Source organism: Ovis aries, chromosome 21 (assembly GCF_016772045.2).
Source record: "Ovis aries strain OAR_USU_Benz2616 breed Rambouillet chromosome 21, ARS-UI_Ramb_v3.0, whole genome shotgun sequence".
Lineage (NCBI taxonomy): Eukaryota > Metazoa > Chordata > Mammalia > Artiodactyla > Bovidae > Ovis > Ovis aries.
In genome coordinates, this window is record NC_056074.1 from 24893894 (window position 1) to 24965982 (window position 72089).

Consider the following 72089-nt stretch of genomic DNA (forward strand, 5'->3'; position numbering starts at 1 on the left):
TGGGACCAAATAGCATGATCTTAGCTTTCTGTATGTTGAGGTGTTTTTTTGTTTTTAATTTATTTTCAATTGAAGGATAATTGCTTTATAGAATCTTGTTGTTTTCTGTCAAACCTCAACATGAATCAGCCATAGGTATACATATATCCCCTCCCTTCTGAAACTCCCTCTGATCTCCCTCCTCATCCCAACCCTCTAGGTTGATTCAGAGCCCCTGTTTTAGTTTCCTGAGCCAAATTACCATTGGCTATCTATTTTACATATGGTAATGTAAGATTCCGTGTTACTCTTTCCATACATCTCACCCTCTCCTCCCCTCTCCCCATGTTTATACGTCTATTCTTTATGTCTATTTTTCCATTGCTGCCCTGTGAATAAATTCTTCAGTACCATTTTTCTAGATTCTGTATATAGGTTAGAATACAATATTCATCTTTTCTCTTTCTGATTTACTTCACTCTGTATAATAGGCTCTAGGTTCATCCACCTCATTAGAACTGACTCAAATGTGTTCCTTTTTATGGCTGAGTAATATTCCGCTGTGCATATGTACCATGCTTCTTTACCCATTCATCTGTTGATGGACATCTAGGTTGTTTCCACGTTCTAGCTATTGTAAATAGTGCTGCAGTGAACAATGGGATACTTGTGTCTTTTTCAATTTTGGTTTCTTTAGGGTATATGCCTAGGAGCTGGGTCATAATGTGGTTTTATTCCTAGTTTTTAAAAGAATCTCCATACCGTCTTTCATAGTGGCTGTATCAATTTACATTCCCACCAACAGTGCAAGAGCATTCCCTTTTCTCCACACCCTCTCTAGCATTTATTGTTTGTAGACTTTTTGATAATGGCCATTCTGACTAGCATCAGGTGATATCTCATTGTAGTTTTGATTTGCATTTCTTTAATAATAAGGGATGTTGAGAATCTTTTCATGTGTTTATTAGTCATCTGTATGTCTTCTTTGGCGAAATGCCTGTTTAAGTTTTCCCTGTTTTTGATTGGGTTGTTTGTTTTTCTGGGATTGAGTTGTATGAGCTGCTTGTATATTTTGGAAGTTAATCCTTTGTCAGTTGTTTCATTTGCTATTATTTTCTCCCATTCTGAGGGTTGTCTTTTCACCTTGCATATAGTTTCCTTTGCTGTGCAAAAGCTTTTAAGTTTAATCAGGTCCCACTTGTTTACTTTTGTTTTTATTTCTGTTGCTCAAGGAGGTGGGTCATAGAGGATCTTCATTTGATTTATGTCATGAAGTGTTCTGTCTATGTTTTCCTCTAAGAGTTTTATAGCTTCTGGTCTTACATTTCTGCCTGTAATTCATTTCGAGTTTATCTTTGTATATGGTATTGGAAATTTTTCTAATTTCATTCTTTTACATGTAGCTGTCCAGTTTTTCCAGCACCATTTATTGAAGAGGCTGTCTTTGCTCCGTTTTGTATTCTTGCCTCCTTTGTCAAAAATAAGGTACACATAGGTGAATAGTTTATTTCTGGGCTTTCTATCTTGTTCCATTGATCTATATTTCTGTTTTTGTGCTGGTACTATCTGGCCTTGATGACTGCAGCTTTGTAGTATAGTATAATCTGAAGTCAGGAAGGTTGATCCATCCATTCTTCTTTCTCAAGATTGCTTTGGCTTTTGGGGGTTTTGTTCTTCCATATGAATTGTGAAAATTTTTGTTCTAGTTCCGTTAAAATGCCATTGGTAATTTTATAGTGATTGCATTGAATCTGTGGATTGCCTTTGGTAAAATAGTCATTTTCACAATATTGATTCTTCCTACCCAGGAATATGGAATATCTCTCCAACCGTTTATGTCGTCTTTGATTTCTTTCCTCAGTGCCATATAATTTTCTGTGTACCGTTCTGTTGTTCTCCTAGGTAAGTTTCTTCCAGGATATTTTGTTCTTTTTGTTGTGATGGTGAATGGGACTGATTTCTTAATTTTTCTTTCTGATTTTTCATTCATTGTTAATATATAGAAATGCAGGTGATTTCTGTGTATTGATTTTATACCCTGCAAGGTTGTTAAATTCACTGATTAGCTCTAGTAATTTTCTGATACTATCTTTAGGGATTTCTATGGACAGTATCATGTCATTTGCAAACACTGAGAGCTTTATGTCTTCTTTTCTGATCTGGATTCCTTTTATTTCTTTTTCTTCTCTGATTGCTGTAGCAAGGACTTCCAGAAATGTGTTGAATAATAGTGGTGAAAGTGGGCACCCTTGTCTTGTTTCTGATCTTAGGGGAATACTTTCAGTTTTTCACCACTAAAAATAAAGTTTGCTGTAGGCATATCATATATGCCCTTTACTATGTTGAGGTAGTTCCTTCTATGACCGTTTTTGACGTTTTAATCATAAATGGTGCTGAATATTATTAAAGGCTTTTTCTGCATCTGTTGAGATTATCATATGGTTTTTATCTTTCAGTTTGTTAATGTGGTGTATGACATTGTTTGATTTGTGTATATTGAAGAATGCTTGCTTTCCTGGAATAAACCCAACTTGATCATAGTGTATGAGCTTTTTGATGTGTTGCTGAATTCTGCTTGCTAAAATCTTGTTGAGGATTTTTGCATCTATGTTCATCAATGATATTGGCCTTTAGTTTTCTTTTTGGTGTTGTCTTTGTCTGGTTTTGGTATCAGGGTGATGGTGGCCTCGTAGAATGAGTTTGAAATTGTTGCTTCCTCTGTAATTTTTGAAAGAGTTTTAGAAGGATAGGCATTAGCTCTTCTCTAAATGTTTGATAGAATTCTCCTATGAAACCATCTGGTTCTGGGCTTGTTTTTGGGGAGATTTTTTAAATCATAGCTTCAATTCAGTGCTTGTAACTGGGTTGTTCATAATTTCTATTTCTTCCTGGGTCAGTCTTGGAAGATTGCACTTTTCTAAGAATCTGTCCATTTCTTCCAGGTTATCCATTTTATTGCCATATAATTGTTCATAATAGCCTCTGAATTGTTTGTATTTCTGCATTGTCTGTTGTAACCTCTCCTTTTTCTTTTCTAATTTTGTTGGTTTGATCCTCCTCTCTTACTTGATGAGTCTGACTAAATGTTTGCCATTTTTCTTAATCTTCTCAAAGAACCAGCTTTTAAATTAATTAATCTTTATTATTCTTTCTTTAATTTCTTTTTCAATTAAGTCTGCTCTGATCTTTATGATTTCTTTCATTCTGCTAATTTTGGGGTTCTTCTTTTTATAGTTGTTCTAGGTATAAAGTTAGGATGTCTATTTGATATTTTTCTTGTTTATTCAGGTGGGATTGCATTGCTATGAACTTTCCTCTTAGAACTGCTTTTGCTGCATTCCATAGGTTTTGAATTGTCTCATTTTGATTGCCATTTGTATCTAGAATTTTTATTTCCTCTTTGATTCCTTCAGTAACCTGTAAAAATATTGCTTAATCTCCATTTGTTTGTGCTTTTTGCAGTTTTTTTTTCTTGTAACATATCTAGTCTCATAGCATTGTGCTCAGAGAAGATGGTTGATATGATTTCAATTTTCTTAAATTTACTGAGGTTTGATTGGTGACCCATGATTTTGTCTATCCTGGAGAATGTTCCATGTGCATGTGAGAAGAAGGTGTAGTCTTCTGAATTTGGATGGAATGTCCTGAAGATATCAATGAGATCCATCTCATCTAATATGTCATTTAAGGCTTGTGTTTCCTTATTAATTTTCTGCATGATGATCTGTCTGTTGGTGTGAGTGGGATGTTAAAGCCTCCTACTATTATTGTGTTACTGTCAATTTCTCCTTTTATGTCTGCTAGTGTTGTGTCTTATGCCCCTATGTTGGGTACATAGATATTTACAATTGTTATGTCTTCCTCTTGGATTGATCCCTTGATCATTATGTAGTGTCCTTCCTTATCTCTTTCAATCTTCTTTATTTTAAGGTCTATTTTGTCTGATATGAAGTTTGCTACTCTAGCTTTCTTTTGCTTCCCATTTGCATGAGGTATATTTTTCCATACTCTCACTTTCAGTCTATATGTGTCTTTAGGTCTGAAGTGGGTTTCTTGCAGACATTGTATATATATGGGTCTTGGTTTGCATCCATCCATCAGCCAGTCTGTGTCTTTCAGTTGAAGCATTTATTCTGTTTATATGTAAAGTAATTATTGATATATATGTACCTACTGACATTCTCTTAGTTGTTTGGGGTTGATTTTGTAGATCTTTTTCTTCTCTTGCATTTCCTCATGATATAAGTCTCCTTAACATTTGTTGTAAAGCTGGTTTGGAGGTACTGAATTCTCTTAACCTTTGCTTGTCTGAAAAACGTTTGATTTCTCCATCAATTTGGAATGAGATCCTTGCTGGGTACAATAATCTTCATTGTAAATTTTTCCCTTTCAGTACTTTAAATATATCCTGTCATTCGCTTCTGACTTGCAAGGTTTCTGCTGAAAAATCAGCTGTTGTCATGTGGGCAATAAAGCAACAAAAACAAAACTAACAAATATGTTGAGAGGAAAGGAAAGAAAGGAATAAAGAATACATAGGCGAAGTTAAGTAGAGGTAGATAAAGAAAATTTATATGCATTAAAGATTAACTGCTAGGGGAAGAGAACTGTAGGAAAAGCAAACAAAGGAATAAATATAGAAAAAACATAATATGTTTAAAAAATTAAAACAAACAAAAAAAGAAAACATTGAAAAAAAAGAAAAAAAAGGAAGAAGACAGAAAAAAAAAAAATAAAAAAGGAAAACTCAACAGAACTGCAAAAGCCTGACATAGATGCAGAGGTTTTTACCAACAATTAAAAAAGAAAAAAAAAAAAGTGACCCCCTCCAAAAAAAAAAACCTCAAAAGCCTAATTAGATTTCATAGTGCCAATTAAATCTACAACTACAACTGGGGGCAGGGGGGCAGGGTGTGAAAAGGAAAAGAAAAAAATTTTTAAATCCAAAAGAATCTACAGAACGACTCAAAACATAAGAATAATAAATTATTTTCTTGAGTCACTGCTGTCTGAGTCCTTTCCCTCACTGGGAGTCATAGTCCACCTCACCTCCCTAGGATGCCCGCCAATGCTGTGCTGGTCTCTGGATGTGCTGTGGGGCAGCTCAGATTCTATTCTGGCCCTGCTCCTATGTGTTCTTGTCTCCAATGTCCTCAGCTATCAAAATTAGTGTGTTTTCTTCTGTGGGAGCTCTCAATGTCCTTTTTTATATTCCATAGACAAAGAGTCTGCTTAGTTGATCATGTGGATTTAATCTGCAGCTTGTACAGCTGGTCGGAATGTTTTGGGTCTTCTTCCTTAGCTCACCAGCTCTGGGTTTCAATTGTGGTTTTATTTCCACCTCTGCATGTGGGTTGTCCATTGGGGTTTGCTCCTGCGGTTTCCCTGGAGGAGTTGGGTCTGCCCCAGTGAGGGTCAGGTGTGGAGGTGGTGTAGCTGCTTGGGTTTCAGGAGTTCTCGCAGCACCAGGTACTCAGGGGAGTTGGCAGCTAGGGCAACAGGAAATATGGTGCTCCAGAAGAGCAGATGACACCACCCTTATGGCAGAAAGTGAAGAGGAGCTAAAAAGCCTCTTGATGAAAGTGAAAGAGGAGAGTGAAAAAGTTGGCTTAAAGCTCAACATTCAGAAAACGCAGATCATGGCATCCGGTCCCATCACTTCATGGGAACTAGATGGGGAAACAGTAGAAACAGTGTCAGACATTATTTTTTGAGCTCCAAAATCACCGCAGATGGTGACTGCAGCCATGAAATTAAAAGACGCTTACTCCTTGGAAGAAAAGTTATGACCAACCTAGATAGTATATTCAAAAGCAGAGACATTACTTTGCCGACTAAGGTCTGTCTACTCAAGGCTATGGTTTTTCCAGTGGTCATATATGGATGTGAGAGTTGCACTGTGAAGAAGGCTGAGCACCGAAGAATTGATGCTTTTGAAGTGTGGTGTTGGAGAAGACTCTTGAGAGTCCCTTAGACTCCAAGGAGATCCAACCAGTCCATTCTGAAGGAGATCAATCCTGGGATTTCTTTGGAAAGAATGATGCTAAAGCTGAAGCTCCAGTACTTTGGCCACCTCATGCGAAGAGTTGACTTATTGGAAAATACTCTGATGCTGGGAGGGATTGGAGGCAGGAGGAGAAGGGGACGGCAGAAGATGAGATGGCTGGATGGCATCACAGACTCGATGGACGTGAGTCTGAGTGAACTCCGGGAGATGGTGATGAACAAGGAGGCCTGGCATGCTGCGATTCATGGGATCGCAGAGAGTCGGACACGACTGAGCGACTGAACTGAACTGAACTGAACTGAAGAGTATGGCAACCAGTATTGGCCAATACACACCATTATTCTTGACTGGAGAGCCCCTGTGACAAAGCAGCCTGGCAGGCCACAGTCCACAGGGTCGCAAAGAGTTGGATATGACAGAAGTGACCCTGCATGCATAGACGCAAGAATATTTTTGCCTATCACAGCTCTGCCTCAGCGAAGTTTGAATGTGAAGGAGGCACAGCTGCTTGGCTTGTGGGGACCCTGGCGGCGCCAAGTGAGCAGGGACACAGACTGCCTCTGTTGCAGGAGTTATGGCCCTATCAGGGTCTTTTTCGAGCTTCTTGTAGATGGTGATCAGAAGGCCTCTTTATCTAGTCTTTCTCCATAGTGCCACCCATTCAGGCATTTAGAGGGCTTCCTTCCTTGGGTCCTTCTCTGTTGTTTGGCACATCAGGTACATAGAGGGACCAACCTGACTGGGGTCCTATTCAGTATATCACATATCAGGCACTTACAGGGGCATCCTGGTTGGGTTCCTACTCTTTAGTTCAGTGCATCAGATGTTTGATGAGTCAGTCTCTCTATTGTTCAGCTGCCATTTCTTGCATCTGTGTAGAGAGAGGTTATGGTGATGGCTCCACCCTCTAGGCATGACTCAGAAACATTGCCTTGGTTCCGTGGCTGCCTGGTCTTCCTCCACAGGCATTTCCCACCACAATCTCCTCCCTCACATCCCCTTGATCTGTCTCTCCACAGTCAACAGCAGCCTTAGCCAAAGGATTGCTCCATAATCCCTAAACCCCAGCTTTCAGCCACTGCACCTCCCAGAGGACTTGCATCCCTGTCCAGGGTATATATGGCTGTGGCAAGGACTGTCTGATTATCTTTCCATTTTCTCTGCCACAGATCAGTTGTTTCACTCTCAGCCTTAAAATGTTTCTCCTCTGACTCAGACAATTGTGCCAGTGTGGGTTCGGACCCTTGCTTCAGTTTCCCCGCCAGTGGAGGGTAGGCCCAGTCCTACTAACGCTCCTGTTTTTCCCTCTAGTTCCTTTGTCCTACCGAGTTTTGTGTGTTCTATATATTATGTTCTGCTGGTCAGATACTCCTGTCTGCTCTCAGCTGGTTTTCTGCATGTACTTCTGTGTCTGAAGGTGTATTCCAGATGTATCCATGGAGAGACATATTCTCCACATCCACGTACTCCTCTGCCATCTTGTTTGTCTATCCCATTGCTAATTAAATAGGCATTTAAGTGTCTTATATATTCTGTCCCCACCCTCACGACTGCTTCCAAAGATACCTGGTGTCAACAAATTCTGGACAGAAGAGAGGCAACATGGTGTAAATCAGTTGTTTTCTTGGTTCTTGCAGTTTGATCTTGATATCAGATATTATGAATATAACAAATCAAATACCAATCACAAATCTACTTTAAATTGCAAAATTTTGTAGCTTCAGTGACTCTGACGTGGTTTGTTTTTTGTTTTTTGTTTTTTGGAGTTAATGCCATTTTGAAACTCTTTTCTGGCATGTCAGTTACTTTCAGGAAGAAATAGAGCTATGTTTTCTACATTAAGTACTTGATCTCTCAGATTTAGTATTGTTTTGAAAATGGCTGATACTATGGTCAGTATAACATTCTTAATAAAATTTGTGTCACTGTTTTGATAATTCAGTGTTTTGAGAATGGTAATTGTATAAAATTGCTTTTGCCACTTTATTTTCAATATGATGTACCTATAAACCCTGAATTTCTCTCTCTTTACACTGTAGATAACTGAACGTTTGATTATAGAAAAGTATTAGTTTGTTGTTATACATTTTGATAGTGGTTTTTGTTACTTATCAGGTTTAATATTGCTCTTAAAATAGCTGATGTTATGTAATATACATTTTCAAACAAATCTATGTTACTGTTTTGATGATTCTGTTAGGGGAAGCACACTAATTGAAACTGCCCACCCTGATCAGGCACCATAGTAACCATTTGCATGAGTTGTTGTATTACAGCAGGTCTTGGTAAGGAACATGGAACTAATACGGCACCACCAACAGGAAGAGTTCGGGAAAGGTCAAAAGGAGACACCACATGTCCAACCACTTCCCAGAATCCTTCTCTCTGGCATCCATCTTGGCTAAACAAGGCATGCACCAGCAGAAAGGACTCTGAGTCAGAATGATTGGCTAAAGACAACCCAGAAACTAATCCCATCACCATAAAACCTGCAAGCCACATGGCAGAGCTGTTCTCCTGGGTTCCTTTACCCTACTGTTCTCCACCCAGGCACCCTTTCCCAATAAAATTTCTTGTTTTGTCAGCACATGTGTCTCCTCAGACAATTCATTTCTGAGTGTTAGACAAGAGCCCAGTTTTTGGCCCTGGAAGGGATCCCCTTTCTTGCAACAATACAGTTTCTTAAGAAGGGTAACTGTATAAAATTTCTATTGTCACTTTAAGTACATCATCTGGAGCCAGAGTCCTCTGCTGGATTTCTAGGATGACACTGAAAGATTGTTGCTGAACCACGAAAAACGCCAGGATTCTTGGCCTCCGGAGGAGAAGACTTCAGTCAGGGCCAGAGATGATCTCTCAGAGCTTTTGTGTAATAAAGTTTTATTAAAATAAAAAGAGATAGAGAAAGCTTTTGACATAGACATCAGAAGGGAGCAGAAAGAGTACCCGCCTGCTAGTCTTTAGCTGGATGTTATGTAGTTACTAGCAGTCTGTTACCGAAAGAAAAGAATGTCTTAAAACTTAGAGAATGGCACCAGGCCCCTCATCCACAAGATGTATTTTGAGATAATCTTGCCACCAGGTGAGTCATCCCAGGCCATCAAAGGATTGACTTGAATCTTGTAGAAAGGCAGATTACCATACAAGTAGATTCCTTTACATGGATTAGGAGAACAATGTATGAGGATAAAATGCTGGTTTGTCAAGTCAGTTCTGAGCCTTTAGGCAGAACAGACTGGAAGACTTAGTCTGGGGTAAATGCATAGTACATTAACATAGCTTAAGACAAATATTTCCATAAGAAAAATGCATTGGTTAACTCAAGATTTGAGAAAAGTTAAGTTCAAGTGGAACCAGGTGTCATTATGGCAACACAGTATTTTGAGAAAAACCTATTTTTAAATTTTTATAGAGAAGGGGGGAAATATAACACAAGTTTGTTTCCTCCTGCCCCTTAAGAAAGAGATCAAAAAATGTCTGACACTTGCAGGCTATTTTCTCCATTTGGGGAGCCTTAGCCTTCCTGCATGCTACCCTCTCAACACTATGGAGCGCAGTAAGTCTGAAGGAAACTGAAGCCTGACAGCAAAGCTTCAAGTCTTGCACAGTTCTCTTCCATTCAGAGTAGATAATGCACAAGGCCTAAATCTTTGTAAAGAGGCTCGTAGAGACTTCACTGATTCATTTAATCCTATGAACATTTAGATTACAAGAAAGAAATGAACATAAATGGAATGAGAGTTAGCCTTTGCCATTATGATACTCAGTATAATCAGTAAATTGAGATAAGCAGAAACTGAAATTTGTACCAATATTCATTATCATTAACCAAACACACTGCTAAATTCATTAAACAGTCTTCCCCTTGTTATTCTTATAAATATTTTCTTAATCAGCATCATTGTCTTATATATAAAAACTCTAGTTTGAAGGATTAATTGACTATTATAAGGTCAAAGTAGCCATACAGTACTAAGACTCAGACACAAGTATCTATCAGTTCAGTTCAGTTCAGTCACTCAGACGTGTCCGACTCTTTGCGACCCCATGAACTGCCGCACGCCAGGCCTCACCAACTCCCGGAATTCACTCAAACTCACATGCATTGAGTCGGTGATGCCATCCAGCCATCTCATCCTCCGTCGTCCCCTTCTTCTCCTGCCCCCAATCCCTCCCAGAATCAGAGTCTTTTCCAGTGAGTCAGCTCTTCACATGAGGTGGCCAAAGTATTGGAGCTTAAGGCCCAGCATCAGACCTTCCAATGAACACCCAGAACTGGTCTCCTTTAAGATGGACTGGTTGGATCTCCTTGAAGTCCAAAGAACTCTCAAGAGTCTTCTCCAACACCACAGTTCAAAAGCATCAGTTCTTAGGCACTCAGCCTTCTTCACAGTCCAACTCTCAAATCCATACATGACCACAGGAAAAACCATAGCCTTGACTAGATGGACCTTAGTCGGCAAAGTAATGTCTCTGCTTTTGAATATACTATCTAGGTTGGTCATAACTTTTCTCACAAGGAGTAAGCGTCTTTTAATTTCATGGCTGCAATCACCATCTGCAGTGATTTTGGAGCCCGCCAAAATAAAGTCTGACACTGTTTCCACTGTTTGCCCATCTATTTCTCATGAAGTGATGGGAACAGATGCCATGATCTCTGTTTTCCGAATGTTGAGCTTTAAGCCAACTTTTTCACTCTCCTCTTTCACTTTCATCAAGAGGCTTTTAGTTCCACTTCACTTTCTGCCATAACGGTGATGTCATTTCCATATCTGAGATTATTGATATTTCTCCCTACAATCTTGATTCCAGCTTGTGCTTCTTCCAGCTCAGTGTTTCTCATGATGTACTCTGCATATAAGTTAAATAAGCAGGGTGACAAAAAACAGCCTTGATGTTTTCCTTTTCCTATTTGGAACCAGTCTGTTGTTCCATGTCCAGTTCTAACTGTTGTTTCCTGACCTGCATATAGGTTTCTCAAATGGCAGGTCAGGTGGTATGCTATTCCCATCTCTTTTAGAATTTTCCACAGTTTATTGTGATCCACACAGTAAAAGGCTTTGGCATAGTCAATAAAGCAGAAATAGATGCTTTTCTGGGACTCTCTTGCTTTTCTGATGATCCAGCAGATGTTGACACTTTGGTCTCTGTTTCCTCTGCCTTTCCTAAAATCAGCCTGAACACCTGGAAGTTCATGGTTCATGTATGGCTTGGAGAATTTTGAGCATTACTTTACTAGCGTGTGAGATGAGTGCAGTTGTTCAGTAGTTTGATCATTCCTTGGCATCGCCTTTCTTTGGGACTGAAATGAAAACTGACCTTTTCAAGTCCTGTGGCCACTGCTGAGTTTTCCAAATTTGTTGGTATATGGAGTGCAGCACTTTCAAAGCATCATCTTTGAGAACTGAAATAGCTCAACTGGAATTCCATCACCTCCACTAGCTTTGTTTGTAGTGATGTCTTCTAAGGCCCACTTGACTTCACATTCCAGAATGTCTGGCTCTAGGTGAGTGATCACATCATCGTGATTATCTGGGTCATGAAGATCTTTTTGGTACAGTTCTTCTGTGTATTCTTGCCACCTCTTCTTAATATCTTCTGCTTCTGTTAGGTCCATACCATTTCTGTGCTTTATTATGCCCATCTTTGTATGAAACGTTCCCTTGGTATCTCTAATTTTTTTGAAGAGATCTCTAGTCTTTCCCATTCTGTTGTTTTCCTCTATTTCTTTGCGTTGATCACTGAGGAAGGCTTTCTTATCTCTCCTTGCTATTCTTTGGAACTCTGCATTCAGATGCTTATATCTTTCCTTTTCTCCTTTGCGTTTCACTTCTCTTCTTTTCACAGCTATTTGTAAGGCCTCCTCAGACAGCCATGTTGCTTTTTTGCATTTCTTTTCAATGGGGATGCTCTTGATCCCTATCTCCTGTACAATGTCACAAACCCCCACCCATAGTTCATCAGGCACTCTGTCTATCAGATCTAGTCCCTTAAATCTATTTATCACTTCCACTGTATAATCACAAGGTTTTTTATTTAGGTCATACCTTGATTGTCTAGTGGTTTTCCCTACTTTCTTCAATTTACATCTGAATTGGGCAATAAGGATTTCATGATCTGAGCCACAGTCAGCTTCTGGTCTTGTTTTTGCTGACAAGTATCTATAAACCCAAAACTAATTTCTATACTCAATAAACTATACAGATGTTTGCATATGTATTACAGGCACTCCTCAAGAAACAAAACAGATCTCGAATAACAATCCATGGCTAAAGATCAGAGAAGAAATAAATAAAATATTGATAGAAAAAAACAGAAATGTTAATGAACAAAAGAATTAGCTTTTTTAAATATAAAAAAGTGATAAATTGTTAGCCAAGCTTACCAAAAAAAAAAAAAAAAAAAAAAAAGGAAAGAGAACTCAAATAAACAAAGTAAAAAAAAGAAAAAAGAGAAATAACAACTGACTTCACAGAGATACAAAAAATTATCAGCAAATACCATGAACTGTTGAAGACCAACTCAATGGACAACCAATAAGAAATGGATCGATTTCTAGAAACACTCAACCAGGAAAGATAGATTCTAAAATAAGGAGACAATGTGAACCGACTGATCATTAGTAGCAAAATTAAAGTTGCAATAAACAATGTCTCCCAGCAAACAAAAGTACAGGACCGAACGGCTTCATGGGGAAACTCTACCAAACCTATGAAGAAGAGCTAACACCTAGATTTTTTCAAACTATTCCAAAAATTTGAAAAGAATGGAAAACTCTCAGACTCATTCTAAGAGGCCATCATTATACTGAAAGCAGAACAAAGCCACTTCAAAAAATTACAGGCCAATACCTCTGAGGAATGTAAATGCAAAAGCCCTCAATAAAACAGCAAAATGAATTCAACAAAGCATGAAATAGATTATATACTATGATTAAGTAGAATTTATTCCATGGATGCATGTTTGGCTCAATATTCTCAGTTAAATCAATGTGGGATGTGTGTGGGGGGCTGTGTGTGATTAGTCACTCAGTCATGTTCGACTCTTTGTTACTGTGGAGTAACAAAGGCTGAGTAACATCCCAGCCAGGCTCTGTCCGTGGGATTTTTCCAGCAAGAATATTGGAGCAAGTTTCCATTGATACACCAGATTAACAAAAGCAAGGATAAAAGTCATATGACCATCTCAATGGATACAGAAAACACATTCCACAAAATTCAACATCCAATAATAGTAAAAACTCTCATGATGGTAGGTAAAGAAGAAATATATTTCAACATAATAAAGGTCATGTAAGACAACTTTCATCATACTCAGTAGTGAAAAGCTGGAAACCTTTCCTCTAAAATCAGGAACAAGAGAAAAAGAACAATCTCTACATTTCTATGTAACACAATATTGAAAGATCTAGCCATACAGATTGTATAAGAAACAGAAAAAAAAAAAATCCAAATTAGAAGAGAAGAAGGAAAACTGTCACTGTTTACAGATGCCCTGATACTTTTATAGAAAACCTTAACTCTGCTCAGAAGCTATTAGAACTAACTAATGAAGGCAAGAAATTTGGATTTGTTAATTAGCATAAGGTTAATAGGTAAAATTCTGTTTCTTTTCCATACACTAATAATGAAATATTCAAAAAATAACACTTAAAAATCCCATTTAAAAGCACATGCAAAGGAGAACTTACCCAGGGATAAACTTACCAAAAAGGGCAAAGTACTATACTCTAAAAATATAAAACATGGATGAAGAAAACTGAAGAATATACAAAGAAATGGAACATTATCCCACATATTTATGGATTAGAAGAATTAATATTAATGGCCATTTACCAAAAACAATCTACAAGCTTAAGGCAGTTCCTAAAAGAATAACCATTTATGAAACAACTAAAAATAATCTTCATGAAATTAATATGGAACAACAGAAGATCTGAAACTGTGAAAGCCATCTTAGGAAAAAGGAACCAGCTGGATGAATCACTCTCCCAGACTTCAGATTATACTATATTACTATATACAAAGCTAGAGCAATATAAACAGTGTGGAACTTGCACAAAAACAAACACATATATCAGTAAAACAGGACAGAGGGCCTGGTAATAAATTCACACAATCATGCTTAAGTAAATAATGACAAGGAGTCAAAAATATGCAATGGACAAAATACAGTCTCTTCAAGAAGTGATGCTGGAAAACTGAAGAAATTCATGTAAAGCAATGAGATTAGCACATTTCCTCAAACCATGTGAAAAATTACTTCAAAATAGGTTGAAAACCTAAATTAAAGTCTGAGGTCGTGAAGCTTTTAGATGAAAACATAGGCAGAACACTCCCTGCAATAATGGTAGCAATATTTTTTTTTCAATGTGTTTCCTAAGGCAAATGAAATTTTTTTAAAAATGCATAAATTTGACCTAGTTAAATATTAAACTGTAGCACAGCAAAGGTGATTATCAACAAAATAAAAAGTCAGTCTAATGAATAGGAGGAAATGTTTGCAAATTATATATCCAGCAAGTGGTTAATATTCAAAATATATATGAAGCTCATACAAACCAATATCAAGGAAAAAAGTAACCAAATTAAGAAATGAATGAAAGAACTAAATAGACATTTGTTCCAAAGAAGGCATACAGATGGCCAACAAGTGCATAAAAGGATGCTCACCATTGCAAATCATCTGGGAAATGCAAATCAAAACCATGAGATATTACCTCAAACCTGTCAGAATGGCTATCATCAAAAAGACAAAAAATAGTAAATGTTGAAAGAATGTGGGGGAAATTGAACCCTTGTATAATGGTATGAATATAAATTGGTTCACTGCAATGGAAAACAATACAGAAGTTCTTCAAAAAACTAAAAATTGTTAACATGGTGTATCATATTGATTTATTTGCAAATACTGATGAATCCTTGCATCCCAGGGATAAACCCACTTGGTCATGATGTATGATCTTTTTAATATGTTGTTGGATTCTGTTTGCCAGAATTTTGTTGAAGATTTTGCATCTATGTTCATCAGTGATATTGGCCTGTAGTTTTCTTTTTTTGTGGCATCTTTTTCTGGTTTTGGTATTAGGGTGATGGTGGCCTCATAGAATGAGTTTGGGAGTTTACCTTCCTCTGAAATTTTCTGGAAGAGTTTGAATAGGATAGGTGTTAGTTATTCTCTAAATTTTTGGTAGAATTCAACTGTGAAGGCATCTGGTACTGGGCTTTTGTGTTTTGGGAGACTTTTGGTTACAGTTTTGATTTCCATGCTTAGGATGGGTATGTTAAGATTTTCTATTTCTTCCTGGTTCAGTTTTTAAAGGTTATACTTTTCTAAGAATTTGTCCATTTCTTCCAATAGATGCACGGGCAATCTTTGACAAAATTCAACATCAATTTATGACAAAAACTCTCTAGAAAGCAGGCATAGAAGGAACATATCTCAAAATAATAAAAGCCACATAGAGAAACCCACAGCAGACATTATCCTCAATGGTGAAAAATTGAAAGCATTCCCCCTAAAGTAAGGAACAAGAAAAGAGTGTCCACTCTCACCACTATTTTTCAACATAGTTTTGTATGTTTTAGCGGCAGTAATCAGAGAAAAGAAAGAAATAATAGGAATCCAGATTGGAAAAGAAGAAGTAAAATTCTCACAGTTTGCAGGTGACATGATCCTCTACAATGAAAACCCAAAGACACCACCAGAAAATTACTGGAGCTAATCAATGAATATAGTGAAGTTGCAGGATGTAAAATTAATACAAAGAAATCCCTTGCATTCTTATATACTAACAATGAGAAAACAGAAAGAGAAATCAAGGAAACAATCCCATTCACCATTGAGACTACAAGAACAAAATACTTAGGAATAAATTTACCTAAAGAAACAAAAGACCTATATGTAGAAAACTATAAAACACTGATGAAAGAAATCAAAGATGACACTAATAGATGGAGAAATATACCATGTTCATGGATTGGAAGAATCAATATAGTGAAAATGAGTTTACTACCCAAAGAAATCTTTGGATTCAATGTAATCCCTATCAAGCTAAAAACGGTATTTTTCAGAGAACTAGAACAAATAATTTCAAAATTTATATGGAAACACAAAAAACCTTGAATAGCCAAATCAAGCTTGAGAAAGGAATGGACCTGGAGGAATTACCCTGCCTGACTGTAGACTATACTACAAAGCTATAATCATTAAGATAGTATGGTAATGACACAGACAGAAATATAGATCCATGGAACAAAACCAAAACCCAGAGACAAATACATGCAACTATAGACACCTTATCTTTGATAAAGGAGGAAAAAATATACAATGGAGAAAAGACAATCTCTTTAACAAGTGGTGCTGGGAAAACTGATCAACCACCTGTAACAGAATTAAACGAGAACACTTTCTAATACCATACACAGAAATAAACTCAAAATAGATTATAGATCTAAATGTAAGACCAGAAAATATAAAACTCCTAGAGGAAAATATAGGCAGAACACTCTATGACATAAATCAAAGCAAGATCCTCTATGACCTACTTCCCTGAGTAATGGAAGTAAAAGCAACAATAAACAAATGGGACCTAATTAAACTTAAAAACTTTTGCACAATGAAAGAAACTACAAACAGGGTGAAAAGACAGCCTTCAGAAGGGGAGAAAATAATAGGAAACGAAGCAACTGACAAAGAATTAATCTAAAAATATACAAACAGCTCATGCAACTCAATACCAGAAAAATAAGTGACCCAATCAAAAAATGGGCCAAAGAACTAAACAGAGATTTCTCCAAAGAAGACATACAGATGGCTAACAAACACATGAAAAGATGCTCAACATCACTCATTATCAGATAAATGCAAATCAAAACCACAATGAGGTACCATCTCACGCCTGTCAGAATGTCTGCTATCAAAAAATCTACAAACAATAATAAAAGTCCACAAAAAATAATTGCTGGAGAGGGTGTGGAGAAAAGGGAACCTTCTTACATTGCTGGGGGGAATTCAGACTAGTACAGCCCTAATGCAGAACTGTGTGGCGATTCCTTAAAAAGCCGGAAATAAAACTGCCATATGACTGAGCAATCCCACGGCTGGGCATATACACGGAGGAAACGAGAATTGAAAGAGACACGTGTACCCCAATGTTCATTGCAGCACTGTTTACAATAGCTAGGACATGGAAGCAACCTAGATGTACATTGGCAGACATTTGGATAAGAAAGCTGTGGTACATACTCACAATGAAATACTACTCTGTTAACAAAAAGAACACTTTTGTGTTTGTTCTAATAAGGTGGATGAAACTGGAGCCTATTATACAGAGTGAAGTAAATCAGAAAGAACAACACCAATACAGTACGCTAATGCATATATATGTAATTTAAAAAGATGGTCATGATGGCCATATATATAAGACAGCAAAATAGACACAGATATAAAGAGCAGACTTTTGGACTCTGTGGGAGAAGATGAGGGTGGAATGATTTGAGAGAATAGCACTGAAATATGTATATTACCATATGTGAAATAGATTACTAGTACAAATTTCATGCATAAAACAGGGCACTCAAAGCCGGTGCACTGGGACAACCTAGAGGGATGGTATGGGGAGGCAGGTGGAAAGAGGTTCAGGATTGGGGTCACATGTACACCCATGGCTGATTTGCATAAATGTATGGCAAAAACTACCACAATATTGTAAAGTAATAATCTTCCAACTAAAATAAATAAATTAATGTTTAAAAAAGTAAAAATTGAATTACCACATATCCAGCAATTCCACACTGGGGTATATATGTGGAGGAAAATGAAACATTAATACAAAATAAGAAACATGCACATCCATATTCATTGCAACACTATTTACAATAGCCAAGAAATGAAAGCCACCTATGTGTCCATAAACAACCAAATGGATATACATACAATGGGATATTACACAGCCATATAAAGAATGAAAGTTTTCCATTTTCAAGTACATGCATGGATCTAGACAATTTTATGATTAGTGAAATAATTTTTTTATACACAATAAGATACCACTTATATGGGAATCTTAAAAATAAAACAAAGAAATGTATACATCAAAACAGAGAGAAATTCACAAAGAAAAGAAAAAAAACAAGAAACAAACTAGATGTAACAAAAAGAGGAGGGGAACAATAGAGGTACAGGATTAAGAAACATAAATGACTATGTATGAAGAAAATAAGCAACTAGGAGATATTTTATAGCACAGGGAATTATAGCCATTATCTAGTAATAAATCTTAATGGAATATAATCTGTAAAAACACTGAATCACTATGCTGTATACCTGAAAATAATATTGTGAATCAGTTATACTTCAGTAAAAATGCATTTAAAAATTAAATCCAGCCTGAAAATATGTTTGTAGTTCAAAAATGATAAGAAAGCAGTCTTAGACAAACCACAAAGAGTTAATACAATATTCTGAGAGCCCAGATATAAGATTTCAGGTACAGGAATCAAGGGAGGTAAATCCAACTGGCATGAGAAAATTTAGAATGAACAACCTATATAGCTGTCTGCTGCTGCTGCTGCTGCTAAGTCACTTCAGTCATGTCTGACTCTGTGTGACCCCATAGACGGAAGCCCACCAGGCTCCCCCATCCCAGGGATTCTCCAGGCAAGAACGCTGGAGTGGGTTGCCATTTCCTTCTCCAATGCATGAAAGTGAAAAGTGAAAGTGAAAGTGAAGTTGTGTCCAACTCTTAGCGACCCCATGGACTACAGCCTACCAGGCTCCTCCATCCAAGGGATTTTCCAGGCAAGAGTACTAGAGTGGGGTGCCATTGCCTTCTCTGATATAGCTGTCTAAACTTACCTAATAATTTATTTCCAAAATATTTTGTGTACAATGTGTACATGACTCTGTGTACTCTAAAATATGTCTGTCAAGTATCTCATTAAGGAAACTACCAAGAACTCACAAAACTATGATATATGTTATCTCAGTTTTCAACTATATATATGTCTATTTATTTACACAAATATTTCTCCAAGTAAAAAGACAGTCAGCAAAAGTCAGTGACAGCATAAAGTTCACTCACCCTCATATGACTAAATAAGTTCTTCTAAAACTTGCCTATCTCTTATCATTCAGCTAGATTTTCAAGGACAAATACACCTGGGGAAAATATAGCTATAAGCAAGAACTAAACTATGGCGGAAATATTTTATGACCTTAGTAGACATTAAATTGAAGTTTTCATTATTTACCAAAACATAAATGAATGTTCTGGAGAAGGAAGTGGCAACCCACTCCAGTAGGCTTGCCTGGAAAATCCCATGGATGGAGGAGGCTGGTAGGCTACCGTCCATGGGGTCCCGAAGAGTTTGACACGACTGAGCAACATCACTTTCACTTTTCACTTTTATGCATTGGAGAAGGAAATGGCAACCCACTCCATTATTCTTGCCTGGAGAATCCCAGGGACAGAGGAGCCTGGGGTGATGCCATCTATAGGACTGCACACAGCCAGACACGATTGAACCAACTTAGCAGCAGCAGCAAATGAATGTTCAGTGAACTTTTCAGTATGGCTGTTATGTTTGATGAATAAATAAGAGAAACAGGTATTTTCAATATTATCATGTTAATACAAAGTATCTAAAAACTCAAAATACTCATATTTACTTATTTATTTAAATACTCATATTTAAAGCAGAGCTTAATACAATACTTTGATCACCTGATGCAAAGTGATGACTCATTAGAAAAGAGTTGACTCATTAGAAAAGACCCTGATGCTGGGAAAGACTGGAGGCAGGAGGAGAGGGGATGACAGATGACAGTGGTTGGATAGCATCACCAACTCGATGGACATGAGTTTGAGCAAGCTCCAGGAGATGGTGAAGGACAGGGAAATCTTGGGTGTTACAGTCAGTGGGGTCACAAAGAGTCAGAAACAACTGAGTGACTGAACAACAACAAACCAGAATTATGATGATTTTATCTATTAGATAATATTTCCATATAAAATATCATCATAATCTTAATGGAAATGTGTACTTGTATGTGGAATGTAATTTTTTCTATCCAGTTTTAGTAATGAAATATCAATTACCAATCAAGAATTCATTTTTTCTATTTTTATTGATGTACATTTGATATACATTATTATATGAGCTACAAGATTCACAATTCTTAGAGGTTATATTCCAGTATAGTTATTATAAAATCTTGCTATATGTCCTGTGTTGTACATTCTATTGTTATAACTTAGTTTATACATAATATTTTGTACGTCTTCATCACCTATCCCTATACTGCCTGTCTCCACTTCCCTCTCCCCACAGGTAACCATAAATTTGTTCTCTATATCAATGAATCTATCTCTCCTGTTCTATTCCCTAATTTGTTACAGTTTTCAGATTCTACATATAAGTGATACCATATTTGTCTTTTTCTGCCTGACTTATTCCACTTACCATAATACCTTCCAAGTCCATTGATGTTGCTGTAAATGGGGAGTTTTCATTCTTTTGATGGATGAGTAATATTCCATTTTATCTATTTACTACATCTTTTCCCTTCATCTATTGATGGAGATTTAGGATGCTCCCATATCTTGGCAACTGTAAATAATGCTGTGCTGAATATTGGGGTACAAATATCTTTTTGAATTAGTGTTTTCATATTTTTCAGATATATACCCTGGAGTGGAATTATTGGGACATATGGTATTTCTATTTCTAGCTTTTTGAAATACCTCCACACTGGAAAATTTCTACTTGCAAGCTCATTCAGAAACAATTCTCCAGAAGTTCCCTCTTTTTCTTCACAGTTGTTTCTTTCCTTCCATTTTTTCACAAGATGAACAGTGGGTTCAAAAAGTGGTCTCTGCATTTTTAGCTGTTTGATTCTGAGCAAGTCACAGAACTATTTCCTTAGCAAAAAATCAGATAAGGAGACTTATCTTTTTTTTTTTTTTTTGGTCTTTTTTTTTTTTTAATTTTTAGTTTTTTATTTTTTAAATTTTAAAATCTTTAATTCTTACATGCATTCCCAAACATGAACCCCACTCCCACCTCCCTCCCCAGAACATCTTTCTGGGTCATCCCCATGCACCAGCCCCAAGCATGCTGCATCCTGTGTCAGACATAGACTGGCGATTCAATTCACATGATAGTATACATGTTAGAATGTCATTCTCCCAAATCATCCCACCCTCTCCCTCTCCCTCTGAGTCCAAAAGTCCGTTATACACAGCTGTGTCTCTTTCCCTGTCTTGCATACAGGGTCGTCATTGCCATCTTCCTAAATTCCATATATATGTGTTAGTATACTGTATTGGTGTTTTTCTTTCTGGCTTACTTCACTCTGTATAATCGGCTCCAGTTTCATCCATCTCATCAGAACTGATTCAAATGAATTCTTTTTAACGGCTGAGTAATACTCCATTGTGTATATGTACCACAGCTTTCTTATCCATTCATCTGCTGATGGACATCTAGGTTGTTTCCATGTCCTGGCTATTATAAACAGTGCTGCAATGAACATTGGGGTACATGTGTCTCTTTCAATTCTGGTTTCCTCGGTGTGTATGCCCAGCAGTGGGATTGCTGGGTCATAAGGTAGTTCTATTTGTAATTTTTTAAGGAATCTCCACACTGTTCTCCATAGTGGCTGTACTAGTTTGCATTCCCACCAACAGTGTAGGAGGGTTCCCTTTGAGACTTATCTTTTAAGACCATTTATAAAATTCTAAAACATATTATTTCCTAGAGATTTAATTTTTCCTCTAATAAAGGGAAGGAGTTAAGTTTATGAACTAAAAGAATAAATATCAACAGGACAATGTTTCTGTCAAATATTTTTGTTTTGTTTTGAAAAGTGGAAAACACATCTTTCTTTGCAAAAGGGAGGTGCTCTTACATAACTAGACAATGAATCTTGACCTTGCATTTGATAATGAATACTATAGTCAAAAATATCACTGTTTAACTTTTAATCACTATCAGAACCCATTGATATGCAAGTTGATAATTTCAATTATATTTTTTGACAGTGTATCAATTGACCAATACAATAAAAGAGGCATATGTTATTAGAGTGGATTGAGAAAGGTGGACAAAATAATTTAGCTTATTCATTTTCAAGTACCCTCAAAATAAAGAACTATGGTTCAACAAAGTATTCAATTTCTTTACCTATATGACACTTAGATACAGAACAGGAGCCATTACTAAAAGAATCCAGAAAAAATTGGGGAATTTTTACATCTTTACCATGTCCACATTTTTGTCAGTATGTCTCAGTTTTAATGGAACGGTAAGTAATGACAGCACTGATACAGGAAAGGGCTCTATGTAATGAAATCAAGAAAGAAAAAAATTGGTCAGACTGCATACTACTCCATGGCATACCTTGGATGAATAGACACACAAGGAAAATAATAGTGTTATCATCAGATGGGAAAGGTTATTGGTCTCTACCCTGCAACTGCTATGGGATCACTTAGGGCTGAAGATGATTCTCCAGTTAAATAGGCCCACAAGTTACATTAAGTGGCAAGAGAAGAAAAGACATCAGACATTAGAGATGAAATCCTATCAAAAGGACATTAGAAAGACAAATGAAGAGCATGACAAAACAATAAGAGGAAGAGGATACAGTGGAGCGAGAAAAAAAAAAAAAAACAAAGAAAATGTAGCATAACTGGTTTCATTCATTTTGTGATTCTCTTCAAGGTTTTCTTCACAGCAATTTTGACATCCTTGTTCCTGAGGCTATAAATGAGAGGTTCAGCATGGGTACCACATTAGTGTAAAGCACTGAGAAAAATTTTCCCTGCTGCACAAAACGAGAAGATGATGACCTGACGTGAGTGAGCAGCACAAATCCATAGAACAGACCAACTGTTGTAATAGGGGACCCACAGGTGCTCAAGGCTTTGGACAAACCTTTAGATGATGGTCTATGAAGAATATCGAAAAGAATCAAAGCATAAGAAATTAAGATAATGAGGCTAGATACTATAACAACTGTCCCCACAACAGCAGAAACCACAATCTCATTGGCATAAGTGCTGCTGCAGGAGAGCTGGAGGAGTGGGAGAATGTCACACATATAATGGCTAATAATGTTGGAATCACAAAAAACCAGCCGTATCATATACCCTGTGTGGACCATGGCTCTAGCAAACCCCAACACATATGAACCAGAAATCAGCAGAGAACACACCTGAGGGGACATGACCATTGTGTACAGCAAGGGCTTACAGATGGCCACATAGCGATCATAGGCCATGGCTGTCAACACATAGCACTCAGAGCTGACAAAAAAGCAGAAGAAAAAACAGCTGAGATATACATCCTATAAAGGAGATGACATTCCTCTTGGAAATAAAGTTCATTAGCATTTGGGGGGTAAAGACAGATGAGTAACAGAGATCAATAAAAGAGAGACTGAACAGAAAAAAGTACATGGGGGTGTGCAGGTGTGAATTTAGACAAATTAGAATCATCAAGTATAAATTGCCCACCACAGTGACCAGGTAGTTCAGCAGAAACAGGAAAAACAGGGGTAACTGGAGTTTAGGTTGTTCTGTCAATCCCATAAGGATAAACTCAGTCACAGAGGAGGCACTTTCCATATTCATTTACTACACAGTCGTGATCTGTAGGAACAGGGGCAGAAACTCAGATTCACAATGGACCTTCATGGACTTTCCCTGTTTCCCGAGTGAGAGCTGGATCTTTTTATAACCACAGGGTTGTCTAAAGAGACTCATCAAAGCATCCAAAATACAAAACTTGTAATGACTATTCCCTCAGATTCCTCATTTTCTTCTTTCTGTCCTTTCTCCTCTTGTTTGTCTCTGTGCTTAAAAAATACCGGTAGACTCCCAGTGTCTCTGCACATCATTCCTCAGTCTCTCCAGGCTCTGTTCAGGATCAAGGCTGAAAAGAACACTAAATAGGTGGTGTGCCCCAGAACCCTAGATTTATACAGTCTGAGGTTTGAAAGGAATTGAGACATAGGTGACTCAACACTCACTTTCTTTTTCCGTGATGCCTCACTGCCACTGAACCTTAGGACTACGTCTACCTTACAGTCCTTAGAAGGTCAAAGTTTCTGACAAGGAAGAAGACAGTATCCATCACTGTGGTCCTCAGTCTTTGACATGCTAATGGGACAGGCCATAATTTCTATTTGAGAATTTCCCCAGAAGGTCTTCTTCACTTGCAAAGATGATATCCACCTTAACAAGCTCCAAAGCAATCAGTTAACTCAAGTAGAATGTCTTTCATACCCTGTAGTTCTGGGAAAATTGATTAAAAGCACAGAAAATAATTCTCTCCCTCATGATTTCCTTTCAAGTTAATGAGCCCCCTGACAGTAGAAATGAGGTGTTTTTTTTTTCCATTCTGTGTCACAGATCTTTTGAGACACAATATACTACTAGTTTACAATTTTAAAATAAGTATTCTTCTTAATCCCCAAGGCAGAGTGACGTGTGTTCTGATATTTACTTTCTTTCTCATCTCTTGGAGTCTATGCCCAGTTCCAAAAACAAAAGGACTTCTGGGGCATAATCACTTTACAATGTAGTGTTGGTTTCCCCCATACAACATTGCAAATCAATAACAATTATATATTCATCTTTCCTCTTGAGCCTCCCTCTCCCCATCATCCCACCCATCCAGGTTGTCAGAGTGCCAGGCTTGGCAGTGTTTATATAGTGCTATGTAGCAGCATCTCATCATCTACCCATTTTACACATGATAGGGAATGTATGTCAATCCCATTTTCTCAATTAGTCCCACCCTCTCTTTTCCCCACTTTGTTCACAAGTTTTTTCTCTATGTCTGTGTTCCATTCCTTCCCTGTAAATAGGTTCATCAGTACTGTTTTTCTAGTTTCCATAGATATGTTTTAATCCTGGTAGTTCAGCTGGTAAAGAATTTGCCTGCAATGCAGGAGACCCCGGTTTGATTCCAGGGTTGGGAAGTTCCCCTGAAGAAGGGATAGGTATCCACTCTAGTATTCTTGCCTGGAGAATCCCCATGGACAGAGGATCCTGGGGGGCTACAGTCTATGGGGACACAAAGAGTCAGACACGACCAAGCAACAAAGCATAACACACATACGATATTTATTTCTCTCCTTCTGACTTACTTCACTCTTCTGTATAATTGGTCCTAGGTTCATCCAGCTCACTAGAACTGACTCAAATGTGTTCCTTTTTATGGCTGAGTAATATTTCAATGTATATATGTACCACAACGTCTTAATCCATTTACCTGTCAACGGACAGCTAGGTTGCTTCTGCGTCCTGACTACTGTAAATAGTGCTACAATAAAATTGGGGTAAATGTGTCTTTTTCAATTATGGTTTTCTCAGGGTATATGCCCAGTAGTTTAATTGCTGAGTCAGTCATAAAGAACATGCCTGCTTGCCAATGCAGGATATGTAGATGCAGTTTCAATTCCTCGGTCTGGAAGATAACCTGGAGGACATAGCAACCCAACCATTCCAGTATTCTTGCTTGGAGAATTCCTTGGATAGAGGAACCTGGTAGGGTACAGTTCATAGGTTCACAGAGAGTCAAATACAACTGAAATGACTTAGCATGCACTCATTCACAAGGATATTTTGTTTCCAGTATTTTTTAAGAAACCTCCATACTATTCTCCATAGTGGCTATATCAATTTGTGTTCCCACCAACTGTGCAAGAGGTTTTCCTTTTCTCCAGATGCTCTCCAGCAATTATTGTTTGTAGATTTTGATGATGGCTGTTCTGACTGGTGCGAGGTGATACCTCACTGTAGTTTTGATTTGCATATCTCCAATAATGAGTTATTTGAGCATTTTTCATATGTTTATTGGCCATCTGTATGTCGTCTTTGGAGGAATGTTTATTTAGGTCTCCTGCTCATTTTTTGGTTGGGTTGTCTATTTTTCTGAGAGTGAGCTGCATGAGCTGCTTGTGCGTTTTGAAGACTAATATTTTGTCACTTGTCTTCTTTGCAATATTTTCTCCCATTCTGAGGATTGTCTTTTCATTTTGTTTATGGTTTCCTTTGCTGTGCAAAAGCTTTTAAGCTTAATTAAATCCCATTTTTTCTATTTATTGTTTTTATTTCCATTACTCTAGGATGTGGGTCAAATAGGATCCTGCTGTGATTTATGTCAGAGTGTTCTGCCTACGGTTATTGAGTTTTATATTTTCTGACATTTCATTTAGGTCTTTAATTTGAGGGTTCTTTTGTGTGTGTGTGTGTGTGTGTGTGTGTGTGTATGGTGTTGGGAAATGTTCTCATTTCATTTTTACATGTAGCTGTCTAGTTTTCCCAGCACCACTTATTGAAGAAACTGTCTTTTTCTCCACTGTATAATATATTCGTACCTCTTTTGTCAAAGATAAAGTGCCCATGGTGTATTGGTTTATCTCCAAGCTTTCTATGTTGATCCATTGATCTATATTTCTGTTTTTGTTCCAGTACAGTACTGTCTTAATCACTGTGACTTTGTAGTATGTTATGAAGGCAGTAAGGATGATTCCTCCAGTTCTATTTTTCTTTCTCAAGATTTCTTTGGCTATTTGAGGTCTTTTGTGTTTCCATAAAGTTGCAAATTTTTTTGTTTTCTAGTTCTGTGAAAAATGTCATTGGTAATTTGAAAGGATTGCACTGACTCTATAGACAGTTTTAGGTAGTATATTAATTTTCACAATTTTTATTCTTCCAATCCAAGAACATGATATATCTCTTCACCTGCTTTGTGTCATCTTTCATTGGTATCTTATAGTTTTCTGCATATAGATCTTTTGTCTCCTTCGGTAGGTTTATTCTTATGTTTTTTATTCTTTTTGTTGCAATAATAAGTGAGATTTTTTCCTTTTTCTTTCTGATCTGTTGTTATAAGTGTATAGGGATGCAAGGGATTTCTGTGTATTGATTTTGTATCCTGTGACTTTACTAAATTCATTCATTAGTGCTAGTAATTTTCTGATGGTATCTTTAGGGTTTCTCAATGTACAGTATATCATCTGCAAAGAGTGAGAGTTTTACTTCTTCTTTTCCAATGTAGATTCCTTTTATTTCTTTTTCTTCTCTGATTGCCACGGGTAGGACTTCCAAAACTTTGTTGAATAATAGTGATGAAAGTTGTTATTAATTGCAATTGTCTTGTCTTGTTCCTGATCTTAGAAGAAATGTTTTAAGTTTTCTACCATTGAGAATAATGTTTGCTGTTTTTTACATATTACTTTTTAAAGAACTTTATGAAGTCATTTTAACAGAGGAAAGCAAATGAAAGGGAAAATCCATTATCCCACCACCAAAAAAGACAAGAAAAACCCTCACCATTAAAATAATTAATGCTGCTGCTGCTAAGTCACTTTAGTTGTGTCCAACTCTGTGTGACCCCATAGATGGCAGGTGGGGATTGATCTATATAAATGGCAGAAATATAGATGCAATCTCCACCTGGCTCCCCCATCCCTGGGATTCTCCAAGAAAGAACACTGGAATGGGTTGCCATTTCCTTCTCTGGTGCATGAAAGTGAAAAGTGGAAGTGAAGTCACTCAGTCATGTCCGACTTTAGTGACCCCATGGACTGCAGCCTACCAGGTTCCTCCGTCCATGGGATCTTCCAAGCATGAATACTGGAGTGGGTTGCAATACATATGTGTTATAAGATATTTCAGATATAACACATGTATTTGGAAAAGTCCCCAGTTTCAAAAGTTGTTTACTAGTAGGCAAACCCTGCTGGATCTTCCCCATCAGCTCCTTCAGATCCCCACTTCATCCCTCTTCAACTTTCTCTGGACCCCCTCACTGAAGGTTGGCTTTTGTGGGCTACATTGCTGACTCCCTAGTTACCTAGTATCTACTTGGGAACTGTCAGGGGAGGCACTAGCTGAGAGGGAAGGAGGGAGGGGCAAATTACATGCATGGGACTAAGACATACAAACTACTAGGCAAAACAGACAAGCAACAAGAATATATTATATATTAATATTTGAAGATTTAAGAAATTAGGATAGTGAAACAGGGGACTGTGATGTCAATACCCACATCAATGAAAACTACCATCTCATTGACATAGGTGCTGGTACAAGAGAGTTGGAGGAGTGGGAAGATGTCACACAAGAAATGGTTGATGCAACCAACATTGCAGAAGGTTAGTCTAAGCATGCACCCTTTGTGGGCAGACGCTCCAGCAAAACCCATCACATATGCAGCCAAAGAGAGCACCAAACATACCTGATGGGACATGGACCTTATACAGCAAGGGATTACAGATGGCCATATAGTGATCATAGGCCATTGAGGTCAGCATATAACACTCAAAGATGATAAAAAAGAGAAAGAAAAACAGCTGAGTCATACACCCCACTCATGCGATGGTATCCTCCCTGAACACAAAGTTCATCAGCATCTTGGGGGTGGAAACAGAAGAGTAACAGAGATCAATGAAAGACAGTTTGAAGAGGAAATAGTACATGGGGGTGTGGAGGTAAGAATTTAGACCAATAAGAATGATCAAGCCCAGGTTGCCCACCATGGTGACAACAGATATCATTAGAAACAGGTGAAAGAGGGGTTGCTGGAGCTCTGGACAGTCTGTTAATCCAGCAAGAATAAATTCAGTCAATAAGGAATGATTTCTAGCCAGCATTCTATTTTCAAATTTAGAAATCTGTGAGAATAGAAAAAAATTTCATTAACAGGGAGCACAGCTCTGTCCCTATAAAATCACTTTTGAATAAGTTTTATTTATGAGAAAGAGTCTCAGACTAGGAGAAATCATGTAAGTCCTCCTCTGCTTCATAGTGTCTCAAGGCACACTCATCTCAACATTTAAATTACTGAATTCATTTGAATCAGTTCTGATGAGATGGATGAAACTGGAGCCAATTATACAGAGTGAAGTAAGCCAGAAAGAAAAACACCAATACAGTATACTAACACATATATATGGAATTTAGGAAGATGGCAATGACGACCTTGTATGCAAGACAGGAAAAAAGACACAGATGTGTATAACGGACTTTTGGACTCAGAGGGAGAGGGAGAGGGTGGGATGATTTGGGAGAATGGGAATTCTAACATGTAGACTATCATGTAAGAATTGAATCGCCAGTCCATGTCTGACGTAGGGTGCAGCATGCTTGGGGCTGGTGCAAGGGGATGACCCAGAGAGATGTTGTGGGGAGGGAGGTGGGAGGGGGGGTCATGTTTGGGAACACATGTAAGAATTTAAGATTTTAAAATTTAAAAATAAAAAAAAATTTTTTTAATAAAAATAAATAAAAAAATAAATCACTGTCTTTTTTATTAAATTTAATTATTTTTAATTGAAGGATAATTCCTTTACAGTATTGCATTTGTATCTACCAAACATCAACATGGACCAGCCATAAGTTTACCTATGACTCCTCCCATATCTTTGGTTTTCATGAGTAAGGGACAAATAATAGCTCTAACTTTACTGAAAAATAGAGGGATGGGATAGCTGAGGAACAAACCTACCTCTTGACAAGTTTCAGTGGTAGGAATGTATCCCCATCACTCCAACCTACTCATCTGACCAGTCACTTTTTCATTCCTACTCAAGTTTCCATCACTCTACTATATATCTCAGTTTCTCTATGATGACCTTCAAGAAAGAGAATTCCTATTGAGCAGAAGTCACATCTATATTCTGCTTCCTGGAAGGAAGTTGTTAACAGTCTATAGGATATACAGATACTTTGCTACAAGATATTATGAAGTCAATAACTGGTAACAGGTATGGAGGAGAGCCTCGGTGGCCTAAACTTTATACTTCGTTGTTTCTATACATTCTGCTCTATACCATCCTAGAGGAACAGAGGATGAATAAAACAAGATGGATGTACTTTACCATGCTTTGTAGGATGGCATGAAAGAGAAATAAATTAATTTGGGTGCTGATTAAACCAGCTGTTGAGTTAATGAAAACATACCAAGCTGTATTCTTATGATATCAAAGTTGTATAATACATACATTTTAACCAAAAAATTTTAGAAGAAAAACAAATATTTCCTTCCTCTGATATTGCTATGTTCTGGATTTGTCACTTGGAACTGCTGTAGTTCCCCTGCTACCAGAATGAGGACAAAGCCAACACAGAGGATATGCTCAGAACAATACAAGCAAGTCAAGTCAAGTCACAGATCCAGACCTTGGAGTTTCTTGTTATTCAGTAGAAATGCTTTTACTCATTTTATAGAAACAGAGATAAAAAGAAACTTGGTTAACTCACATTCCTTCCATTGAAGGAACTCAGTGCCGAGGGAGCTTCATATGTGTTTCTCCTCCACTCTTTTGGAAGAGCTGGCTTTGGAGATATTGAAGCTGAGATGCAGTCACAGAATCTTCTCTCTGTGTTGGCAAAAGAGTCAGAGCATTGATACAGCAGTCTGAACATTACAGAGTTAGTCTAAGGTTCAGATTAAAGTTGTAGCTATAAATCTATTAGGAGACTGTAAAGGGAAACCATAGACTTGGCAGCTACACCACCATGTTTTAGAGCACATGGCATTTGCTTAAGGCTTGTAAATTTTTTATACCTGATTAGAAATCCAGGGGTAAGTCTCCCCTAAGACCTTCTCATCATGATAAGGCAAGAAACTGGTGTCTATTTTTACACCCTAATCATGACAGTAAATGTTAGTTTTCTTTCAGGGAATATACAACTCCTGGGGCATAGAAAAAGATCCTCTCTGTCTGTCATAAAAATGAAAACCTAGTTAATGTCACTGAAAATTTCATTAACTGTCATTCCAGGTAACATATTAATTTTCGTAAAAATTTATAAACACTTCAGTAAAGGTTATTTGCTTTGTTTTATAAAACAGTTTGAGTATCTTTAAATATTTTTCACATTTTATAGACATATAGAAAAATGATATTTTTATTGCTTTTAGACATTATTATTTCAATAAAATGCTATTAGGTATAATGCTAATCCAATATTCCATGAAAATTGACTTTGGGCTGTTCTAACTCAATATGTCTTTGCTTTTAATAAATTAAGTCTGTAAGAAAATCAGGGGCTTCCCCGGTAGATCAACTGGCATAGAATCTGACTGCAATGCAGGAGACGCTGGTTCAATTCCTGGGTTGGAAAGATTCCCTGGAGAAAGGATGGACTACCCAATCCCGTATTCTTGGGCTTCCCTGGTGGCTCAGACAGTAAAGAATCCACCTGCAATGCAGGAGGCCTTAGTTCCATCCCTGAATTGGGAAGATCCCCTGAAGGAGGGCAAGGCAACCCACTTCAGTATTTTTGCTTGGAGAATTCCCATGGACAGAGCAGTTTGGAGGGCTACATTCCATGGAGTCACAAAGAGTTGGACATGACTGAGTGACTAAGCATAGAGCACATAAGAAAATCACTGTTAAGACTACCCAGAGGGATGGTACAGGGAAGGAGGAGGGAGGGAGGCTTACGATGGGGAACACATGTATACCTGTGGCGGATTCATGTTGATGTATGGCAAAACCAATACAATATTGTAAAGTAATTAACCTCCAATTAAAATAAATAAATTTATTTTTAAAAGAAAATCACTATTCATAGACTTCTATTTCAAGAAAATATGACTTTAGAATTCCTCAGTTCAGTTCAGTCTCTCAGTTGTGTCTGACTAGAATTCCTAGATATGTATTAACTTCAACTTGTGCTTACGAGATTACAGCTAACATTTATTTTGAAATAAGTATAAATTCACAGGGAGTTGTTAAAATAATGCGTTTGAACAAAAGCATTTTGTTAGAACAAAATTTCTATTATCTAAATTTATTATCATTTATCATTCATTCATTCAATCTCAGTACACTCAGTACACATGTGATAGTTTCAGAATTGCAAATCAATACCAGTGTGAGAAACACATTTACCGTCTGGATTACAGTGCTTATATACAGTTTTTTTTTTTTTTAAACCCTTTCTCCTTATAATGTACAGTCAAATAAGTAAGTGATGCCATCAAAGAAAGAATTTACAAATACACAGAAAGGAAAGTCTACAGTGAATCGTGTGGTGCTAGATTAGAGTCAGAGATAGCATGTATCTATTAAATATGTATTAAGATTCATTGTTATTCAGTCACTAAGTCATATCTGACTCTTAGAAATCCCCAAAGACTTGCAGCACACCATAGGAGCCACAGTTTTAGGGGACTGCCATACTTTCTTGGATTTTACCTCCAAAACACCCCAGCAGATTCTCACAGTGAAGATCTGAGAAAGAACCACCTTAGCTGTCACAGGGGAAGGAAAGAGTAATATTTGTAATAATTACTAGTAACAAATAGTAACAAATTCCACTTAGAACACCCTTTTCCTCAAAGTCTTTATTCAGTGCAACTTGGACATCTTTGTTCCTCATACTGTAGATGAAAGGATTCACTATTGGCCCCACAGTGGTGTAAAAAACTGTGGACACTTTATCTTTATCCAGAGACCCAGCAGGAAAAGGCTTGAGATACATGAATGCAGATGGTCCAAAGAAAAGAGAAACCACAATTATGTGGGAGCTGCAGGTACTAAAGGCTTTGGACCTGCCCTCTGCAGAACGGATGTGAAGGATGTTCAAGAGGATCAAGGTGTAAGAAATGGAAATGGTGATACTGGGCACTATGACATTGACACCCACCACAATGACAATCTCCAGCTCATTGATGGAGGTGCTTGTGCAGGAGAGCTGGAGGAGAGGAGGATGTCACACATGTAGTGATTGATGATGTTTCCATCACAGAAGGAGAGTCTCAGCATGCACCCAGTATGGGCCATGGCACCCACAAGCCCCATCGTGTATACACCTACCGTCAGCATGAGGCAGACCTGATGGGACATGGAGACCTTGTACAGCAGGGGCTTACAGATGGCCACGTATCGGTCATAGGCCATTGATGTCAAAATAAAGCACTCATCAATAACAAAAAGGAGAAGAAGCAGAGCTGAGTCATGCACTCTGCATAAGGGATGATGTTCTGGCTTACAAAACTCATCAGCATTTTAGGGGTAACGACAGAGGAGTGGCAGAGATCAATGAAGGAAAGGTTGAAGAGAAAGTAGTACATGGGAGTGTGCAGGTGAGGGTTCAGACCAATAAGAATAATCAAGCCAACATTCCCCACCACAGTGACCACATAAATTGCTAAGAAAATGAAAAGGAGAGGCAGCTGGAGCTCTGGCTGCTGTGTTAAACCCAGCAGGATAAACTCAGTCACTGAAGATTCGTTCCCTGGGGCCATTCTTCCCTAGGACATACCCGGGGAACAGGACAGAGGGTAACATTAAAATGAGTACCCTGATCTCTCCACCCAACCCCACTCTAATGAGACAGATCCGGAATGTGAGAAGGAACCCTAGCTCACCCATCTGTGCCTTTGTTTTCTCTTCTGTGTAAAGGCTGAGGGAATTTTTAAAGATGTGTATCAAAAACACTAATGGGCAAGTTCTACAGGGATAAGATTCACTGACCCTGTGACCTCATGACAGCAGCATCTCTGCTCCACTTCTGCTCTGACAGTTTACCAGGCTCACCAAATGATCAGTGGTCATCTCAACAGAGAGAAGGCATGTCATCAGAGACCTTCACTTCTATAGGTGAGGTTTGGAAGATGAGTAACAGGACAGATAAAATTCAACATTCACCCTTCTACAGTATAGTACAATACAGTAACTTGCTCAGTCATGTCCGACTCATTGTGACCCCAGGGGCTGTAGCCCACCAGGCTCTTCTATCCATGGGACTTTCCAGCAAGAGTACTGGAGTGGGTTGCCATTTCCTTCTCCAGAGGATCTTCCGACTCAGGGATCTAACCCAGGACCCTTCTACAGGAAGACTTCAGTGTTGGGACTTGCTAACTCTGCTTCCTTATTCTCAAGGAAGAGCAAGTGGCTCTGATGAATTTTAAAAATGAACAGCTAAGAACAGAGATTCTTCCTCTTTGCTATTTTTTTTTTATGTTGTTGTGAGTGTATTTTGGAATGAGACACTCAGCATAGACCTCAGTACCCCAGGCTCTGAGGTGCCACCAGTTACAGGTCATGATTTCTGATGGTGGCTCTGCCAGAGTGTCCTCTCCAGTCTATGGGATGGAAATAACATCTGCTGGTGCCCAGGGAGCCACTTGCTAGTTGAATTGGGAAATCCAAGGGACCTGATTAAAACTGAGAAGTCTTAAGTTTTCATTGTGTTTTCTCCAGAAAGCATGATTTGTAGCAAAGAGAAATTACCTACTCTGCATTTAAGCTGAATTCATTATAACAGTGATGTATTGGAAGTAAACCATTTTGCATACATTTTGGTCTGTTGCCAAATGGGGTACATCCTCAAACAGAAAAGCAGGTGTCCTTTCCTGAATACACAGCACCTACCCATATATGAAATAGTAGTCACTTATTTGTTTATTTAGTTTTCTCACAACATATACACATGCACTCAGAGGCTCACATGCATTTGAATCTAAATTCCATAAGAGCAGAGATTTTGTCTATTTTGTTCAGTGTTATTTTTGTAACAACTTTAGTAACACCAGGGATATTCAGTAGGTATTGAATAAATATTCGCTTAATAAACACTGAAGGAATAAGAATCCCTCTTCCCATGTTTCTTGGCACCAATATTACTACAGAATTGTTACCCCACAGGCAAAAGCTTATGTAGCATTAAGTCAGTGCTTTTCTTTGTAGACCTGAATGTGAGGCTGGAAAAATATCAGTAAGTTATACTTGGGGGCCTCAGTTCTTAGGTCCTACATTTTTGTGGGTTTCTGATAGGTACTATTTCAGATGCTGAGGAATTATTAGAGGACAATTATTTGCCTTCTAGGAGCTTATGGTTTAAGAAAAGTACACATATAAAAAGAAACACTTCATTATTTGTTACAAATAAGAAGACTGAGCATGGAAGAATTGATGCTTTCGAGTTGTAGTGCTGGAAAAGACTCTTGAGAGTTCCTTGGACTGCAAAGAGATCAATCAATCCTAAAGGAATTCAACTCTGAATATTCATTGGAAGAACTGATGCTGCAGCTGAAGCTCAATACTTTGGCCACCTGATGCGAAGAAACAACTCACTGAAAAACACCATGATGCTGGGAAAGATTGAAGGCAAAAGAATAAGGGGGGTGGCAAAGGATGAGATGGTTAGATAGCATCGCTGACTCAATGGACATGCAAACTCTGGGAGATAGTGAAGTACAGGGGATCCTGGTGTGCTGCAGTCCATGGGGTTGCAAAGAGTTGGACACAGCTTAGCAACTGAACAACAATAACACAGGCAGTTATCATATTGAAAACATTCTCTGATACAGCTGATCTAGTCCTAAACATCCAAGAGAAACTCTTGCTCATGGGCAGAATTGTATAAGAATATTCACAGCAGCACTATTTGTAATAGAATAAAGAAAACAGGGCTGCCCTGGTGGCTCAGTGGTAAAGAATCTGCCTGCCAATGCAGGAAACATGGGCTCGATCCCTGGGTCAGGAAGATCCCCTAGAAAAGGGAATGGCAACCTTGGAAATCCCATGGCCAGAGGAGACTGGCGGGCTACAGTCCACGGGGTCACAAAAGAGCCGCGTACAGCTTAGTGACAAAACAACAAAAACAAAAGAAAACTGCTAGCTTCTCATCGACTGGCGAATGAGTATTTCACATTGTATCCCTAAAGGGGAAAACCTAACAGTAGTTTGAATGAATGAAGTAGGTCAAAACTTATCAATAAATCACAAAACCATAGAGTTGAGTGAAAAATGAGTTGCTAAAAATGATCTGTACAGTATGGCATTTACTGATCTTTGAACAATTGGATAGCTATTCTCTACAGATTTTATAGATGCATAAAGTTGTAAGAAAAATGACATGAATGTAAAATTATCAACACGCTTCATTAAAGGTGTTTTGCAGTGAAACGAATGAGATAATTAAGACTAGAAAAAGAATTATGGGAATATCAGTTATGTCTATAATGTGAAAGTTGGGTGATGTATATACAGGTGTTTATATGTTGTTTTGTATTTTTTCTGAAGTGTTGAAATATTTTACAATAAAATCAATGAGACTAAAGGTAGCATACCTTATTCTAAATCATTGTGATATCTAGAGTTAATAATACAGCAACTATCAGTTATATGATGATATTTATTATACTAATAACAGGTGTTATTAAGTGATGAGAACAAATAAAAGCTGGTCATGATAAAAAAAAAATTCTTTAAGTTTTCTGGATCTTATAGACCCCAACCTAGTTATAGTCATTTATATAATGCCAAACCGGACTATACAGCTGGACCTACACACACCACATATGCACAAGCTGTTGCCATTAAGATGAACATATACTGTAAGATAAATTGTCAAATCATAGAGCCCTGGTTACACGACATGCTTTGATGTGTGGGTTTTTTTGCGAATCTTGTTTCATGTGGGTGTAGTGTAGCATGACAATACTACTACGCATTGCAGTACCTGCTGGAAACGAGACAACTTTGATAGAAACCACATGTTGCTCCATAACCTGACTTTCTCTGGCAGATTTGGGGATGGTGATCAGGCTGCCAGAACCATCAATGGACTGCTTGTACTGTAAGAGAGAGAGGAATCCTGGGAAAAGAGAAGCCAGGGGAGGGTGATGAAGGAACAAAAGAAAAGTCACAGAAACTCTTCCCTCCCTATGGGCCACGAGGCCCAGATCTAAAGCCTAATGGTTCCCTTTAAACTAGCAAAAGTCATTCAGGAGGGGGATGCTTTAGCAGGAGAGTTTAGAAGTGTGTGCAGAATAGCTTAAATGCAGCCCAACTACAGTCCATGGGGTCACAAAGAGCTGGACTCGCCTGAGCACACATGCACAAGGTTTGGGGCTTCCCTGAGGGCTCAGCAGGTAAAGAATCTACCTGCAATGCAGGAGATGCGGGAGACTTGGGTTCAGTCCCTAGGTTGGGAAAATCCCTTGGAGGAGGAAAGGGCAACCCACTCCAGTATTCTTGCCTGAAAATCCCATGGCCAGAGACACCTGGCAGTCCATGGGGTCGTGGAAGAGTCGGACACGACTAAGTACTGAGCACACACACAGGCAGTGCTCAACACAACTGAGCATTCTTTCTGACGGAGGACGTGCTTCTGAGTTAGGAAGTTTAGTTCCAAGGGAAATTTTAAAGGCTTCTTAGAAGACTCTCCGGAGTTTGTAGGTGGTCACTGAGCATCAGTTACTGCTTCTGGCCTTGGGCTGTCCTGGCAGGACACTATGCCCCAGGGTCACTGCCTTCACATGAGTGAACGTTCCCTATCAGCCACTCTCGTTAGTCTTGAAGTTGGCAGTTATCTCCACTCTTAAGTGGGGCAGGTATGAAAAGAAAGGTGGAAATGAGGGGTTCCCTCAGAATCAAGCATATTGAACATCCTTGCAGGAACCATCCTCAGAGTGAGTCTAACTCCCCCACTAGCCCTTTAAAATCCAAAGGTTGGTAACTCTCCCTCCATCCTCTTTCCAATCCTCTCACAGATGAATTGGTTCTTAGCTCCCATCAAGGGCCCTGAAGACACTCACCAGAGGTGAATAACAATAAAATGTCTAAGTACGCAGTGAAAATTATCCAGGAGACCTTGTAACTCGAGCGGTACACAAATTCACCCTTATTTAGCATGTGGTGATACAACAGGAGTGCACTGAGCAGAAGGATGCCTGATGTCCAGACAAAAAGAAAAAGAAAAGTCCCTTCTGACGGACCCTGTCTCTCGTACTTAAGTTAACCCGACATATGCTTGACTTCCAAACCCCTACCACGCACAACTGCGCCTTGTCCAAAGGGCAATGCCACTTGAGTGGTGGCTCCAATTTGGCAGCTGCGTATCTAAGCCAAAGAACTGGGAGGGCTGAGTTAGTCAGAGACCACAGCCTGGACCTACAAACCAAGTATGCCTCCAATCCTATGTCAGGGAAGACAGGAAGTTACTGGTGATTGAAGACAGGGAGTTACCTGTGAGGAAAGCGAGGCAGGCAGTCATAATGAGAGTATATTTGGTTTGAGGAATCATATAGGTGAATTCAAAACCCAGGAGCAAGTTATGCATGAAGGAAAGGCTGAACACCACAATCAGAATGTTCCTGACCACTTCCAGGCCATCTGTTGAAAAGAAGAAGCTGTATTGGGAGGAGGAAGGATATTCCTTCTGGCTCATTTCTACCTGGGGCACACAAATCTCTAGGTAAACAAGAATGAGGTGAAACATTTCATTAAATAATAAAGAGCATAGGTAGGGCAAGAAAGAGATAGGGGTCTTAAGCTAAATGGGAGACGGAACCAAAAGAAACTGTTCTCTATCTTTGTATCTTGTAAACTTCTTTCTCTATTTTTTTTTTTTTAATGTATTTCTTGCTAAACACTCCTGGCTTCCTCTAGTGGCAATGTAATGTGATTTCTTTGCTGCCAGTCACCTTTCTTTTATATCCTCACATTCTAGATGTGCTAGATTCCCTGTTGCTACTGTCAGGGCTTCTCAGAGATCCATCAGGTAAGTCTGTGAGCTTCTAAACATTTCTCCAAAATATGCAAATACTGAGCTTTTGGGGTAGCCTTGACTGTGTTGATTATGGAAGTGGGCACACTGCAACCACAGGTGGTTACACTAGAGGATAATGGTGAGATGAATGGAAGTCAAGGAAGGATGAACCCTTTTTCTCTACTCATCTCTTTCCATAGTATAACTCTGACCTACTAGCCCCAGGAAAGTACAACATATCCATGGATTGTGGCTTATTTTAGATTTTTAGGGTCCCAACTTCAGTTCAGCCCATTATTCTATGATGATTTCTACTGCCAAGAAGACTAAGACTCACGGGGAGAACATTCTGGTGACTTAGACCTTTCTGACAAGTATGAGCACCATTGTGTTTGGGAAGCAGAGACCATCACCAATATCTCATGCGCTTCTTCTCAGATATGATTAGTCACAAGAAATAGGGCAAAAGCTAACTTTTAGTGATTGCTGACACATTGGCCATGGCAGAAGTAACTTAGGAAACAGAGACGATAAATCACATTGTTCCCCACTCCTCCATTTGGGCTAGTCTATTGTCACAGCTGCCAACTGCCTTGGAGTCATCTTGGTCTGACCCTTGACCCTGAGACCTACTGCTGTGGAAGCACCTAGAGGGCCTAGATTCCCTGAAAGAGGAACCAGATACAGAAGGAGCTATGATATCACACACAGAGAACACTGTCAGATAGAGGAGCAACTAGAGGTCCTGAAAGAAGTTAGATATGTATGATGGAAGACGTTAGGATTATATGTTCCAGGATTAATGAACACTAGATAGGGATCAATGAAATGCACAAGGTATTTGTATTACTAAATGAGATGTCAGCTAGCTAGCATCACGAAAGAGAATGCCCACTCACAATTTGGGATGTTTTGAAGATAGGTGAGGGATTAGTGACACAGGTCAGAGAAGAAATCATATACGTAGTTAGGGAAAACAGGAGGCAAGATGTCATTAAATAAGATGTAAAACATGGGAGCAAGCACAAGCTTGCTCATGAGAAAGAATTTAGTAAGTACTGATTTTGTTTAAGTTTAAGATGCCTCGAGAGCATATGACAAAATTAGTCTTGAAACTTAGTAGTAGGTTAAGGGTTATCAACCTAGGAATGGCAATTGAAACATAGGTGTGCATATCACCATGACAGGATATCACAGAGAATGTGACAAGAAGCAGTGATGGAAATTCTAATTAACATTACCACTTATGACAAAGAAGAAAGGAGGAGTGGTCAGAGCAAGGCTGCATGTGTGTGATTGCATGCTAAGTCCCTTCAGTTGTGTTCAACTCTTTGCAAACCTATGGACTGTAGCCCACCAGGTTCCTCTGTTCATGGGATTCTCCAGGCAAGAATGCTGGAGTACTTTGCCATGCCCTCCTCCTGGGGATCTTCCCTACCCTGTGACTGAACTCCTGTCCACATTACCCTAAAAGACTCCTCAACTATAATCACCCAGCAACAGTACTCTCTCACCCTAGAGGCCCGCAAGAGACTTAAGCCTATTATAGACCATCTTCTTCAAACCTCTATCTTAATTCCTACCCATTCACCACACAAAACCCCTATTCTGGCAGTAAAAAAAGGGACCAAACTCTTGGAGACTGGTCCAGGACCTGAGAAAAATCAATGAGGCTATTACACTGACATTCCCAGTAGTCCCTAATCCTTACACCTTTCTGTCTGCCATACCCCCAACTGCAACCCTCTTCACAGTATTAGATCTCAAAGATGCCTTTTTCACTATTCCCCTCCACCCCCTCTCCCAACCCCTTTTTGCCTTCACCTGGCAAGACCCTGAGACTCACATTTCCCAACAACTAACATGGACTGCTCTCCCCCAGGGGTTCAGTGACAGCCCCCACTTTTTTGGACAGGCTTTACAAAAGGACCTACAGACACTCGACCTAGCCCCAAGTCATCTCCTCCAATAGGTAGATGACCTCCTCCTTTGTAGCCCAACTCGAAAACTATGCCTCCAACATATTGCTAAACTCCTTGGGGCCCTAAGATCCTGGGGTTATTGGGTGTCCTGATCCAAGGCCCAAGTAGTACAGACAAATGTCACCTACCTGGGGCTCTCCATATCCCACTGACAAAGAACTATTCCCCCAGATAAAATCCAGGCCTTAATTAACTGTCCACTTCCAAAAACAAAAAGAAAACTCCTGTCTATCCTCTACCTCCTAAACTTTTTCCATATCTGGATCTCTAACTTCTCCCTCATTGCAAAGTCACTCTATGAAGCGACTAAAGGATGTCTGGATGAGCCCCTCTTTAACCCCTCCTCTCTGGCCAATCCTATTTGCCAGCTCACCTAGAGCCTCCTCCAAATGCCAACTCTCCACCTGCTAGATCACACCAGACCATTCTTTCTCTCTACACATTCCAACCAAGGACAGGCCCTGGGACTTTTATGTCAGTGGGCCAGAGATACCTGGGCTCCCATAGCCTATCTGTCAAAACAGCTTGACATGGTGACCAAGGGGTGGCCTCCCTGCATACAGGCCATGGCTGCAATCGCAGCCCTCATACCCAAAGCAAATAAACTCTCTAGACATGCCCCTTCAACAGTCTGTTCTCCACACACCTTCCAAGACTTACTATCACATCGGGCTTTCCTCTCCCTTTCCCCTTCCAGGGTACAGGTCCTACATGCCTTTCTCTCAACCCTCAGCTCTCATTCTCCCCCTGCTCTCTGCTTAACCCCATCAGCTTATTACCCACATCATCTACAACAGACCCTCTCCTACATAGCTGCAGCCTAACAGTAGATCTTACCCAAAACCCCTTTTAACATTTAACAGATCAGCCCATCCTAGACCCAGACACCCTACACTGGTTCTTTGATGGCAGCTCTCAGAAATTACCACCCTTCGCAGCAGGATATGCCATCATCCAGGGGACCTTTGCTACAATTACGAGACCCAGACGAAGCTTCACCTCTGCCACCTCACACCATTTCTCAACAGGCAGAATGGAGAGCTCTCACCAGAGCTTTGACTCTGGCTAAAAATGTAAGAGTTAACATCCACACAGACTTCAAATATGCCTATAACATACTTCACTCAAACATTCTAATATGGAGAAAGAGAGAGAGGTTTCCTAACACGAAAGGGATCCCCCATTATTAATTCAGATCTGATCCACAAACTTCTAGAAGCAACACTCTTACCAAACAAAGCCGCCATCCTCCACTGTAGGGGTCATCAAAAGGGAAGTCTCATATTAGCCTACAACAATGCTGCAGACCAGAAGGCAAAAGAGATAGCCCTGTCCCACCCCTCCCTCCAGTCCCCTGTCATCTTAGCTCTGACTCCATCTCACCCTCCCACCACCAGAAAAATCCTCTCTTATCTGCACTCACTCTTTCATCCCTCATCCAAGACACTCCAACAGTTCCTCTGTAACCATTTCCCCATATCCACGGGTGACCAACAATATTTAGATAACCTTACCCGCTCCTGTCAAACATGTCAATGTATTAATCCCAATTCCCACCCATAAACCTACCTCCTTTCCAACCCATCAAATGCAAGGCAGCCTCCCAGCACCAGATTGGCAGATAGACTTTACTCATATGCCCCAAGTTCAGAGATTCAGATACATCCTGGTCCTTGTGGACACTTTTTCGAGATAGGTAAAAGCATTTCCCACTACAAACAAAAAAGCCCACACTGTGGCCCAAATCCTCCTCACAGAAATTATCCCCAGGTTTGGTCTGCCTTCATCCCTACAGTCTGATAATGGCCTGAAATTTACATCCAAGGTACCCAACAACTTGTCCAATTCTTACAGATACCCTGAAAATTTCACATTCCATACCGTCCCCAGTCCTCATAAAAGGTAGAAAAGATGAATAGAATAATTTAAAAAACTCTTACCAAATTTACCTTCAAGGTACATCTAGATTGGACTAAACTTTTGCTGATTGTTCTCAGAGGGTGGGCTTTGCCCAGAAAGACCCTGGGACTGAGCCCCTTTGAGGTGATGTATGGAAGGCCCATGGTTCCTCCTGGGCTCCTCCCACACCAAGCTTCCTACACTCCACTCTGCTGGCAGAACTCCACAATGCCCTAGACACCGAGATTGGGGACATCTAGACCTCGGCTCATTTTTACAACAAGCTGTCCCAAGAAATTAATGAAGATATGGAGCAAGTAACAGGGTCCTTCATTTCAGTCCAAAGAGAAATTAACTCATTAGCTTCTGTGGCCCTACAAAATAGATGAGCCCTGGACCTTTTCATCACAGAAAGGGGAGAGACCTGCCTTTTTCTAGAAAAAGATTGCTACAATTTTGTTAATGAAATGGACATAGTCCAGGACAGAGTCAAAGAACTTAGAGACAGAATTGAACACTGCAAAAAAGAGTTACAAAACCTTTACAATCCCCAAAACCTATTCCAACAGGCCCTTCCTTGGTTACTCCCTTTCTTGGGACCATTGGTACTTATCATTTTATTCCTTGTGTGTAGACCCTGTCTCTTCAATCTCTTTCAAAGGTTTCTCCAGGAATAGATTCGGGCCATCTCTCAAGACCAAGTCAAGACTGTTCTTTTGCTTAAAGCTCTGATGGCAAAAATAGAAAATCAACACTACAGGCCTTAGACTTCCTTCCTCCCAGACTACAAACCCATGACGCTCATTTATCAGCACAAAAAAAGCCCTGAACATTAATGGCACCCACATCTCTTTCTTTTTATATATATATATATATATCCCTTAAAGTCTGGAATGAAGGAAAGTTGCATGGCTCAAGGTAGCCTAGAGTTAAAACTCCCCTCCAGGTCCTCCCCACCATTCTAGGCAAAACAAAGAACTCTCTCACCCGAAGGAAAAAAGACATTAGGTTGATTACGCCCAGCTCCAAACTGGTCCAGCCTCTGGCTGATCTCCAGAACTCCTTACCCCAGCCATGTAAGAGATAACTACTCCCAAAAATCTCGGAAAAGAACAGGCCCCCTTAAGACAATAGCTTTCTACATACATGCCTATATATACTTACTCTTTTCTTAGATAAGAACAGCAGCTGCTCACTAATCTGACTTCTGCCCCTTCTCGCCTCATTAAAGGTGATCTGTTCCTGTAGAGTACCAGTCTCATTCTTTTTCTGAACCTCACCTACTCTAACTCCGTACCTTACACTGGTCACAAGTGACCATCTCAAGTGTTTGAGCAGGATTCTGTTGGGCGTTCCTGGAACAGCCTATCTGCCTTAGCTCCTCTCTGAAGTACCTAGAGAACAGTATTTGATGCAGAATTCCTGAGTTATTTTGCAGATGTGAACACCCACTCCATCCCAAATGGAAGATGTTAACTACTTAATAATGAAGAGTGCACAAACCCAGGCCTCCTGGAGCCTAAGTTCAGTTCAGTTCAGTCACTCAGTCATGTCTGACTCTGTGCGACCCCATGGACTGGAGCATGCTTGGCCTCCCTGTCCATCACGAACTCCCAGAGATTACTTAAACCCATGTCCAGAGTCGGTGATGCCATCCAACTATCTCATCTGTCATCTTCTTCTCCTCCTAACTTCAATCTTTCCCAGCATCAGGGTCTTTTCCAATGAATCAGTTCTTCGCATCAGGTGGCTAAAGTATTGGGGTTTCAGCTTCAACATCAGTCCTTCCAATGAATATTCAGGACTGATTTCCTTTAGGATGGACTGGTTGGATCTCCTTGCTGTCCAAGGGATTCTCAAGAGTCTTCGCCAACACCACAGTTCAAAAGCATCAATTCTTCAGCACTCAGCTTTCCTTATCATCCAATTTTCACATGAATACATGACTACAGGAAAAACCATAGCTTTGACCAGATGGACCTTTGTTGGCAAAGTAATGTCTGATTTAAATTAACCTCTGTGACACCACACTGTTCCCTCACCTTCAGCCAGAGAACTGTGCAGGAGCTGATAACATACCCTGTGACCCCACTCTGCCATCTGCTTTTTAAGAGTGCTTTGCTGAACTCTTTTGGGGAGCTAGGGGCTTCTAAGTTCATGAATCACCTGTCTCCTTGCATGACCTTGCAATAAACCTTTCTCTGCTTCAAACCCCTAACATTTCAGTTGACTTGCCTTCACTGTACACAAACTTGCATTAACACTCATCCCAATTTTAGGAAGATTACTTAATCTGCTTTCATGATTGTGTGTGTCCTTCAGTTATGTCTGACTCTTTGCTACCCCATGGACTATAGTCTGCCATTTCCCCTGCCCATGGAAGTTTCCAGGCAAGAGTACTGGAGTTGGTTGCCTTTTCCCACTCCAGGGGATCTTCCCAACCCAGGGATCCACCTGCTTCTTTTGCATCTCCTGTATTGACAGGTGGATTCTCTACTACCATGCCACTTAGAAGCTTTCTTTCATGATTATCAGAGGCATTTACAAGAAATAGCCTAAATTAAGTCTCACTTAAGTTCATGAAATGAGCTAGAATGAGTTTACTTACTTACATGGGTTAAATAGTTTTGACGGTTCAGAAAATTCCCAAGTGTAGTCTCCAATTTGCATTTAACAGTGTGAAAGATCATCTAATGACATTACTCTCATGCTTTAAATGCTTTCATGTCTATCTATTAACTTTAAAATAAAACAAACTTTTTAATATGTAAAATAATTTGTATTACTTGTCTGCACCTAAATGTCCAGTCTCTATTTTCCCCTTCAGTTCAAAATTACCAAGATATTTGTTACTTCTCAAAACAAACAAACAAATAAACACTATCACACAATTTGCTGTCTTTGGAGTTGTTCCAAGTCTTTGAAATGCAGTTCATTTCTATTCCATCTACTAAAATCCCTCTGCAAAAGTCTGACTTGATTCCAACATGACTTAAATTATGTTTCCTTTGTTTTCTAACTTTAGATCATAAAAACCCTAATGTTATACAGTTTACATTATATTGTGTCCTCTAAGCTCCTTGGGTGCTATGACTGTGTTTCTGGTTTCTGTGTATATTTCATATGTGCTGGGTTCACAGAAGGAATTTAGCAATTGAAGGAAGAAGAACTGTACTATAGATGTTGACATAAATCAGGGTATGTAAAATTTTTCACATGGTTAAAGTAAAAATTACAGACAGGGTAAAACTGAGTAGAATAAGAAACATCACACAAATATGATCATTTCAAATATATAATGAAATATCTTGACAGTTCACACAAGAAGAAACCAAACTAATAAACATAGATAGTTAACCTATTCACTTTTTAATATAGCAATGTGATGTTACAATACTGTTTTATATCTAATCAATTAACAAGCTACATTTTAACTCTGCTGCTTTTTGTAAGTAATATTTGTCAATTCATATACAGGTAAACTTTACTGATTCCTTCAACAAGTGTTTTTTGAGTATCATTTCTATATTCTGCATAGTGACGGGAGCTGGACTTATGAGTCAGATAAGACATTGATCCTGCCCCAAACAAGTTCATTGCAATGACACACAAATATACAGGATTTTAAGAGACTACTGAAGCTAACAAAGGCCCATCAAGTCAAAGCTGTGACTTTTCTAGCAGTCATGTATGGATGCGAGAGTTGGACTATAAAGAAAGCTGAGTGCCAAACAAACGATGCTTTTGAACTGTGCTGCTGGAGAAGATCCTTCTGAGTCCTTTGTACTCAAGGAGATCAAACAGTCAATCCTAAAGGAAATCAGTCCTGAATATTCATTGGAAGGACTGATGCTGAAGTTTAAACTCCAATACTTTGGCCACCTGATGCGAAGAACTGACATTGGAAAAGACCGTGATGCTGGGAAATATTGAAGGCAGGAGGAGAAGGGGATGACAGAGGATGAGATGGTTGGATGGCATCACTGACTCAATGGACATGAGTTTGAGCATGCTCTGGAATTTGGTAATGGACAGGAAACCTGGCATGCTGCAGTCCATGGGGTCACAGAGAGTCAGACACAACTGAGTGACTGAACCAACTGAACTGAACTGAAGAGGGATATTTATTGCAAAATGGGTAAGATGTCAGGAAAAATTTCAAATGCAGAAAGAAACATTAAATGAGATGTTAAGCAGAGAAATAAGAATTGGTTCTGAAATCAAAATAGTTAAGGGATTAAGGGAGCAGAATTAGCAAAAGGGCAGAGGAATAGATTTGACAGGATGTGGTCCACTAGAGAAGGGAATGGCAAACCACTTCAGTATTCTTGCCTTGAGAACCCCATGAACAGTATGAAAAAGCAAAATGATGGATACTGAAAGAGGAACTCCCCAGGTCAGTAGGTGCCCAGTATGCTACTGGAGATCAGTGGAGAAATAACTCTAGAAGAATGAAGGGACGGAGCCAAAGCAAAAACAATACCCAGTTGTGGACGTGACTGGTGATAGAAGCAAGGTCTGATGCTGTAAAGGACAATATTGCATAGGAACCTAGAATGTTAGGTCCATGAATCAAGGCAAATTGGAAGCAGTCAAACAGAGGTGGCAAGAGTGAATGTCAACATTCTAGGAATCAGGAACTAAGATGGACTGGAATGGGTGAATTTAACTCACATGACCATTATATCTACTACTGAGGGCAGGAATCCCTCAGAAATGAAGTAGCCATCATGGTCAACAAAAGAGTCTGAAATGCAGTATTTGGATGCAATCTCAAAAATGACAGAATGATCTCTGTTCATTTCCAAGGCAAACCATTCAATGTCACAGTAATCCAAATCTATGGCCCAACCAGTAATGCTGAAGAAGCTGAAGCTGAACGGTTCTATGAAGACCTATAAGACCTTTTAGAACTAACACCCAAAAAAGATGTGCTTTTCATTATAGGGGACTGGAATGCAACAGTTGGAAGTCAAGAAACACCTGGGGTAACAGGAGAATTTGGCTTTGGTGTACGGAATGAAGCAGGGCAAAGACTAATAGAGTTTTGCCAAGAGAACACACTGGTCATTGAAAACTCCCTCTTCCAACAACACAAGAGAAGACTCTACACATGGACATCACCAGATGGTCAACACTGAAATCAGACTGATTACATTCTTTGCAGCCAGAGATGGAGAAGCTCTACACAGTCAACAAAAACAAGACCAGGAGCTGACTGTGACTCAGATCATGAACTCCTTATTGCCCCATGCAGACTTAAATTGAAGAAAGTAACGAAAACCACTAGACCATTCAGGTATAACCTAAATCAAATCCCTTATGATTATACAGTAGAAGTGAGAAATAGATAGAATGCCTGATGAACTATGGACTAAGGTTCATGACATTGTACAGGAGACAGGGATTAAGACCATCCCCATGTAAAAGAAACACAAAAAAGCAAAATGGCTGTCTAGGGAGGCCTTACAAATAGCTGTTAAAAGAAGAGAAGCAAAAAGTAAAGGAGAAAAGGAAAGATATAAATGCAGAGTTCCAAAGAATGGCAAGGAGACATAAGAAAGCCTTCCTCAGCAATCAATGCAAAGAAATAGAGGAAAACAACAGAATGAGAGAGACTAGAGATCTCTTCAAGAAAATTAGAGACACCAAGGGAACATTTCATGCAAAGATGGGCGCAATAAAGGACAGAAATGGTATGGACCTAACAGAAGCAGAAGATACTAAGAAGAGGTGGTAAGAATACACAGAAGAACTATACAAAAAAGATCTTCATGACCAAGATAATCATTATGGTGTGATCACTCACCTAGAGCCAGACATCCTGGAGAATGAAGTCAAGTGGACCTTAGAAAGCCTCACTATGAAGAAAGCTAGTGGAGATGATGGAATTCCAGTTGAGCTATTTCAAATCCTGGAAGCTGATGCTGTGAAAGTGCTGCACTCAATATGCCAGCAAATTTGGAAAACTCAGCAGTGGCCACAGGACTGGAAAATGTCAGTTTTCATTTCAATCCCAAAGAAAGGCAATGCCAAAGAATGCTCAAACTATCGCACAATTGCACTCATCTCACATGCTAAGAAGTAATTTTCAAAATTCTCCAAGCCAAGCTTCAGTAATACATGAACCATGAACTTCCAGATGTTCAAGCTGTTTTAGAAAATGTAGAGGAACCAGAGATCAAATTGCTAATATCTTATGGATCACCGAAAAAGCAAGAGAGTTCCAGAAAAACATCTATTTCTGGTTTATTAATTATGCCAAGGCCTTTGACTGTGTGGATCACAATAAACTGGAGAATTCTGAAAGAGACGAGAATACCAGACCACCTGACCTGCCTGTTGAGAAACCTATATGCAGGGCAAGAAGCAACAGTCAGAACTGGATATGAAACAACAGACTGGTTCCAAATAGGAAAAGGAGTATGTCAATGCTGTATATTGTGACCCTGCTTATTTAACTTATATGCAGAGTATATCATGAGAAACGCTGCTAAGCACAAGCTAGCATGTAGATCGCCGGGAGAAATATCAATAACCTCAGATATGCAGATGACACCACCTTTATGGCAGAAAGTGAAGAGGAACTAAAAAGCCTCTTGATGAAAGTGAAAGAGGAGAGTAGAAAAGCTGGCTTAAAGCTCAACATTCAGAGAACTAATATCATGGCATCTGGTTCCATCACTTCATGGCAAATAGATGGGGAAACAGTGTCAGACTTTATTTTGGGGGGCTCCAAAATCACTGCAGATGGTGACTGCAGCCATGAAATTAAAAGATGCTTACTCCTTGGAAGGAAAGTTGTGACCAAACTAGATAGCATATTAAAAAGCAGAGATATTACTTTGCCAATGAAGGTCCGTCTAGTCAGGTCCATCTCTGGTTTTTCCAGTGGTCATGTATGGCTGTGAGAGTTGGACTGTGAAGAAAGCTGAGCACCGAAGAATTGTTGCTTTTGAACTGTGGTGTTGGAGAAGACTTTTGAGAGTCCCTTGGACTATAAGGAGATCCAACCAGTCCATTCTGAAGGAGATCAGCTCTGGGGTTTCTCTGGAAGGAATGATGCTAAAGCTGAAACTCCAGTTCTTTGGCCACCTCGTGCGAAGAGCTGACTCATTGGAAAAGACTCTGATGCTGGGAGGGATTGGGGGCAGGAGGAGAAGGGGATGATAGAGGATGAGATGGCTGGATGGCATCACTGACTCGATGGACATGAGTTTAGGCAAACTCCAGGAGTTGGTGATGGACAGGGAGACCTGGCATACTGCAATTCATGGGGTCGCAAAGAGTCAGACACGACTGAGCTACTGAACTGAACTGACAGATAAAGCAGCTTGTTTTATTCACGGGCTGAATATACTGGCTTAAAATTTTTTTCCATCCTCTGGAAAAACAACTTTATAATACAAATCTAGATAAATATGTTCTTATACAGTTGACTCTTAAAAAACACAGGTCCGAACTGCCTATGTCCACTTATATGCATATTTTTTTCTTCCAGGAATCATTTACTAAGTTACTATATGATCCGAGGCTACTTTATGAGAATGGAGGACTGAGAAGTCACACCTGGATTTTCAACAGCTGGAGAGTCAGTATCCCTTTAACTTCTGCCATTGTGCAAGGGTCAACTACTTTTATCCAGTGAGTCAAATGTTGAATACATGTGGAAAAGACTATAGAGCAGGAATGCTGGAAATTTTCCAATGTACAAATATAGCAAAATCCCTTAGAAGCAGAGAACAGAAATCCTCTGTCAGTCCCTTGCATCTAGGCAAAAAGACATTTTAGTTTCATATGCTGTATCAGAACTTCCCCACATTTTTCCCACTTCAGTCTCAAGATGAATATAACTTGCCCTTGGAACTGACCTTCTGGGTCCAAGACTATCACCTGAGTGGTCACCTCTATGCAGACAAATGCTTAGATACTTGAGGCCATAAATGACAGACTCACAGCACCGTGGACCTATCTTCCTTATCATTTTTATGGTTTTACATTTGATGAATCTTTTCATCAATTTCACCCTCTTCTACTGAAGAGTTCATACTCCACTCTTTGATCCTATAAAAACTCTCTGTATACATGTATATCTATCCATATGTGTACATATATGTATGTATATATGTCTATGTTTATGTGCAACTAATATGAATGTTATATATTATAAACCAATCTCTATTTTTATTGCTAGGATATGTTTTATAAGGCTTATGTGTGTAATAATTATTACTCTATGCATTCAACAAACAACATTGAATACATTTTTTTTCACATGGATGGCTGAAAGATAGGAAGGAATATTTCTGAGAATTTTTGTTTGTTTCTGAGGATGCATTTGTGTATTTCTGCTGCTCAATGCTCAGTCGTGTCTGACTCTCTGTGACCCCATGGACTGTAGACCGTTAGGCTACAGTCTCTGTGACCTCTGTCCATGGGATTCTCCAGGCAAGAATACTGGAGTGGATTGTGATTTCCTCCTCCAGGGGATCTTTCCAACTCAGGGATCAAACCTGTGTCTCGTACATCTCCTGCATTGGCAGGCAGATTCTCTACCATTACTGCCACCTGGGAAGCTCTATTTGTGCATTAAAGCTATCAAAAGAATAAAGAAAGATAAAACATGTCTGCACTGACTCTAGTGATATGAGAACTGGTAGAAGATATGCGATTAAAATACTGGAGTAGATTGCAGACAGATTCCAAATGGAAATGAAACTTTACCACAAAAATGAGAGGTAAAGGATTTGGAGAACTACTACAAATGAGACAAAAATTAACAAATATATAGGATTTTTTTATATACCAGTACAGATGGGCACAATGTTTTAATAATGGAAAAGAACATGATACAAAAAATATATTCTAATGCTAGGCACTATGATAAGCTTGGATTAAGCTCTCATACAGAGTTTGTCTTTCGTTAATTCTCATACAAGCATATATTAATTTCTAAAAAATGTCCAATTGCTCATGTACAATTAGCATTTTCAAGGATGTCACAGGAGTGGATTTCAGAAAATTACTTTATATTTTCTGTTTTAGCCGCAGTTAGGTATAACTGTTCATCACACACGCAGAAGTACACACATATTCTGGTACCTAAACCTACAGGTGACTCAGGACAGGTTCAGTGGCTCACTGGGGACATAAGCTGCTTATTGATTGTTGCTCTGCTACAACATCTAGTTTCCATCTATCTTTTGGTCTCAGACAATAGTTCCAGATTCATCCTTCATCTGTAACCCTCAGCCATCAGAACCAAAGACAAGGAAGGAGAGAGAATGTCCGCCAACTTGAAGACAACTGCCTGGAAGTGACAGACCTCACCTCCTCCTATATCCCTTTGGTGTGACCCAGTCATATAGTCCAAAGTGGCTGTAAGAGGGGCTAAGAAATACCATGGTTTCTTTGTAGCCACCTGCTCCCCCCAAAAAATCAAGGCATTTATTATTGAGGAAAAAAGAGAAAATTAGGAATAACTAACTGTCTTCCACTCTTTTGAGTATTTCTATTTAGTCCTGGACAGCTGTGTGTTGTTCTCTCTAGAGTTAACATTTGAATTTGACTTTGTATGTAAAAGAATAATAATGTGAACTGTGATTAAAATGATATGCATAACATGCAAAATACATTAATATTTCATAGCTATTAGAATCTGCCAGAAAACTGTTTGTCCTGCTGGGTGGAATAGTTCCTATAATATCTTAGCAATGCAGTTTATTCCTGTCACTTCATTCTTGCTGCTTTCCAGTCCTGACATAGCTTCGTAAATCCATTCTCATTTTCCAGCTTTTCACACCTTTCAGTTATAAACACCTTTCAAGAACAAATGCAAGTTTTTAATTCTCCATGTATTTCTGACCACTTCACACTATTATCAAGCACATTTCTGGTTCCTCACATATACTGCAAGATGTCTTTTATGGTACTCCTTATCATTAAAGAAGGCTTGTGGGTATTCTGTAAAAGTTATCAGAAAGTTGAGAACAATTTTTTGTGTTACATTGTACCATATTGATTATTCTAGGTCTGATAATTATTGATGAGCAACATTTTCCTATGTGTTTATGGATTGTTCTATCCTATGTTTATGCTACCCTTTTTTTACAGAAATTTGCAACAATACCTTAAAATCTGATTAAAATCTGATACCCAACAGTAATCTAAAGGCTTTCAAACTTTGATTAGCCAATATACAGAAAGAGCCTGAGGTATGTGGGATATACACACAATGGAATATTATTCTGTCATTTGGAACAACATGGAATGACCTAGAGACATTAGGTTAAGTGAAATAAGTTAAAGAAAGACAAATATTGTATAATATCACTTATATGTGGAATCTGACAAATCTGATCTCATAGAAACCGAAAGTAGAATGGTTTTTACCAGATGGTCAATTGGGGTATAAGGAGATGCAGGTCAAAGAGCACAAACTTCCAGCTGTAAGATAAATAGCTCTGGGGATCTAATATACAAAATAATGACTACAGTTAATAATATTGTATTATATGTTTCTTTTTTTCCATTTAATTCTTCTTTTTAATTTTCTTTTTTTTTTTTTTTTTTTGCCACATGGCATGTGGGATCTTAGTTCCCTAGCTAGGGGTTGAACCTGAGCCACTTGAAGTGGAAGTGCGGAGTCTTAACCACTGGATCACCAAGGAAGTCCATTTTATATGTTTCTAGTAGAGTAAATCTTAAATATTTTTACCATAAAAAGGAAATGGTAACTATGTGACATGATGGAGTTTTTAGGGAAAACCGTAGTGGAAACCAATTTGCAGTATTAAATTGTATCAAATCAACTGTATCAAATCAATTGTATATAGTAAGCTTATACAATGTTATATGTTAATTATATCTCAAAGCTGAAAAAAGCAAACTTTATCAACACATTTCATAATAAATTTTTCCTCAAAATGATATAACATTTAAAACATATTTTGAATAAAGACATTAAATACAATTTTTATTTCCTAACAAATACAATTCAGAATTTATGTAGAATTAAAATAATCTCGATAACACATGTGTCTCTATATTGTTTCTCAACATACTTCTTATAATATTAGAGGAAAATAAGTCATTATTTTTCCTTGTTAGACTTGTTAGAACTCATGGGATTATGGCACTATCTAACAGATGTTTTCATTCAGTCCCCAAGTTAAAATGCTAAAAGCATTTTTTTAAATGGGTGTATCATGATAGATAAATACAGTTAATAGAGAAAATGAAAAAAGAAACTTTTAAAGCTTACAGGTAAATGTTGCTCTCTGATTATCTATTATTCCCCTTGTGGAAAATCACTTTAGAAAACTCCTTTAGTGTATGTCTCTGTAATTTCCTGAAATTTTGAACTTTCAATTAACTTGACATGAAATTCACTGGAGCTCTAAAAACTCTATCACATCCTTGCTTACAATGTATAATCTAACAAGAGCAATGAACCCCATCCATGTGACCAGATTAAACACTTGAGATGCAATGGAGAAAAGAGTGAAATTCTAATTGTCTAATTTTCCCAAGAGTTGATACTTGTGGGATAAGGTTCCAAAGGGAAGTAAGAATCATTATTTATTCCACATTAGACTCTTGGCATCAATACTGAGAATATAAAATCACCGTTAATATCAACCATCTTTGCTAAGGATCATCAGCTTCACCAGAGGTCAGGACCAGTGATGCAAAATCACAAAAACAGAGACTTTTAGATTATGACCCTCAACACCAAGAAATCCTGAAAGGTTAGTACTCAGAACTATCCACCACCATCATCAGAATCATTTTTACCTTCAGAGTTGGGGGAGAAACCCATAGCTCTAAAGTTTTAGGAAGGGGTTGGTGCTGGTTAGTCACTATCATGTCCAACTTTTTGTAACTGATGGACAGCAGCATGCCAGCTTCCTTTGTCCATGGGATTTTCCATGCAAGAATACTGGAGTGGGCTGCCATTTCCCTTCTCTGGGAGGTCTTCCCCACCCAGGAACTGAACCTTAGTCTCCTGCATTGCAGGTGGATTCTTTACCAACTGAACCACCAGGGAAGGCCTGGGGAGGATTTATCCCAGTCTTGAATTTAAAAATTTTAGGTCTTTTACCACAGCACTCTCCCAGGGCACTAACAGATGTAGGTAGTTATCTTCCTGTCTCTATCTGTCCTCAGTCTAATAGTCACACTCCCAGAGCAGCAAAGTTTCCCTTATCATCTACCTGTCCCTGCTGGATAAAATTATGGCCAACATTTCTTTATTTAGTCACTTCAGCTCAGGCATTGTGAGAACCTTGTTCACTTATGTGGTGGTGGTGGTGGTTTTATCACTTAGTCATGTCTGATTCTTGTGACGCCATGGACTGTAGCCTGCCAGACTCCTCTGTCCATGGGTTTCTCCAGGCAAGAATACAGGAGTGGGTTGCCATTTCCTTCTCCAGGGAGTCTATGTTAACCTCTCACTAAACTTCTTTCAATAATTTTATTAAAATAGCAGATTTGTGGATACTTTCTGTATTTAAGTCATGGTGCCAAATATTATCTAGTACAGAAGAATAACCAGTAAATAACTCTCAATAATTAATACAGATTTGTATGCATTAAATGTAGCATGTTGTTATCTAGTCACTCAGTTGTGTCTGACTGTAATTCGATGGGCTATAGCCCTCCAGGCTCCTCTGTCCTTGGGATTTCCCAGGAAAGAATACTGAAGTGGGTTACCATTTCCTTCTCCTGGGGACCTTCCCAACCCAGTGATCGAATTCATGTCTCCTGCATTGGTAAGTTAATTCTTTACCAGATAAAAAATGTATTTCTGGGCACAGAAAATGGTTTTGTTAACTGGGGCTTCCACCATTTAAGTCCTCAACTTAAGGATGTTGACTGTTAGTTCCAGGATAAAGGTGATAAAGAGAAAAAAACTGAAGGAATCTAATGTGTCGAAAGTGACAGTGAACCATGTTTCTTTGTTAGATAATTAAATCATGTGACAGCTATTGTGACCTTAAAAAAAAGTTTATCATCAGATGATATACATCTTTAAATAACAAGCAAATTGACTTGAATTTATTTAGAGACCATGGAAAATGCTGTTAATTGATACATAATATTGATAATTTAGAAAGCTAATAGCAAATAAAATAATTAAAATCTCTATTTTTACTGTATATGTTAATATATGTAGAAAGGAGCAATAAGAAGATGTGCTAAGGAAAAGAAAATTTAAAACTGTGGTCATCATTTAGAAATGAAAATATTGGTCAAATGAAAGATATAACAGAGACAAACTCAATAGGTTAAAAAAAATGACATTTGCTTACAAAGAGCAAGTAACTGCACTAAACTCCCTGTAGGAATCTTTTAACTTAATTTTCACATAAAATGCACATTGGTGTTTTTGTTTATAAGAGTGTTGGAGAGTAGATGTAATAAACACAAAATCACATGGGGAGTGAATCTTCTGTTAATTAGAGAAAGTATACACCATTATTACTTATTTCAAGTGAGATAAAAATCCTATGCTAATTTATATGATTCAGTTCAGTTCAGTTCAGTTCAGTCGCTCAGTCGTGTCCGACTCTTTGTGACCCCATGAATCGCAGCACGCCAGGCCTCTCTGTCCCTCACCATCTCCCGGAGTTCACTCAGACTCACGTCCGTTGAGTCCGTGATGCCATCCAGCCATCTCATCCTCGGTCGCCCCTTCTCCTCCTGCCCCCAATCCCTCCCAGCATCAGAGTCTTTTCCAATGAGTCAACTCTTCACATGAGGTGTCCAAAGTACTGGAGCTTCAGCTTTAGCATCATTCCTTCCAAAGAAATCCCAGGGGTGATCTCCTTCAGAATGGACTGGTTGGATCTCCTTGCAGTCCAAGGGACTCTCAAGAGTCTTCTCCAATACCACAGTTCAAACGCATCAATTCTTCGGCCCTCAGCCTTCTTCACAGTCCAACTCTCACATCCATACATGACCACAGGAAAAACCATAGCTTTCACTAGACAGAACTTAGTCGGCAACGTAATGTCCCTGCTTTTGAATATGCTTATCTAGATTGGTCATAACTTTTCTTCCAAGGAGTAAGCATCTTTTAATTTCATCTGCAGGGATTTTGGAGCCCCCCCAAATAAAGTCTGACACTGTTTCCACTGTTTCCCCGTCTATTCCCCATGAAGTGATGGGACCAGATGCCATGATCTTCGTTTTCTGAATGTTGAGCTTTAAGCCAACTTTTTCACTCTCCTCTTTCACTTTCATCAAGAGGCTTTTTAGTTCCTCTTCACTTTCTGCCATAAGGGTGGTGACATAGGCATATCTGAGGTTATTGATATTTCTCCTGGTAATCTTGATTCCAGCTTTTGTTTCTTCCAGTCCAGCGTTTCTCATGATGTACTCTGTATATAAGTTCAATAAGCAGGGTGACAATATACAGCCTTGACATACTCCTTTTCCTATTTGGAACAAGTCTGTTGTTCCATGTCCAGTTCTAACTGTCGATTATGAATAACATATACATATGGAGAAGGCAATGGCAACCCACTCCAGTACTCTTGCCTGGAAAATCTCATTGACAGAGGAGCCTGGTAGGCTACAGTCTATGGGGTCACGAAGAGTCTGACATGACTGAGCGACTTCACTTTCATTTTTCACTTTCATGCATTGGAGAAGGAAATGGCACCCCACTCCAGTGTTCTTGCCTGGAGAATCCCAGGGACGGGGGAGCCTGGTGGGCTGCCATCTATGGGGTCCCATAGAGTCGGACATGACTGAAGGGACTTAGCCACAGCAGAATAACTTATAAATATAGACTATGGGAAGAAAGAAAAGATCCTCAGAAATAAAAAGAGCAATGTTCATTCTGACTGATTTTTAAAATCCATAGATGGGTGTTTTCACTTCAAAAGTGAGGAAGTGTTTGAATTCTAAGGGTAGTGAAGTTTATATTTCCTTCTCTAGTTCAAGCAGAATCATCGTTTGTCCCCAAGTAGCAGGAGAGACACAAGAGATTTCTGCTTTATGTGTGTCGTCTGATGAGGGTTCAAATAATGAGCTCCACAGAATCCGTCCCTCCCCCTCATAAAATACACTCACATGACCACGTCTTCTCACACATGTACACTCATTTTCTCATTTTTAAACTTAGAACCTGGGAGAGGATGATGGACCCTGGAAATCACTCCTCAGTGACTGAGTTTATCCTTGTTGGGCTCACAGAACAGCCACAACTCCAACTGCCCCTTTTCCTCCTCTTCTTAGGAATCTATGTGGTCACAGTGGTGGGGAACCTTGGCATGATCACACTGATAGGGCTCAGTTCTCACCTGCACACCCCCATGTACTATTTCCTCATCAATTTGTCCTTTATCGATTTCTGTCATTCCACTGTCATTACCCCCAAAATGCTGATGAACTTTGTGACAGAGAAGAACATCATTTCCTACCCTGAATGTATGACACAGCTCTATTTCTTCCTCATTTTTGCTATTGCAGAGTGTCACATGTTGGCTGTAATGGCATATGACCGCTATGTTGCAATCTGCGATCCCTTGCTTTACAACATCACCATGTCTTATCACATCTGCTTCTTCCTCACAATGGGAGTTTATATTTTAGGAATCATTGGATCCACAATCCACACTGGATTTTTGTTGAGACTCCTTTTCTGCAAAAACAAGGTGGTTAACCATTATTTCTGTGATCTCTTTCCACTTTTGGAGCTATCCTGCTCCAGCATCTATGTCAATGAATTATTGGTTATATTCTTGAGTGCATTTAACATTTTGACTCCTGCCTTAGCTATTCTTGCTTCATATATCTTCATCATCTCCAGCATCCTACATATTCGTTCCACTGAGGGCAGGTCCAAAGCCTTCGGCACCTGCAGTTCCCACATCTCCGCTGTTGCTGTTTTCTATGGATCTGCAGCATTCATGTACCTGCAGCCTTCATCTGTGAGTTCCATGGACCGAGGGAAAGTGTCCTCTGTGTTTTATACTATCATCGTGCCCATGCTAAACCCTCTGATCTATAGTCTACGAAATAGGGATGTCAAATTCGCCCTGAAAAAAATTGTAGAGAGTGGAAAGTGTATATGAATAGAAACAATATAATGATGTCATATCAGTCATTTGATTCACTAAGATATATTATGTATTAAGCTTATTGTATATGAAAAAAGCAATCATATTTGCCTATATAACACATCTCCAAGATTTTATCCAGGCCACTTCTTGAGCCTATATTGTAGTATTTATATGTAAAGTCATAGGCTGTGATTATGAATAAAGTAAACAACTCCAGAAGATAAAGTGGTCTTAGTTTTATTTTTAGTGATAATCCAAACCAGAAGAAAAATATTGAGGAAGAAGATGAAGATTTTGACATCAATCATAGTAATCTATATAATTTTGTATAAAACACAATGTCCGGCATTTAAGTGAACAACTTTATTTTATATTCACAGTATTATATAAGCACATCGTAGTATTATTTCTCTTAGGAGGGAAAAGAAATTGAAAGGCATTTAGTTTGGGACCATGAGTAAATGTCATGGTCCCAAACGTAACAAATGATAGGATGTGGGGAGTTTGGCTCCAGAATCCATGATTTTACTCGGTTATATTTTGGCCCCAGGTAATTGTGGGCAGATCTAAAGCCTCCATAGGAATTTTCTTCTATACATAAAGCAACCTCAGTTCCCTATAAGACTGAGTTTCTTTCCTCCGGATCTCTTTCATACTTTTTTCCTATTTATTTCTTCTGATATCATGAAAATAATGAAAAACATTCAAACCTGACTTCATCAAAACAAAAGAAAAAGAGTCATTTGAGTCTCAAAGACTTGGGGCTTTCCAGGTGATGCTATTGGTAAAGAATATGCCTGCCAATGCAGGAGACACAAAATATGAAGTTTTGATCCCTGGTCAGGGAAGATCCCCTGGAGTAGGAAATGTCAACCCACTCCAGTATTCTTGCTTGAAAAATTCCATGGAGAGAGGAGTCTGGCAGATTACAGTCCTCCAAAGAGTTGGACATGACTGAGCAACTGAGCAGAGATTGAATTGTTATACTTGATATAATAAAGCAATATGTAGCAATAATTTTATAAAACAGCCTCAACAATATTGTCTTATCTTTATACAAGAAATAGCTATTTATGAAAGCAGATGCTCATGAAAGCCAACATCCCAGCTAAGCTGTATCACTGTCATATGGTTCATGCTCTTTCCTCCTATAACTTATAAATAATCACCATTTCATGTCAGTTGTATCTTTGAAATATCTTTTCTCTTATGTTGTTTTATTGTCTTTCATTTAACATCTTGTATGTATGAATTTGCATGATATCTTAAATACTCAGTGTTTTCTATCTTTTCCCAATTCAAATCATCTTATTTGCCAGACTGATGTTCTTTGGCTAGTGTGCTATCTTATCTGATATAACAAGTACAGATGCACTGATAGAATTAAAACAATGGCTCTTATGATCTCTTAGTAATTTTTTATAGTTGTAAAATTATTTATTAAAGACTTGGTTAAATTCTTCCCATTTCTGAGCTCTTTCTCTATCAGTTTAATCCTGAGATTCAACTGTACAAGCCTGGTTGATGACCCCAGCCAGGTGACCTAGCAGTGTCCACTAAGCTGTTATTATTCAGTTGCTAAGACATGTCTGACTCTTTGCAACTCCATTAACTGCAGCACAAACTCATGTTCATTGAGTCACTGATGACATCCAACCATTTCATCCTCTGTTGTCCCATTCTCCTCCTGCCCTTAATCCCAGCATCAGGGTTTTTTCCAATGAGTTGGCTCTTTGCATCAGGCGGCCAGAGTATTGGAGTTTCAGCTTCAACATCAGTCCTTCCAATGAGCAGTCCTCTGAGCCGCAGCCACAAAAGTCAGGGTTCCAGACAAGATTATGATCTCCCTGCCAGGAGATAACTGGAAGCTGGAGTTAGGGACAGGGAGAGTGCAGACCTGCTGCCCTCTTGCCTGTATCCCAGAAAGTATTTCAATAAGCTCTCAGTGTGTGTCTCCTTAGATGCCTATTCTTCTTGCCTATGCTTAAAAATAAGCAAAAAATCCTCTTTCACAAAAAGCCCAGGTGCTTTTCTAAAAGGGAGTTGCCTTGAGGTGACCTCTGGGGTGGGTCAGTCTACCTGAATGTGAGGTTTAAGAATGGTTTCTCAGGGATGTCCCTGGTGGTCCAGTGGTTCAGGATCTGCCTTCCAATGCAGGGGACATGGATTCAATCCCTACTCAGGGAACTAAGATTCCCACATGCCATAGGGCTCCTGCTGCTGCTCCTAAGTCGCTTCAGTCATGTCCGACCCTGTGCGACCCCATATATGCCAGCTTACCAGGCTCCCCCGTCCCTGGGATTCTCCAGGCATGAACATTGGAGTGGGGTGCCATTTCCTTCTCTAACGCCTGAAAGTGAAAAGTGAAAGTGAAGTTGCTCAGTTGTGTCCGACTCTTAGCAACCCCATGGACTGCAGCCTACCAGGCTCCTCTGTCCATGGGATTTTCCAGGCAGGAGTACTGGAGTGGGGTGCCATTGCCTTCTCCATGCCATAGGGCAACAAAGCCCAAATGCTGTAACTAGAGAAACCTGTGCAGCACAACTACTGAACCTGCAGGCAACAATGAAGGCCCAGGAGACCAAAAAAAAAAAAAAAAGAAGTTTTTCTTTAAGAACTGTTTCTCGTCTCCCTATAGCATTGTGGGTCTCATGATCACAAACCCTGCTGACATTCCTGCTAAATGTTTTGTGTACTTCTCTGTTTGGTTCAGGTCTTTCTTAACAGTTGTGGTGCCAGATGTGGGGTTCAAGCTGTTAGCTCCGCAAGAAGCAGCTCAGGGTTCTGAGTTATGCTGACTGTGGTTTGTTGCAGCGAGCTGTGGTTTACGACAAGATTGTGTCTCAGCCTCTCATATCCACTTCAGTGTGGCCTTTTCTTGTTTGCCCAATGTGTAAGAATTGATCAACTAGTCCTCCTCTCCTCAAAAACCACCCCACAGGAAATTATTTTCTATGTAGCTCTAAATTCATTGTATCCATGGGAGAATGTGAATTCTGTATGTTATTTCTTTGAACCAGAGCACCCATATGTATTTCTATTTTAGTACACTACACATTAATCAAAAAACAGCTGGTGAATTTCTTACATTGATGTTTGATATATGAAAATGACTATGAAATTTTTTATGTTTTCAAGCATTTGTAAATATTTAAAACTTTAAAAAAAGTGTTACAAAATTTAAAATGTGAATGTGTGTGTGTTAGTCGCTCGGTCGTGTCCAACTCTTTGTGACCCCATAGACTGTAGCCCACCAGGTCTTCTGTCCATGGAATTCTCCAGGCAAGAATACTGGAGTGGGTTGTCATTTCCTTCTCCAAGGGATGTTCCTGACCCAGGGATTGAACCTGGGTTTCCTGCTTTGCAGGAGATTCTTTGCTGTCTGAGTCACCAGGGAAGTCCTAACACACACAAACTTTAAAAGTACTAAGCAAGGCAAAAATTTAAAGCTTCCTTAGGAATTTTCTATGGATCTGCAGGGTTATGGATCTCAATCTGAGAACTCGTGGAAGATGTAGTATTAACATATTAGAATAGATATCAGAGTATTTCCAAAACACAAAAAACAGAAATCAAGGACTTGGAGATCTACTACAAATGAGAAAAATTTTAATGAATGCATAAGATTTGTTAAACATTATTATGGCAGGAGATGTTTTCAAATGTTTTAGTAATTGAAAAGAGCATGACTGAGTAAATGCATTCTAAAGTAGGCATTCTGATGGACTTGAATAATGTTCCATACAGAATTTACACTCATTAAATTGGATTCAACCCTATATTAATTTCTTAAAAAAAAGAAAAATAACTGTTCCTGATGTACAATTAGCATGCTTCAGGATCTTTAGTTTGCATTTATTTTTATTATCAAAATTAATTGCAATTAAACTTAGCTGCAATTAGGTTTAACTGTACGTCGCACACAGCCCCACACACACATGCACCATGATGCTTAAAGATCTTCAGGACTGGTTCAGTGGCTCACTGCAGAACATAAACTTGTTTTAAATTGTGATCTGCTACAACATCTAGCTTCCATCCATCTCTCGGTCTCAGACAATAGCTCCAGACAGATCTTGCATCTTTATCCCTCAGCCATCAGAAGAAAAGATGTGGAAGGAAAGGAAATGTCCCTTAACTTGAAGATCACCACTTGAAGCGACAGACCTTACCTCCTCCTATTTCCCTTTGGTGAAATTTGGCCAGGCAATCAAACTTAGCTGGAAGAGAGGCTAAGAAAATATTATTATACAGAGTGAAGCAAGTCAGAGAGGAAAATACCAATACAGTATACGAACGCATATATATAGAATTTAGAAAGATGGTAACGATAACCCTGTATGCGAGACAGAAGAGACACAGATATAAAAAACAGTCTTTTGGACTCTGTGGGAGAAAGTGAGGGTGGGATGTTTTGAGAGAATAGCATTGAAACATGTATATTACCATATGTGAAATAGATCACGAGTCCAGGTTCAATGCATGAGACAGGGTGCTCAGGGCTGGTGCACTGGGATGACCCAGAGGGATGGGATGGGGAGAGAGGTGGGAGGGAGGGTTCAGGATGGAGAACACAAGTGTGCCCATGGCTGGTTCATGTCGATGTTTGGCAAAAACCACCACAATATTGTAAAGTAATTAGCCTCCAGTTAAAATAAACAAATTATTTTTTTTTTAAGAAAATACCAAGGTGTCTAGATAGCCATGCACCCAAATAAGATTCAGGGCATTTATTATTGAGGAAAAATGGGAAAATGAAAATTAAGAATAACCAGCAATCTCCTACACTCTTTCAATATTTACATTTAGTCCTAAACAACTGTATGTTGTTCCATCTAGAGTCAACATTTAAATTTAACCGTGCATCTGAGGAGGATGGCAATATGAAATTGGTTAAAATAAAATGTGTAGGACATAAATAAAATATACTACTATTTTCATAACTGTTAGTATCTACTACAAAGCTCTTAAGTTGTTCTAGGTAGTTCTGTAAGATCTCAACATTGCTGGGTTCATCCCTATGACCTTGGCATGCTGCTTTTCCATCCTGAAATGACATCTTGACTCCATTCTCCTTTTTCAGTCTTACACACCTTTCCAATTCTCCATGCATTTCTGATCACTCTATTATCAGGTACACTTCCAGTTCCTCACGGATACTAAAATAATATAAGTATTTTTGTTTCCTGAGTACATCACAATATTTAAGCACAATTAGTATTTTACATGAAAAAGAAAAAAAAAAGATTTCACATCTTACCTATAAAGTTTGTTTCCCTCAATTTTCTCATTTTCACCTAGTGGGAAATTACTTTATCCATAAGTGGACATGAAATTCACTGGAGCTCTAACAAACTCTGTCTGTCACATCCTTGTTTACAATACAGAATCCAACAAGAGCACTGAATCACAGCTACATGACACTATTAAACACATGAGAACCAAAGGGGGAAAAGCAAAACTCTAATTGCTTCTTTTCCCAAGAGTTGATACTTATGGGATATGAACCTAATGGGAGTTCACTCTCATTTTTCCTAATTAGACTCTAAGAATCAATTGCAGAGTATAAAATTATCATTGATATCAACCAGTCTTTACTGAGAGCCGTTACTTTCATCAGAGGTCAGGACCAGTGACATATCGTTATCATGGAGGCTATTAGGCTATGACACTTCAACATCTAACAGCCCTGCAAGGTTAGTATTCAGAGCTATCCACCAGCAACATCAGATATCCACCCCCTCTTCGGAGAAATTGGGGAGAAACACATAACTCTGAAATTTCAGGGAACAAGGACTGTGTGTCTGAATCCCAGCCCTGACTTTTATGATTTTAGAAATTCAGCTGTGGCTCTGTGCTAAATCACTTCAGTTGTGTCCAACTTTTTGTGACCCCGTGGACTGTAGCCCACCAGGCTCCTCTGCCCATGGGATCCTCCAGACAAGAATACTGGAGTGGGTGGCCATGCCCTCCTCTAGGGGATCTTCCCAACCCAGGGATAGAACCTGTATCTCTTACATCTACCTGCATGGGCAGGCAGGTTCTTTACCACTTAGCACCACCTGGGAAGCCCTCTGTGGCTGCCTCCAAGTGCAATTACAAATGCAGAAAGTTTTTCTTTCTTTCTTTCTTTTTTAAATATCTGTCTGTCCTCACTCTAATATTCATACTACATTACGAGTAAGAAGAGGATGAGATGGTTGAATGGCATCACTGGACATGAGTTTGTGCAACTCTGGGAGATGGAGAAGGCCAGGGAAGCCTAGCATGCTACAGTCTATGGACTGTACAGTCCATGCTATAGTCCTTGCAAAGAATCAGACATGACCGAGTGACTAAACAACAGCAAATGAACAAAGACTACTTCCGAGCAAGGACACTCTCCTGTCCCTGGCTGAGTAAAATTGTGACCAACACTTCCTTCTTTACTCACTTTGACAGAGATAGTGTGAGAATTTTGTTCACTTATGTGGAGTCTATATTAATATGTAGCTAAGCATCTTTCAAATGATTTTTATTAAAGGCTCATGTTTATTGATGCTTGCTGTATGTGAGGCACCATGCCAAACATTGTACTGAGTAAACAAAACACTCTAGTGCTGAAGAAAAATCAATAAATAAGCCATAATAATTGATGTAGATTTATTTATGTACTAAATATAATATAAAAATATACTCATGGGCACATAGAAAATTTTCTTATTAACTGGGGCTTCCACTGTTAAAATCCTTAACTAATGGGTCTTCAAAATCAAATGCATTTTATAAGATAAAGGGCATAGAGTGAGACAAGCTAAAGGAATTTGATGAGTCAAAAATGAAAGCCTACTATGTTCTTTTGTGAAATAATTAAAACTTGTGATACCTGTTGGAACATCAAAAAGAAAAATTTTCTTGTCAGATGATCTGAATCTAGGAATGACAAATAATTTGGCTTGGCCTTATTTGGAGACCATGGAAAATATTCATAATTTAAGAAGTTAATATTCAGTAAAATATTTCAAATCTCTATATTACTATATGTATTAATGTAGAAAGGAGCAACAAGAAGATGTTCTAAGGATAAGAAAACTTAACATTCTGGCCATGATTAAAGAATAAAAATGCTGGTTAAATAAAGCATATTATAGGGAGAAGCTGAATAGTTTAACAGTAAAATAACTTTGACATTTTCTTACCAAGAGCCAGGGACTGGGCTAAGCTCCTTGTGAGAATCATTTTACTTAATTTTCACATGAAACAGATTTTTGCTTTTTCAGAGTTGGAGAGCAGATCTGATTATCTCAAGGTCTTATGGTAAGTATGGAGTTCAGCGACGCTTCAATCCACTAATTCTAACTTGCTACCAGGGTTTATGTGTGAGTGTTTAGTCACTAAGTCATGTCCAACTCTCTGTGACCTCATAGACTATAGCCCACCAGACTCCTCTGTCCATGGGATTCTCCAGGCAATAATACTGGAGTGGGTTGCCATTTCCTCCTCCGGGGGATCTTCCTGACACAGGGATCAAATCCGTGATTCCTGGTTTGATTCCTGGTTTGATTCCTTCTCTGTCTCCTGCATTGCAGGCAGATTTTTTAAGAATTATAAAATCATGAAACAGTGAAACTGAGATGTTAAAAATTATTTAATCCAAGCATGAGATGCTTACTGTTATTAATAATTCCTGCTAAGTAGTTATTTAAGATGAAATCAACATTTTGCCTGAAAGATCTGGGTATTTTGATAGTTGGAGTGTTTGTTTTGTTGTGAAACCAAATATTTCTCCAATAGTTTTAAGCAGTGATTTTTACTTCATTCTATTGGTGACACATAAAATGAGCCCAATAACTCTTAAACAAACCAACATGTTGAACTATAGCTGTCAGGTGTCACACGGGTATTAATTTTGCTAGAAATACATTCTTAGTTATTCTAACCATTCTAATATGGCAGAGTTTAGATCATTTTACTAGTTTTCCAGTTTTTCTCTATCACATAAAGTATTGCATCTTGAATGAACGCATTAATCCAACTATTGCTTGAGTTTTAAGTAAGATTTTGAATTTCCATTTTCTAGAATCTACTCATTATCTATACAAATGTAAACTAAAAGTGAGTTGGTCTTTAAACCAAGAACACATCCCACAGTTGATAAATACTGAGTTTAAATTAAAATTTCTAATTGTATTTTGCATGTGCTCTACTAATCCACATCTCTATCATCCTTGAATTCCATAGAGAGCATCTGCAAAATACAGGATTATATTAATAAAAAAGACCAGAATAAACAAGACCTAGTATTTGTGTTCAAAAATGCTTCTCATATTAAGCAGGGGTTGGGGGAGTGTGATTATAGTTTTCTCATCTTTTCCACCAACCATGAAGTGCAAATTCCATGAACTAAACTTTGTACCCTGATCCCCTGGTCACAGTGATGGAATATATGACCTATATTGAGGTCATTATATTCTGACTCCAAATTATCAAAATTAGAATAAAGGAAGAAGGTTCTTGAGTCTGGAAAACCTATTGAGGTATAAGGATGATGTCTGCCATGCAGTTATGTTTCTGCTCTCTGGGGTCATAGTTCAGGGAGAAGGATGTTGGGACATTAAAGAACTAGATCTCAGGTGAAATGATACAGATAGTTGCCCAGTCCTTCAGGTATTTTGAGTTATGATTCTAGTACAGAAAATATCTGAAATTAATAAACTTTTCATATTTATGAATTATATGTTAATTTATTAGAGAAAGCACACACTACTCACATATTTTGAGTGAAATAAAATACTATGCCATTTTAATGGCTGAGTAATACTCCATTGTGTATATGTGCCACAGCTTTCTTATCCATTCATCTGCTGATGGACATCTAGGTTGCTTCCATGTCCTGGCTATTATAAACAGTGCTGCAATGAACACTGGGGTACATGTGTCTCTTTCAATTCTTGTTTCCTCTGTGTGTATGCCCAGAGTGGGATTCCTGGGTCATATGGCAGTTCTATTTCGAGTTACATATACATAATGGAGTATTACTCAGCCATTAAAAAGAATACATTTGAATCAGTTCTAATGAGGTGGATGAAACTGGAGCCGATTATACAGAGTGAAGTAAGCCAGAAAGAAAAACATCAATGCAGTATACTAACACATATATATGGAATTTAGAAAGAGGGTAATGATAACCCTGTATGCAAGACAGCAAAAGAGACACAGATGTACAGAATAGTCTTTTGGACTATGTGGGAGAGGGAGAGGGTGGGATGATATGGGAGAATGGCATTGAAACATGTATAATATCATATATGAAACGAATTGCCAGTCCAGGTTCGATGCATGATACTGGATGCTTGGGGCTGGTGCACTGGGACGACCCAGAGGGATCACTGGTATGGGGAGAGAGGAGGGAGGGGGGCTCAGGATGGGGAACACATGTATACCTGTGGTAGATTCATGTTGATGTATGGCAAAACCAAAACAATATTTTAAAGTTATTAACCTCCAATTAAAATAAATAAATTTATATAAAAAATACTATGCCATTTTACATGAGTATTAACACATACACAAAGAATATGGAAAGAAAGAAAAAGTCCTCAGAAGTATCAATAGTAATATTCACTCTGATTTTAAAAATCTAGAAATTGGTATTTTCTCTTAAAATGTTATGAAATATCTTAATTATAAAATAATTAATTTTAATTTTATTTTTTTCTCTGGTTCAACTAACATCATTATCTCAGAGAAGCAAGCAGGAGAGGCTCAGGAGATCACTGCGTTATGAGCCTTCTTTGATGAGAGACTGAACAATGACTTACCCAGAATTACTCTCCCCAACACCCACTCACATGTACACACGTGCACACAGACACTCACACACATGCACACACAGGCATAAAATATTCTCATTTTCTCTTTAAATATAGAAGGAACTGAGAAGAAAATGGACCATGGAAATCACTCCTCAGTGACTGAGTTTATCCTCACTGGGCTCACAGAACAGCCACAACTCCAGCTGCCCCTTTTCTTCCTCTTCCTAGGAATCTATGTGGTCACGGTGGTGGGGAACCTGGGCATGATCACACTGATTGGGCTCAGTTCTCACCTGCACACCCCCATGTACTATTTCCTCATCAACTTGTCCTTTATTGATCTCTGTCAGTCGACTGTCATTACCCCCAAAATGCTGGTGAACTTTGTGGCAGAGAAGAATATTATCTCCTATCCTGAATGCATGACTCAACTTTATTTCTTCATCATTTTTGCTATTGCAGAAAGTCACATGTTGGCTGCAATGGCATATGACCGCTATGTTGCCATCTGCAACCCCTTGCTTTACAACATCACCATGTCTTATCACATCTGCTTCTTCCTCACAGTGGGAGTTTATATTTTGGGCATCATTGGATCCACAATCCATACAGGATTTATGTTGAGACTCTTTTTCTGCAAGACCAATATCATTAACCATTATTTCTGTGATCTCTTTCCACTCTTGGAGGTATCCTGTTCCAGCATCTATGTCAATGAATTACTGGTTATATTCTTGAGTGCATTTAACATTTTGACTCCTGCTCTGGTTATTCTTGCTTCCTACATCTTCATCATTTCCAGCATCCTCCAAATCCACTCCATGGAGGGCAGGTCCAAAGCCTTCAGCACCTGCAGTTCTCACATCGCTGCTGTTGCTATTTTCTATGGATCTGCCGCATTTATGTACCTACAGCCATCATCAGTCAGCTCCATGGACCAAGGGAAAGTGTCCTCTGTGTTTTATACCATCATTGTGCCCATGCTAAACCCCCTGATCTATAGCCTACGGAATAGGGATGTCAAATTTGCCCTGAAAAAAAAATTTAAGCTGTGAAAAACATATATGAATAGAGTCAATATTATGATGGCATATCAGTTATTTGGACTGCCAAGGAATTCCCCAATTCTTAATTATCTACAATATATTTAATAGAGAAACCTCTAACCTTAATTGATCCTTTCATAATAGATCTCAGTAACTTGTTTTCCAACAGAATATATTAATCAGACTCTGAGACGTGGATTCTTTGGAGATTAGGTCAGAACTAATAAGTAACAGAGAAGATTATTTGAAATTAATAAAAATTCCAAGATGTTGAAACTATTCTCTATTCTGCTCTCTATTCTGAATCCATTAGGAGACCCATTCAAATTTCCATTTCTCTCTGTTGTTGTTCAGTCACTCAGTCAAGTCCAACTGTTTGTGACCACATGAACTCAGCATCTGAGGCTTCTCTGTCCTTCTCTATCTCCCGGACTTTGCTCAAACACATGTCCATTGAATTGGTGATGCCATCCTACCATCTCATCCTCTGTTTTCTCCTTCTTTTCCTGCCTTCAATCTCTCCCAGCATCATGGTATTTTCCAATGAGTTGTCTCTTCACATCAGGTGGCCATAGTATGTCTCTCTGATTTTACTCCAGTTTTATTTTCATATTGTGTTTCACTAAGATAGATATTAGACCTCCTTAATATGAAGTTCCAAATTTCATGACGTCAGTAACTGTGATTTTTTTAATTCTTATGTTCTAGTTTAAATCTCATTGGGTAGTAAAATGCTTTCTAAACTCAACATTCAAAAAACTAAGATCTTGGCATCTGGTGCCACCACTACATGGAAAATAGGTGGGGAATAAGAGGAAATAGTGATAGATTTTATTTGCTTGGGCTCTACAATCCCTTTGGACAGTGACTGCAGCCACAAAATTAAGACATTATCTCCTAGGAAAAAATGCCATGAGAAACCTAGACAGCATATTAAAAAGCAGAGACATCACTTTGCCAACAAAGGTCGACATAGCCAAAGTTTTTTCCATTAGTCATGTATGGATGTGAGAATTGGACCATCAAGAAGGCTGAGTGCTGAAAAATATTTTTTCTCAAATTGTGATGCTGGAGAATACTCTTGAGAGTCCATTGGACAACAAAGATCAAAATAGTCAATCCCAAAAGAAATCAACCCTAAATATTCATTGGAAGGACTGATGCTAAAGCTCAAACTTCAATACTTTGGCCACCTGATGTGAAGAACTAACTCACTGGAAAAGACCCTGATGTGGGGAAAGACTGAGGGCAGGAGGAGAAGGGAGCAGCAGAGGATGAGATGGTTAAATAGTATCACTGACTCGATGGACATTTGTTTGAGCAAACTCCAGGAGATAGTGCAGGACAGGGAAGCCTGTTGTGCTACAGTCCATGGGGTAACAAAGAGTAGGACACCACTTGAGGACAGAACAACAGACCTCAGTTCAGTTCAGTTCAGTCGCACAGTCGTGTCCAACACTTTGAGACCCCATGAATCACAGCATGCCAGGCCTCCCTGTCCATCACCAACTCCCTGAGGTTACCCAAACTCATGTCCATCGAGTTGGTGATGCCATCCAGCCATCTCATCCTCTGTCACCCCTTCTCCTCCCGCCCCCAGTCCCTCCCAGCATCAGGGTCTTTTCCAATGAGTCAACTCTTCACATGAGGTGGCCAAAGTACTGGAGTTTCAGCTTCAGCATCAATCCTTCCAATGAACACCCAGGACTGATCTCATTTAAGATGGACTGTTGGATCTCCTTGCAATCCAAGAGAACCTCAAGAGTCTTCTCCAACACCACAGTTCAAAAGCATCAATTCTTCGGCACTCAGCTTTTTTCACAGTCCAACTCTCATATCCATACATGACTACTGGAATAGCCATAGCCTTGACTAGATGGACCTTTATTGGTAAAGTAATGTCTCTGCTTTTTAACATGCTGTCTAGGTTGGTCATAACTTTCCTTCCAAGGAGTAAGTGTCTTTTAATTTCATGGCTGAAGTCACTGTCTGCAGTGACCTTGGAACCCAGAAAAATAAAGTATGGCACTGTTTCCCCGCCTATTTCCCATGAAATGATGGGACCAGATGCCATGATCTTAATTTTCTGAATGTTGAGCTTTAAGCCAACTTTTCACTCTCCTCTTTCACTTTCATCAAGAGGCTTTTTAGTTTCTCTTCACTTTCTGCCATAAAGGTGGTGTCATCTGCATATCTGAGGTTATTGATATTTCTCCTGACAATCTTGATTCCAGTTTGTGCTTCTTTAAGCCCAGCGTTTCTCATGATGTACTCTGCATAGAAGTTAAATAAGCAGGGTGACAATATACAGACTTGACGTACTCCTTTCCCAATTTGGAACCAGTCCGTTGTTCCAAGTTTAGTTATCATTTTGCTTCTTGACCTGCATACAGATTTCTCAGGAGGCAGGTGAGGTGGTCTAATATTCCCATTTCTTTAAGAATTTTCCATTGAATTTGTAGATTGCTTTGGGTAGTATACTCATTTTCACTATAGTGATTCTTCCAATCCATGAACATGGTATATTTCTCCATCTATTAGTGTCCTCTTTGATTTCTTTCATCAGTGTTTTATAGTTTTCTATATATAGGTCTTTTGCTTCTTTTTTTTTTATTTTTTATTTTTTTTAATTTATTTATTTATTTTAGTTTTTTATTTTTTAAATTTTAAAATCTTTAATTCTTACATGCATTCCCAAACATGAACCCCCCTCCCACCTCCCTCCCCATAACATCTTTCTGGGTCATCCCCATGAACCAGCCCCAAGCATGCTGCATCC

The 72089-nt window shown here is 38.8% G+C and overlaps 3 protein-coding genes and 3 pseudogenes across 3 annotated transcripts; 2 read left to right on the plus strand and 4 right to left on the minus strand.

The window, feature by feature from the left end:
* Window positions 1-22691: 22691 nt before the first annotated feature.
* On the minus strand, window positions 22692-23648 carry LOC114110117 (olfactory receptor 143-like). The gene is given in 3 exon segments (XM_027959815.1): window positions 22692-22768; window positions 22771-23320; window positions 23322-23648. Coding segments are annotated over 3 exon segments (930 nt in total). The 5' UTR covers window positions 23625-23648.
* Window positions 23649-28005: 4357 nt separating this feature from the next.
* On the minus strand, window positions 28006-28657 carry LOC105604043 (olfactory receptor 8B3-like; annotated as a pseudogene).
* A 3678-nt stretch (window positions 28658-32335) lies between these two features.
* LOC101111061 (olfactory receptor 8B3-like) lies at window positions 32336-33279 on the minus strand (annotated as a pseudogene).
* A 3099-nt stretch (window positions 33280-36378) lies between these two features.
* Window positions 36379-38903, minus strand: LOC101103934 (transmembrane protein 225-like; annotated as a pseudogene).
* A 17017-nt stretch (window positions 38904-55920) lies between these two features.
* On the plus strand, window positions 55921-58482 carry LOC114110081 (putative olfactory receptor 8G2). The gene is made up of 2 exons (XM_027959646.1): window positions 55921-55943; window positions 57531-58482. Exons 1-2 carry the CDS (start codon window positions 55921-55923, stop codon window positions 58480-58482), a joined length of 975 nt encoding a protein of 324 aa, XP_027815447.1.
* Window positions 58483-68362: 9880 nt separating this feature from the next.
* LOC114110064 (putative olfactory receptor 8G3) lies at window positions 68363-69319 on the plus strand. Its single transcript, XM_027959642.2, has one exon. The coding sequence runs from the start codon at window positions 68396-68398 to the stop codon at window positions 69317-69319; it is 924 nt and encodes a 307-aa protein (XP_027815443.1). The 5' UTR covers window positions 68363-68395.
* Window positions 69320-72089: the final 2770 nt, after the last annotated feature.

What these genes read in the sequence shown, in the direction of transcription:
- LOC114110064 (XM_027959642.2), top strand. Translation starts at nt 68,396, where the DNA reads ATGGACCATGGAAATCACTCCTCAGTGACTGAGTTTATCCTCACTGGG.
- LOC114110081 (XM_027959646.1), top strand. Translation starts at nt 55,921, where the DNA reads ATGATTCAGTTCAGTTCAGTTCA. An exon ending in ATTCAGTTCAGTTCAGTTCA is followed by an intron (nt 55,944 to 57,530) that starts GTTCAGTCGCTC and finishes TTTTAAACTTAG; the next exon opens with AACCTGGGAGAGGATGATGG.